Source organism: Cervus elaphus, chromosome 13, assembly GCF_910594005.1.
Source record: "Cervus elaphus chromosome 13, mCerEla1.1, whole genome shotgun sequence".
In the NCBI taxonomy this organism is placed as follows: Eukaryota; Metazoa; Chordata; class Mammalia; order Artiodactyla; family Cervidae; genus Cervus; species Cervus elaphus.
In genome coordinates, this window is record NC_057827.1 from 61,321,857 (window position 1) to 61,391,529 (window position 69,673).

General features: G+C 49.2%; 4 protein-coding genes across 9 annotated transcripts in view; 3 read left to right on the plus strand and 1 right to left on the minus strand.

Moving 5' to 3' along the window:
- Nucleotides 1–5,798: 5,798 nt before the first annotated feature.
- LOC122706621 (serpin A3-5-like) lies at nt 5,799–15,278 on the plus strand. Its single transcript, XM_043921961.1, has 5 exons — nt 5,799–5,872; nt 7,737–8,363; nt 10,197–10,467; nt 12,191–12,338; nt 13,373–15,278. Exons 2-5 carry the CDS (start codon nt 7,754–7,756, stop codon nt 13,565–13,567), a joined length of 1,224 nt encoding a protein of 407 aa, XP_043777896.1. The 5' UTR covers nt 5,799–5,872; nt 7,737–7,753; the 3' UTR covers nt 13,568–15,278.
- Nucleotides 6,867–49,526, plus strand: LOC122706617 (serpin A3-8). 5 transcript variants are annotated; one of them, XM_043921954.1, is made up of 5 exons: nt 6,867–6,916; nt 42,519–43,154; nt 44,998–45,271; nt 47,923–48,076; nt 49,117–49,526. In XM_043921954.1, the coding sequence occupies exons 1-5, from the start codon at nt 6,883–6,885 to the stop codon at nt 49,309–49,311; spliced, it is 1,293 nt and encodes a 430-aa protein (XP_043777889.1). In that variant the 5' UTR covers nt 6,867–6,882; the 3' UTR covers nt 49,312–49,526. The 5 variants fall into 5 exon arrangements, with proteins under 5 accessions (XP_043777889.1, XP_043777892.1, XP_043777890.1 ...); XM_043921957.1 differs by lacking the exon at nt 6,867–6,916 and adding an exon at nt 24,985–24,992; XM_043921955.1 differs by lacking the exon at nt 6,867–6,916 and adding an exon at nt 40,403–40,661.
- LOC122706620 (serpin A3-2-like) lies at nt 23,843–32,023 on the plus strand. Its single transcript, XM_043921960.1, has 5 exons — nt 23,843–23,968; nt 25,813–26,439; nt 28,272–28,542; nt 30,142–30,289; nt 31,345–32,023. The coding sequence occupies exons 2-5, from the start codon at nt 25,830–25,832 to the stop codon at nt 31,537–31,539; spliced, it is 1,224 nt and encodes a 407-aa protein (XP_043777895.1). The 5' UTR covers nt 23,843–23,968; nt 25,813–25,829; the 3' UTR covers nt 31,540–32,023.
- A 12,068-nt stretch (nt 49,527–61,594) lies between the features above and the next one.
- The window catches only part of LOC122707026 (serpin A3-6-like), a 10,593-nt gene continuing 2,514 nt past the window's right edge, over nt 61,595–69,673 (minus strand). For both annotated transcript variants that reach the window (XM_043922667.1, XM_043922666.1), the window contains exons 2-5: nt 69,440–69,673; nt 66,924–67,194; nt 64,121–64,271; nt 61,595–62,013 (exon numbers count right to left, since the gene is read on the minus strand). The exon at nt 69,440–69,673 is cut by the window's right edge and continues 402 nt beyond it. In XM_043922667.1, the coding sequence (XP_043778602.1) occupies nt 61,819–62,013; nt 64,121–64,271; nt 66,924–67,194; nt 69,440–69,673 (851 nt within the window). In that variant the 3' untranslated portion in view covers nt 61,595–61,818. The remainder of the gene's footprint in view (nt 62,014–64,120; nt 64,272–66,923; nt 67,195–69,439) is intronic.

Sequence of the window (69,673 nt, forward strand, 5' to 3'; positions counted from 1 at the left end):
TAACCTCTTCCTAGATCCAGAGGTTCAGACCCTCCAGTCTTATACCATGGCCATTGGGCAATTCCAACAGGATATATGCTTGTGGGGTATAAGCCAGGACCCAAAAGACTCCAAGGAGTCACCACTATATGCTCCAGGGACTGAAGTCCTAATTACAGTCTGGAAAGATGGGTCCCCAAAGGCTCAACTCCAGCCCACATGGAAGGGCCCCTACCCTGTAATACTTTCTACTCCCACAGCAGTCAAGGTGCCAGGACATGACTCCTGGATTCACTACTCACGAGCCAAGCCATGGAAGAAAACAGAAGAGGACACTCAATACACCTGTGAGCCCCTGGGAGATCTCAGATACTGATTCAGAACTACAAATGAGTGCCATTCTAATAAACAACCCCAAAATCTGGTCTCTGGGGATAAGATTTCTCAAGACAGCACTAAAGAGCCAACATAGCTTTGCAGAAGTAATACTCCAAAACAGACAGGAGATAGTTCTTCTGATCTGTGAACAAGGAGAGACTTGAGCCATCCTGGTGATGTGAATTTGAAATTGGCCAATGCCCCCATTAGTCCTTGTTATGCCATACTGATGCTGCTAATGATTGTTCCATGTACTGTCAATGGTCTAACCTGTCTTGTCTCTGCCCAGGTCAAGCTGTAACATGCAGCGCCAGTTCAGCAAAGATATAAAACTACAGCTAACCATGGAAAACATCAGTCACCCTTAGACGGACACCGCTAGAAGGACTCTGAGGCCTGAGACTAGCAAGAGGGGGAGGCGCAATGCCCCTCGCCATCCCAGTTCAGCAGGAAGTAGCCAGAGAGACCTCAACACCCCTATTCCCAAAGAACTGGGCCTCCCATCTCTTGAGGGGGGAATGTTAGGTAGTTAGAATAGGGATAAGGAGTCTAAAATGGCGGTGGCTAAAAGACCTGGAAAGGAAAAGCCCGCGAAAATAGAACAAAGGAAGGTCCGAGGACCAGAGTGAGAACCTCAGATAAAACAAACAACGCTCCTGCCTAAGCCCAATTTGCATAGGACAGGCCCAGGGGGAACAAAAAAACATATAAAAAGAGGAGTCAAAGCCCTCTTCTCTCTCTCTCTCCCCTCTCTCTCTCCCACACGATGGGGCACTCTTCTCTTTGCGTCTTTGGATCAACGTGCCCTCACGCCTCAAAGATGGATTTTCCTGCTATTATCTAAATAAATAAAGCTGGAACACTGATTTATTTAAGAGCTATAACACCGTCTGTCCTCCGAGAGCTGTGACCCACCAAGGGGCTTCGATGTCCGTCACTCCAAATTTTTGTTGTGATGAGACAAAGAACCGAGGAGCATACACTCGCCTGACAGTTTATTTTGGCTTCCTCTCTTTGCAAGTCCCTTCAGTGCCTAATTTCTGCCCTGACACAAGGGGACGAAGGTGGTCACTTTATTTAGGCTTACTTTTTCAGTTGTGTTGTGGGGAGGGGTGAACACTGCAAACAAATAGAGCTGGCATGTGTTGGGAGTGCCTGCAGTGTATGGACCACACATGAGTGTGCCCCAGCTCACAGCAGCATGTGTTTTCTGGGTCTACACTGCCCAGGCTCCAGGTTGCTCTGCAGGGGCACTGTCCAAAGCTGGCCTGCATTTCGTGCACATCCCGGGTCTATGCTGCTGAGGTTCAGTTTCTTGGGTACTCCACAAGGGCACAGATTCAGCTGAGCATTCGTTTTGTGCCCTTCCCAGGTCCGAGCAGCTCAGCGAACCAGGTGCTTGGTGAGTGCACTGTCCTGTGTGGGCCGGGCATCTTAATCACCTCCCTGGTCCCAGACACTCTGCCCACTCCCCCCACACACCCCCCTGGGGAACACTGTCTCAGATGTGCCCTGTGTCTGCTCTGGAGAGCTGATCTCAGGCTGCAGCCCTCCTGGTGGATGTCAACCATCCAGGATCCCAGGAAGACATGGTTAGCAACTGGAAGACTGCTCACAGTTTGGTGGAAGGTGCCATCTCTGGGGCCAAGATTGCCCCTCGCCTTCCAACTCTGGCTATGGCTCGCCTGCCTCTCTGCCTCCAGTGGTGGGGGAGGGGCCTGTATGCAGGTGGCTAGCTTTCCTTTGGTGTTCGCTCAATCCTTTGTTCTGTGAGAGGGCCAGGTTGCACATCAGGTTAGAGCCTTTTGCTGGAAAGTTCTCTCTCTCTCTCTCTTTTTTTTTCTCTCTGGCTATCCCACTGTTTGGGCTGCTATCTCACCTAAGCTCCCTCAGATTGTCCTCAGGGCATTCAGGCCCAGTCATCCTAAGCACGCAGCCCGCACCTCCCTGTCCAGCCCCCACTTGCTGGTGGCAGAGGCGAACATCTGGGCTACTTCTCTGCTTGCAGTTGTGGTTAGGAGCATACTCTGTGTTGTGTTTTGTTTTTTCTTCCCGGTTATGTTGCCCTCTGAGATTCCAAAACTCCCCACGGATCTGCCGGTGAAAGGGTTTCCTGCTGTGTGGAAACTTCTCCTCCTTCAAGATTCCCTCCCCAGGATGGGTCTCCGTCATCCCTAACTCTTTTACTCTCTTTATGTCTTTTAAAAATTGTCCTACCTCCTTTGAAAGAGAATGGGCTGCCTTTCTGGGTGCCTGGTGTTCTCTGCCAGCATTCAGAAGTTGTTTTGTGGAAGTCGCTCAGCATTCAAATGATCTTTAGATGAATTTGTGGGGGAGAAAGTGGTCTCCGTGTCCTATTCCTCTGCCATCTTGGGACCGCCCTCCAAAGTCTACTTTTTTCCCCCCCCCACCAAGACAGAATATTATCTTCCCCCTGCTTTACATCTAAGGTTTGTTTCCAGCCTAATAAGATGAAACCATCAAAAATTGTTGTCAGTCTCTAAGTAATGTCCGACTCTTTGTGACCCCATGGACTGCAGATCGCTAGGCTTCCCTGTCCTTCACCATCTCCCCAAGTTTGCTCAAACTCATGTCCATTGAGTCGGTGATGCCATCCAATCATCTCATCCTCTGCCTCTCACTTCTCCTCCTGTCCTCAATCTTTCCCAGGATCGGGGTCTTTTCAAGTGAGTTGGCTCTTTGTATCAGGTGGCCAAAGTATTTGGAGCTTCAACTTCAGCATCATTCCTTCCAATGAATATTCAGGCTTGATTTCCTTTAGGATTGACTGTTTTGCAGTCCAAGGAACTCTCAAGAGTCTTCTTTAGCACCACAATTCAAAAGTATTAATTCTTCAGCATTCAGCTTCTTTATGGTCCAACTCTCACATCTGTACATGACTACTGGAAAAACCATGGCATTGACTATACACACCTTTGTGAACAAAGTGATGTCTCTGTTTTTAATATGCTGTCTAGGTTCATCATAGCTTTCCTTCCAAGGAACAAGTATCTTTTAATTTCATGGATGCAGTCACTGTTCACAGTGATTTGGAGCCCAAGAAAATACAACAAGTTGTTGTTTCCACTATTTCTCCTTCTATTTGCCATGAAGTGATTGAAGAAGGAACTCATAGGGCCTGGACTCTATCTGAGGCCTGTCCATGCTAATCTGGCTTGGCCACTTCTCCAGTGGACTCTGAACTCTGAACAGGCTTAGCGCCTGTGGGAAAGACAATGGAAGGATAAGACCCCCTCTGGGCAGAGGAATCTTGAAGATCACATCCAGGTTGCTCATTGCCTAAGAGAAAACAGACACTAATCACCCCTGCCTCCGGACAGTATCTATCGGAATGTAACCGCGGGCTTATTGATTATTAACTGTTTGAACACATAACACGTGAATGATGGGGTTATTGCTATTGTATTTACCCTTCCTTTGTAAGCCTCAAGGGATTTGGGCTGGTGGGTTTGGACACGTACACATGGGGTATAAAAGATTTTCACAAATGCTGGTTGGGGTCCTTGGCTAAGAGGAGACTCTGCCTTGGGTCTGCTGTTGTAATAAACTGCACTCCAAAAAAAAAAAACAAAAAAACAAAAAACTGCACTCCACTATCTGCATTGTCCTTCTGAGTGAGTTTGTTTCCCAGAGAGCATGGCTATAACATGATGAGACTGGATGCTACGATCTTAGTTTTTTGAATGTTGAGTTTCAAGCCTGCTTCCCCTCTTGACTCCCATTAAATGGAAGGTGAATGTGGCAATGAGACCTCTGGGACCTGGCAAAAAACATGAAGAATACAAGCAGACTGGGTCCCTGACAAATTGGAATCACCATTTCAATCCACCACTGCTTAAATCAGGACAAGAGAGAATAAACTGTAGTCTTGTTTTAGCTACTATTTTCTCTGGGGTTCCCTGCAACTTCGAAATATACAGTCAATTCTGGAAATTACTGGAGACTCAAAGGACATAGATCATGAATTCAGGACAGCTGAGGCCAAACTCTTCTTTACCATCTCAGTGTCTTACTGTCAGTGAATATCTATGAAATTCAGTAAGCATGCAGTACTATGAAAAAGAAACAAAATTCTGTCCTACTGGAGTTTACACCTAGTGTTATTTGATTAACTCTTCATAGACATGCCTCCCCCACCTCTTTCCAGTAAGGGACATGTTCTTATCTGCATTTTAGAGATAAAGAGATTAAAGTCCATGATTTTCAATAAATATTGTGGGATCACACAGATGGTAAGCAGTACTATCTGTATTGACGCTTACCTCATTCTAAAGCCATACCCTCACCTCTAAGCCATCACTGTGGTGCTTCATCTGCAGTCATGTCCAACTCTTTGCAACCTCTTTGGACCTTAGCCTGCTGTGCTCCTTCATTCATGAGATTTTCCAGGCAAGAATGCCAGAGCGGGTTGCCATTTCCTACTCCAAGGATCCTTCCTGACCCAGGGGTTGAACACGGGTGTCCTCTATTACTGGCAGATTCTTTTCCTGCTGAGCCATTGGGGATGCCCAACATCATTAAGTCAGTTGTTTGCAAACTATGCTTGGTAGAACCCCAGCGGTCCCCAGAAGTCTAGCAGGGATTGTCATGGCTGGAGGGATGTGACTATGATAGATGAAGGGACAGGTTTTTCCCACGAGCACAGAAAATACCTGAAATTATCTCATTGAGACAGCTAAGGAGACCTCAAGGGCAAGAGGGGAGGACAATCAGCTCTTAGGGTGAACCGATAGTGAAGGACAGCAGGGTGATGTCCAAGTCAGAGCAGGTCCCCCAAACAGATGGTGCTGGAGACCAGAGGCCCCGGACAGTTGTGCTCCTGACACTCTTTGGGGACCTCAGACTCACATCACTTCTGTGGGAATGGGGGAGGAGTGCTTCAACTTACAAATCAAGCTGTAAACAAATAGTGTATTGCACACTCACACACACACTTCAAAGAAAAGTGACTAATAAAGAAACACAACACAATGTTAACTTGGGATTTCCCTGGCCAATAGTGTTCTGGAAAATATTTTACAAGCCCTTCTCTACATTCTCGGGGTTTCTCCATGATCCTTAAAGAGGATATCAGACCGGGAATAAAACACTAATAAGACAGAGTCAATAACTCTTTAAAAAGAAAAATAATTTGGAGCAGTTTTCATTGATTCATTTGATGTTTTCTGAGTTGTCACATCTTCCTCAGTTAGTATTTCATAAAAAAAAGACAACTCTAACATGGGAAAGATTTTTTTGTGGGTTTATTTACTGGCTATTTTTTAAGGGGAAAAACATCTATTTCTGTAACAAGATTGTTTGCATAGACCTAATGAAGCCTGTTACCAGAAATGTTCATCTGCCCATTTCCAGTCTGAGGTCTTGTTCCCTCCTACATTTCCCAAGCCAGAGAAGAGGTCTTTGCAGGATAAATAGACAAACGCAGTCATGAAACACCTGCATCCAGGCAGACGGTGACTTCAGATCCATTCCCACATCCCGCTCTCACAGGCAGGTAATCCTGGATGCTCTCACACTGGGAGCCAAGGGACCCCTTTCCCAGGGTGGTTCTGGCCTCAATCAGGGGTCGGTAGAACCTGAGGCGGGAGGGAGGCGGGAGGATGTGTGTCCAATGCTAGGAGGATTCTGAGCCCTCTGAAGACCAGTCCTCTCTCTGGGTCTCAGTTTTCATCCTGCAAAGGGAGGGATGTGCCACCAGGGCTTCTGGGGGCATTTCTGCTTTTGCGTATTTGGGGTTGTGATTAGAGCCAGCTGTACCCTATCCAGCGGTGCATCCACCATCAGGTCAGAGGTCCCCCGAGGGTCCTGAGGTGCGTCTCCTTGCCTGGCACAGGGCGCTGCTCTCAGAGAGCCTTGGGGACGGAATTAGTGCACCGGGTCCCTCTGGGCAGAGGGGTCTCCAGGGGTGTTTCCTGCACTTTACTGTCCCTCCAGGACCCCCGGCCAAGCTAACTGTCAGCTGCGTCTGTTCAGCATTGGAAAGACAGGCTTCTCAGAGGTAGAGGCAACCCTCCAACCAGAACAGATGAAAAAGCACTATTCCTCCAGGAATAAGTTTCGGGAGTAAACGGTTAACTTGTTTGGAAAAAAACCATTGTATCACTCCTGAGTAAACTGTTTAGGCAATTGATCGCCTCTCTCCCCAGGCTTGGGTGAGGTTTTTTCCCTGTCTCTGGACAAGACTCAGCTCAGCTTCCTGCCCTACATGCCTCCTCCTCTCCCCTCCAGTCTCCCGCCCTTCTCTGCCATTTGTCTCTCTCCCCTTCCACACTCACCACACCAGTAGCCCTCTCTCTTCTGAGATGAGGGACAGAGGCTGCAGGGAAACAGCCCTCTTTGCTGAGGTCTCCAGCTTTGACCTCAGTTTCTCTTGAGGCTTCTGGGCTGTATCTCTGTCCTGTCCCAAGGGATCACAGTCTGGCTTGTAGAGTCCTAGAGAGGGTGGCTACTGGAGAGGATGACACGTCTGGAACTCCTCTTAGGAGCCCAGCACCTTCATCCTCTATGTCACCTGAGCCGTTCCACATGTTGGATGGAGGTGGGAACTGAGGATCAGAGAGGTTCAGTCACTGCTCGTCACCACACAGCACTCACAAGTGGTCCAAACGACATCCTCGACCAGGTCCCTGAGACTCTGAGCTCACCTGCTTCTCCCCACTAGGAGGCCTTTCCAGGCTCTTCTTGGAAACAGCCTCCATGTGTCCACCTGGCAGGGCTGAGCAGAACGCTCTGCCCTCCTTGTTCTTTGCACCAGCCCTGCTCGGGGCAGCCAGGCTCCAGCACGGCTCCCACTGCCTGTGCGGCCTCTCTCCTGAACCCTCTCTGTGACCAGGCACCTCGACGGGAGAGCCTCCCTGAGGTCACACCCTTGTCCTCAGAGGCGGGGAGAGGTACACTGTCCTCTGATGAGTGCAGGGCTCCTTCCTGGGGGGACAGAGAGGGGCACGGTGGGAAAGGAGCCCTGCTTCCCAGGCCCCTCTGAGGGTGTCTGCTCCCGGGAGGGAGATGGGTTCTCACTGGCCAGCACCTCACACCCATCACCAGCTTCCTCACCCTGGAACCAGGCACCCCAGGCTCCTCCCCTTCACTCTCTCCACAGCTTGCCATGAGACCTTGGAAAAGGCCCTTCCCCTCTGTGCCCAGTCTCTCCACTGGGGAAATTGGTAACAACCACAGCACTTGGTCAAAGGATGAGAGGGAGCCCAGAGCCTTCTCATGGGTGTTGGGAGCCCAGGAGGGTGCCTACCCCTGGGAGGTCAGAGAACAGCAGGTCTGAGAGAGCAGAGACCATGGGGGACAGCGGGTGGGGGGTGGGATGTCATCTAATACACGGAGACTTAAGGAGCTTTGCTTTTCAGACACGAGGGCAGAAAGAATGTCTCCCTTTCTGGCTCTGGGGCTCCTGTTGGCTGGGATCTGCAGTGTCCACTCCCTCCCGGAGAATGTGATGGTGAAGGACCAACGCAGAAGGGTGGATGACCACACATTAGCCTCCAGCAACACCGACTTCGCCTTCAGCCTCTACAAGCAGTTGGCTTTGGAGAACCCCAATAAGAATGTCATCTTCTCCCCTCTGAGCATCTCCATAGCCTTGGCCTTCCTGTCCCTGGGGGCCCGTGGTCCCACCCTGACAGAGATCCTGGAAGGACTCAAGTTCAACCTCACGGAGATCCAGGAGAAAGAGATCCACCAGGGCTTCCAGCACCTCCTGCAGACGCTCAATCGACCCAGCAACCAGCTGCAGCTGAGCGTGGGAAACGCCATGTTTGTGCAGGAGGAGCTGGAGCTGCTGGACAAGTTCATAGAAGATGCCCGGGTGCTGTATTCCTCCGAGGCCTTCTCGACCAACTTCAGGGATCCTGAAGCTGCCAAGAGTCTAATAAACGAGTATGTGAAGAATAAAACCCAGGGGAAAATTGAGGAGCTGTTCAAGTTCCTTTCCCCGAGAACAGTGTTGGTCCTGGTGAATTACATCTACTTTAAAGGTGGGTGCCCTGTTGATTCGGAAGGAAATGTACCTTTAGTTTTGTGTCTTCAGGGCTGTTTCTATTTCAGCTCAGCCAACTCTGTTGCTGGGCATTATAGAGGGAGCTGTCATCAGTGAGGACAGCTTGGGCACTAAGACCCTGTCCCCGTCATAGTCTTTGTCTATTTTTTTCTAAATCACAGCTGCCATTGCAGCACACAAGGGCAGGGGTGCCGTCTGAGCCACAGTGAAGCAAAAGTTGTTCAGTCGACTCTTTGCGACCCAGTGGACTGTAGTCTGTCAGGCTCCTCTGTCCATGGGAATTCTCTAGGTCAGAATACGGGAGTGGATAGTTGTTCCCTTCTCCAGGGGATCTTCCCAACCCAGGGATCGAACCCAGGTCTCATGCATTGCAGGCAAATTCTTTACCATCTGAGCAACAGGGAGCCTTTATATTTTCAAAATTGCCTGGCTGCCTGGAGGAAGGGGCTTTCCTCTAAGTCACTCTGGAGAGGCCAGGAACCCCAGCTTCTTTTAACACATGCGGGGAAGGCCACTGCTCCGCACTCTGCGGGCTGTGTCTGACCTGGGCTCCCTCCAAGGGGACTTGGTCTCAGCGGGTGGAGGCGGGGCTGGTGGCCGCCTTCATGCTGTGACAGCCTCTGAGCAGCCTGGCCAACTCAAGGAACTTCAGCTGTGCTCCGTTATAGCCATGAGGGTAGCATTGGCAACGCCAACCCCAGAGGGAAGCCTCAGGGAAGGACAATACCCGGTTCAGACTCCTTTCCAGATTCTAGCTGGTCCAGGGCCCAACCCATTGGTAGAAACCCAACACTGCAAACCTGATCCTGGAAACTCATAAGGGGCAGAGTGAAGGCAGAAAGATTTCACACACAGAGCCAGCAGTGCAAAAGGGACATGGAATAAAGACACAAAGAATGATCACTGAGCGAGGGGGTGGGCAGGTGCCTAAGGGACACCAGCTGGAGGGGACATGTGTGCCCTGAACTGGGGACTCCTGGCAGAGCCCTGGGGAGCCCTCCTGGATCTGTATTTTCCTCTGTAAATGAAGGCGTAGACTCTCAGTTCTCTAGAAAATTGTTAATAATCCAGGCCAGATCTACTGTATTGATCCTTACTTTTCTGTGCTCTCATTTCCTACCACCCTGACCTGTCCCAGAACTCTGTCCTCCACAGGGGTACCCCCCGCCCCAGCACAGCTTTCCCTCTTCTCCTGTCTCTAACCGTGGGGACACAGGCAGGGGTGGAAACAAAGCAGGAAGCAGGGGTGGATAAATCCTCCATGAAGCCCCAGGGCTCCAATCTCCCCAAGAAGCCGACCCCCACCACTAAGGTCTCCATCTTCCTTGGGGGACACCCAAGGCCCCTTCTTTGTTGACCCCGCCCTGCCCTCCAGGTCCCCGTGTGGCTCCTGCTCCAGCTGGGCTCACGAGGTTGTGGGGACGTGTGTCCTCCCTACAAAGCCAATGACTAACCCCTGGTCACAAACATGTCCCCATGAAGGACCAGGAGGTCCCATATCTCCCCAGGCCCAGTCTCATCCCCATCTCTCTGTTGTCCTCCACATTCCTGTTGACTTCGCCTTCAGCAACACTAACCCGCTTCGTTACGTATCCCGCTTCCCAATCCTGACCTGCAGGGTTCACCCCCACCCCCTTGGACTTACCCACCTGCCCAGGGGTATGTGCACACCTAGCAGGCCCACATAGAGGTCCATGATATGGGGGCTGCTGGCGTGGGGAGGGTCTTCCCCGCTCAGGGACCAGGACTGAGGAGGGAATGACTTCAGCTCTTGCACTCACAGACTCTTGACCTGTCCCCCCTCCCCCAGCCCAGTGGAAGACCCGCTTTGACCCCAAACACACTCAGCAGGCAGAGTTCCACGTGAGCGAGAACAAGACGGTGGAGGTGCCCATGATGACCCTTGGCCTGGAAACCCCTTACTTCCGGGACGAGGAGCTGGGCTGCACGCTGGTGGAGCTCACATACACCAGCAATGACAGTGCCCTCCTCATCCTCCCCGACGAGGGCAAGATGCAGGACCTGGAAGCCAAGCTGAACCCGGAGACCCTGACGAGGTGGCGAGGATCCCTGCAGCCCAGGTGACTCCCCAGGACCCGGAGCTGTGGGTTCACCTGCCTTCTCGGTCCTTCCCCCTCTTCCTGGACTCCTGACACCCAGCAACTGGGCCTCAGGAATGTGCAGGTCCGGGGGCAGAGGTGGGAGAGTCCATCCCCAATGACCTTGCTCTTTGCTGCCTGCCTGGCTCAGTGCTTGAATCCTTCTGTAAGACGATGAGATCTGAGAGGGCCGGAGCCGAAGGTTCATCTCACACTAAGAAGAGCTGAGTCATGAGGACTCAGCATGACCCCTGACACTCATGTTCTCCCCACACGACTCCTCCTTCTGAAGGTGGAAGTGTTGCAGAAACCAATGTTGGAGAAACTAAACACCACACTCAGAGAGTTGGAGAACTCAGGTTTATTACTCCGGTCGGCCCGGAGGAGTTAAAACTCTAAGCTCTGAGCCCTGAACAAAAGGGTTACAGAGTTTTTATAGACAGACTGGAGAAGGAAATGGCAACCCACTCCAGTACTCTTGCCTGGAAAATTCCATGGACAGAGGAGTCTTATAGGCTACAGTCCATGGGGTCGCAAAGAGTCGGACACGACTGAGCGACTTCACGTCACTTCACTTCAGCAGACTACAGTGGATAACACTAGCGGTTAATAGGCTGGTTTAATCTAATGGTTTCACGGCCATGGGAAGAGCAGTCAAGATGGGGAGAAGGATGCCTGGCCTTTACGTGGACAGGCGTGATTAAGCAGGTTTGCAGGGGCTGGGCAATTGCAAAGAGCTGAACAAGGAAGAGTGAGATAAGCTCCAGTTCCTAGTAATGAAAGTCCCCACTTTCTGAGACTACATGACCTACATGATCCAGGCTTTGCAAGAAGCAAGCTGAGTTACAGAGGCAGAATGAGCAGGAGGTCATGAAATTTTTTAATTTTTCCTCTTCAGAAGGCTCAGATAGAATCAGGTGAGGGCTCAGGTGTGATGGCTTCTGAGGACCATATTTGCACTGTCTTTCCATTATAGTCACTCATTAGGTCATTCATCCAGTCAGCAGTGGTTGAATATGTTAATTGAGGACATACTATGCCTCAGGGACTTAGACCCTGTGGTAGGTCAGCAAATAAAACACTAAATTCTCTACCCTCATGGCATTCCATAATTGTGGGAGACAGACTGGAAAAAAATGTAAATTCCTCAGTACATTGAGAGGGGAGAAATGGGGAGGTGGGGAGAGTAAAGCACAGTAAAAGGGTGAAGAAAACTGTATACAGAGGTAGTTTGTGATTGGAAATAGGGTGGCCCTTAGGTGACATTGCAGTCGGAGGCTGAGCCTTCTGGGTGTGTTGGGAAAAGCATCTCTGGCCAAGGGAATAAGCAGGGCAAAGCTCTGAGGAGGAGCGAGCCTGGTGTGGCTGAGGATGAGTGAGGCCAGAGCAGGAGGGCAGAGGGGTGAGAGGGGAAGCTGGGAGGTCAGGGTCCCCCGACGGTGGACTCAGGTCACGTGGGGCCTTGCAGACTCCTTAACCTCCCCCTGCCCTGGTGCCTGCTGGCATGTAAGACTCCTGCAGATTGGAATGGAAAATTAACAAAATAAGGAGATTTAGCCCGAGGGGTCTAGAAACTGAGAAAAAGAGTCCTTATTCCAGGGAGAAGAGGGATGGTAAGAGGAATCCTTGGAAGACCATGCTGTGAGGTGGAAATGTGGGGCATCTTTTCCAGCAAGTGTTCAAATTTGTTTTTTTCACTTTCTAGTCGAATACACGAACTCTGCCTGCCAAAATTTTCCATCAAGAGTGACTATGAGCTGAATGACATCCTCTCCCAGCTGGGTATTAGGAAAATATTCACCGACGCTGACCTGTCAGGGCTCACGGGGTCTGGGAACCTGGTAGTCTCCCAGGTGAGTCTTTAAAGTGTGGACAATTCATCCTCCTATCAGAGCGCGAAACGTGGAGGCCAGGCAGATGGCAGGTCATCTGGAATTTGTAAAATAAATGCTTTCCCTGTGACTCAGTCTCCCTCCCTGGGACTCCCAAGCCCAGGAGAGCTGGTTGCAATCACGGTGACATCAGGTCCCACCTTCCCTGAGTTATAAAGTGACACAGAAGCCCATCATTGGGAAGGACCCGGAGTGGTGGCAGTGGAGCCCGTGTCAGGCTCCATCTTTCACTGCGTATAGAGGGGAATTATCACATTTCTGCATGCCCCATCTTTTCATCTTTAAAGGGAGCATATAGTTCTTGGTTCCTGTTTGGTGCCTAGCAGAGCAGGTAAGAGGTTATAGGTACTAACAAAGTCCATGAAGCAATCACAGTGAAAATGTACTAAGAGCCCGTGAGAGGAACACCCAGTGTCCTGGTCCTGTGGTCCTAGAGGCAGAGAAGTCAGAGTGAATGGTGGGGTGGGGGGGCCGGGCACCCCCACAGTCTCCCCTGTACCCCACCTGCCAGAGGACCTGGTGAAGGAGACACAGGGGCTCTGGGGCTTTGTGGTCCAGGGATGGGAAGCCGATCCTCGGCAAGGTGGCTGAGGGCTCAGGGACACGTCAGCTGGGGCAGGAGAGGAGCAGAAAGCAGTGCTCGCCCATCAGATGCTTCGACCTGGAGGGAATGTGAGCAGTTGCCTGCAAGAAAAATGTCTTGACCTGGCCCCTCCCCCTGACTAGGGGGTCTTCGGAGGCAGCACAGTCTCTGGGTTAGGAGAGTGAGTCCTGTTCTTTGCTTCTCTGATGTTGGGCACATCACTCACAGACTTGGCCTTCAGTTTGCATGTCTGTGTATCATAACTATGCGAAGAGTGGGCAGTTTGTTGGGGGGAGAGCAGAGTGACAGGCCAGCGGCAGGTGGGTGAATGTCAGCCCCCTTAGAGGCGCTAGGTGACTGCTCACCTCCGCCCACTCCATCTCTGGAGGGTAATGTTCTGGTGTCCCCACAGGTGGTCCACAGCGCTGTGCTGGATGTGGATGAGGAGGGCACGGAAGGAGCTGCTGCAACGGGAATCAGCATAGAAAAAACGTCCTTTCGGAGAACCATTGTGCGTTTCGACAGGCCCTTCCTGATTGCCATAGTTCTCAAAGACACCCAGAGCATCATCTTTCTGGGGAAAGTCACCAACCCCAGTCAAGCCTAGAGCTCCGCTCTGAGCTCTGGGTGCCCTCCCTAAGGAGTGAGGTGCCCAGGTCCCTGGGTGCAGCCTGGGCCCCGGGCACTGAGGATGCACCCGGCCTGTCCCCACCTGCTCACCTCTGGGGATGGGACAGTGAGTCTTCTGGGGGCTCCACATGCACAGGGAGTCTGTGTCCTCTGGGTCACCTCTGCTGTGAGGCTGCACCCATCACGGGAACTTGGCTTATGACCTTTCAGATGTCGTGATGGCTACTTCATTATGGCTAGAGTGGTTTTAAATGGTAAATCTATTTAATAATACAAATTAATAGAACTCTCCACTTTAATGCAGCATGAACAGAAAAGCTAATATGTGCTCAGCAGATAGAATATTTGCAAAATGTTCACTGTGGAGCATCCACTTCACACTGAGGATGCAATAGGAATTGGGTAACAAAGCACAGTCTCTCCCTCAAAGATTTTTTTGTTTTCATGGCAAAATTCAGACATTAGAAAAATAGAGAGGATGATATAACCTCACGTACATATCAGCAGCTTCAGTCATTATCAGCATGGGGCCAATATAATTATTCCCTACCTCCTAGCCCCTTCCCTCTTTTGGGTTTGTTTTGTAGCAAATCTTACACATCCTGCTATTCAAACTGTAAGAATTTTTAAAAATACTTAAAATGGCATATCACACTTAAAAATAAACATAATTCTTTAATATTATCCAATACCAAGTTATTATTCCCTTATGTGGTGACTAAACTTAATTTTTTTTTTCTGAATTAGGATGCATTGTAAGAGACAATATCTATGCGTGGCATTTAATTACTTTACCTCTAAGTGTCTCTCTCTGTATTGAAGAGAAATTTATAGAACAAAAGTAGCCACTTTAACATGTAAAATTCAGCAGTGATTAGCACATTTACATGCTGTACAACTATCACTTCTTTTTAGTTTCTGACTGTTTTAATCACCCCCAAAGGAAACCCCATATCCATTAAGCTCTCACTGCCCATTACAACTTTTCCCCAGGACCTGGTAACTCCTAATAGAAATTTTTCTATCTCTGGATTTAACATCTCAATATTTTATATAAAGGGAATGACACAATATGCGACCTTTGGTGACTGGCTTCATTCCCTTAGCATGATACTTTCAAGATTCATCCACACTGCCTGTGTTTCGGTATTTCATTCCTTTTTCATCTGGTGGCTCAGATGGTAAATAATCTGCCTGCAGTGTGGGAGACCTGGGTTTGATCCCTGGGTTGGGACGGTCTCCTGGAGGAGGAGGGCATGGCAACCCACGGCAGTATTCTTGCCTGGAGAATCCCAGGGGCAGAGGGAGACTGGTGGGCTTCAGTCCATGGGGTTGCAAAGAGTCGGACACAGTGAAGCAACTTAGCAGGCATGCATGCAAGGTCATTCGACATTTACCTCTTTGAAGAACCTCCAAACCTATGTCCAGAGCAACTGTACCATTTTACTTCTTCACCAGCAATGTACAAGGGGTCCAATTTCTCCTTATTCTTGAAACATATGCTGTTGATTTCCTATTAGTATTATTATTATGAATACAGCCTTCTTAGATTTGAGTTAATGTTTTCCTGCGGTTTTGATTTCCCGGAGGATGAAGGATAGTGAGCTTGTGTTCAGTGCTTAGTAGTCACTTGTGTATCTTCTTTGAAAAAATGTCTATTAAAGTCCTTTTTCCACTTTTTCATTGGATTGTTTGTCGTTTATTGAGCTGTAAATATTCCTTAAGTATTCTAGAGACAATTTCCTCATCAGCTGTATGATTTGCAAATATTTTCTCTCATTTCATAGGTTTTCTTTTCACTCTCTTGATAGTTGACTTGTGATGCACAAAATCTTTTAAGTTTGATGAAGTCCAATTTACCTATTTTTGTTGTTACTCCTCATGCTTTGGTGTCAGATCTAAGAATCTGTTGCAAATCCAAGATCACAAAAAATTTACTCCCATGATGTTTTCTAAGAGTGTTATATGTTTATCACTTACACTTAAGTCTCTGATCCATTTTGATTGGTTTTATATATGGTGTGAACCATCACCCTGACCCACTCTGTTTTTAAAGAAATATATTACAATGTATTTTAATTGACACTTTAATATCAGTGTCCATTATAGTATTTAAAGCTCCTTGAAAGCTGGTATCCTGATATTTGTACACCACTGAATTCTCAGCAGGACTACAGGGATTACACATGGGGACTCAATGAATATTTGGTAAATAAATGAGAGAATGAGTGAGTGAGGAAATCACTATAATTTTAGTCACAGACAGGTATTATTGATTTGACTGGCATAAATCTTCTAACTATCTACTTATTTTATGTTTGATCCATCTGTATTTTGTTTTTTTATTTTTCTCTTGCTGTATTTTTGGATTATTTGAGGAGTTTTCATGTTTTCGTTTTACTCAACTGTTGGATTAAAACCTATGCTTCTTAGTTTGTATACTTTTTCAGTGTATTGAGACTGTACAATAACTCTTTAACTCATCAATATGTATCTTCTGATAATACTATATCACTTCAAGTAAAGTATGAAACCTTATCTCAGTATTCTTGTTTTTTTCTCCTTTTGTCCTCTTGTTCTCTTTTCTATAATTTACATGTGTTAAATTCCGTAATACATTGCAACTTTAATTTGCTGCACACAGTTAATTGCCCATCAGAGAGTTTCACAATAAGGAAAAAAAACACTTTTTATGATTTTTGGAACTCTTATTCCTCTGTACGAATTTTTATTTGTCTATTTACTTTCTGTCCCATGAACTTGCTTTAACACTTTTTGTAATGCAGGTCTACTGGTAATGAATTGTCTAAGATTTTGTTTGTCAAAAAAATCAATACTTCGCCTTCAATTAAAAAATATTTTTGCAGGATATACAAATGTGGTCTTATAAAACAACAATCATTTCTTGTTATTGTCTGTCACAATTGTGGCATTCAATTCTGATTGGTCTCAGTAAGGCTGATTTCACTCTGGGTATCTCCAGTGCTTACTCGCGGACCTTGGCTGACTGAAGCGATTGAACGCTTCCTCGCTCACATGTCTGGTGGTTGACGCTGGCTGTGAGCGAAGATCTGAGCTGAGCTGTGGTCAGGACACCTACATGGGTTGCTTCCGTGGGGTTTGGCCTTCCTCACAGAGCTGTGCTAAGCTCAGAAGTCACAGGTGTCGCTTGTCCTCCAGCATAACGGTTGACAGTCGTAAAGGCCCAGGCAGAAACCGCCAAGATCACATACGTGGGTGGGAAATATTGCTTTGGTTCTCTTTGCAAAATATTTCCTCCCAAGTATTCCCTATATTATCATTTAGATTTATGATGTTTTGTTTCCTTTCTACTCCTTTTTCTTCTCCCTAGGATTCCTACAGTGACTAAAATTGTATTAATTTCTTTTTTTCTCATGTGTGTGTGTGTGTATATATATATAGTCTAATTTATTTCTTTAGTATGTCCTTCCTTTTCTTTATGGTCTAAATTGGGTGTTGGGTACAAATGTTCTTGGAAATTAGATACCAGATTTTTTTATCCAAACAAAGTGTACTTTTTTTTCCCCCCTCCAAGGTAGAATATAATCTTCCCCCTGGCTTACATCTAGGGTTTGTTTTCCAGCCTAATAAGATGAGACCATCAGAAGTTGTTGTTGTTCAGTCTCTACGTCATGTCTGGCTCATTGCGACCCCACGGTCCTTCTCCTCTGTCCTGCTCTATTTCCTTGAATTTGCTCAAACCCGTGTGCCTTGAGTCGGTGATGCCATCCCACCATCTCACCCTCTGCTGCTCACTACTCCTCCTGCCCTCAATCTTTCCCAGCATCAGGGTCTTTTCCAGTGAGCTGGCTCTTTGAATCAGGTGGCCAAAGTATTTGGAACTTCAGCATCAGCCCTTCCAATAAACATTCAGGGTTGATTTCCTTTAGGATTGACTGTTTTGATGTCCTTTCAGTCCAAGGAACTCTTAAGAGTCTTCTCTAGTTCCACAATTCAAAAGCATCAATTCTTCACAGTTCAGCAGCCTTCTTTATGGTTCAGTTCTCACATGTGTACATGACTACTGGAAATACCAAGCTTTGACCATACAGAGCTTTGTGAACAAAGTGATGTCTCTGCTTTTTAATATGCTCTCTTGTTTTGTCAAAGCTTTCCTCCCAAGGAGCAAGCATCTTTTAACTTCATGGGTGCACTCATAGCTCAGTCAGAAAAGAAATCTGCCTGCAATGCATGAAATACAGGTTTGATTGCTGGGTTGGGAAGATTCCCCTTGTCAACTACAAATTGGCATTTACCAAGATCATTGCCAATGACTGAACAACAAGGACATTTGCCATCTGCTTCTGTGGATATTGAACCCCACACAGCTATAGCTGTTGACCTTCAACAACCCCGGAGGGAGCTCAGGGTGGAGTGAGGCGCTCTGTGCTCCAGGGACTCTGGTGGGACCGGCCTTTAGATAGTTGCATGTTTTTAGGAAGAGATTTTATTATCTCAATCCTTGCATCTCCTCATGGTTCAGTACAGGTCAGTGGCTCAGTCGTGTCCGACTCTTTGTGACCCCATGAATTGCAGCACGCCAGGCCTCCCTATCCATCACCAGCTCCCAGAGTTTACTCAAACTCATGTCCATCAAGTCGGTGATGCCATCCAGCCATCTCATTCTCTGTCATCCCCTTCTCCTCCTGATCCCAATCCCTCCCAGCATCAGGATCTTTTCCAATGTGTCGACTCTTTGCATGAGGTGGCCAAGGTATGGGAATTTCAGCTTCAGCATCAGTTCTTCCAATGAACATTCAGGACTCATCTCCCTTAGGATGGACTGGTTGGATCTCCTTGTAGTCCAAGGGACTCTCAAGAGTCTTCTCCAACACCACAGTTCAAAAGCATCAATTTTTCGGTGCTCAGCTTTCTTCACAGTCCAACTCTCACATCCATACATGACTACTGGAAAAACCATAGCCTTGACTAGATGGACCTTTGTTGGCAAAGTAGTGTCTCTGCTTTTTTAATATGCTATCTAGGTTGGTCATAACTTTCCTTCCAAGGAGTAAGCGTCTTTTAATGTCATGGCTGCAGTCACCATCTGCAGTGATTTAGAGCCCCCAAAAATAAAGTCTGACACTGTTTCCACTGTCTCCCCATCTATTTCCCATGAAGTGATGGGACCAGATGCCATGATCTTAGCCTTCTGAATGTTGAGCTTTAAGCCAACTTTTTCGCTCTCCTCTTTCACCTTCATCCAGAGGCTTTTTAGTTCCTCTTCACTTTCTGCCATAAGGGTGGTGTCATCTGCATATCTGAGGTTATTGATATTTCTCCCCGCAATCTTGATTCCAGCTTGTGCTTCTTCCAGATCAGCGTGTCTCATGATGTACTCTGCATGTAAGTTAAATAAGCAGGGTGACCATATACAACCTTGATGTACTCCTTTTCCTATTTGGAACCAGTCTGTTGTTCGATCTCCAGTTCTAACTGTTGCCTCCTGACCTGCATATAGGTTTCTCAAGAGGCAGGTCAGGTGGTCTGGTATGCCCATCTCTTGAAGAATTTTCCACAGTTTATTGTGATCCACACAGTCAAAGGCTTTGGTATAGTGAATAAAGCAGAAATAGATGTTTTTCTGGAACTCTCTTGCTTTTTTGATGATCCAGCAGATGTTGGCAATTTGATCTCTGGTTCCTCTGCCTTTTCTAAAACCAGCTTGAACATCTGGAAGGTCACGGTTCATGTATTGCTGAAACCTAGCTTGAAGAATTTTGAGCATTACTTTACTAGCATGTGAGATGAGTGCAATTGTGCAGTAGTTGGAGCATTTTGGGGATTGCCTTTCTTTGGGACTGGAATGAAAACTGACCTTTTCCAGTCCTGTGGCCATTGCTGAGTTTTCCAAATTTGCTGGCATATTGAGTGAAGCACTTTCACAGCATCATCTTTCAGGATTTGAAATAGCTCAACTGGAATTCCATCACCTCCACTAACTTTGTTCGTAGTGATGCTTTCTAAGGCCCATTTGACTTCACATTCCAGGATGTCTGACTCTAGGTGAGTGATCACACCATTGTGATTATCTGGGTCGTGAAGATATTTTTTGAACAGTTCTTCTGTGTATTCTTGCCACCTCTTCTTAATATCTTCTGCTTCTGTTAGGTCCATACCATTTCTGTCCTTTATCGAGCCCATCTTGGCATGAAATGTTCCCTTGGTATCTCTAATTTTCTTGAAGAGATCTCTAGTCTTTCCCATTCTATTGTCCGCTATTTCTTTGCATTGGTCGCTGAGGTAGGCTTTCTTATCTCTCCTTGCTATTCTTTGGAATTCTGCATTCAAATGGGAATATCTTTTCCTTTCTCCCTTGCTTTTCACTTGTCTTCTTTTCACAGCTATTTGTAAGGCCTCCTCAGACAACCATTTTGCCTTTTTGCATTTCTTTTCCATGGGGATGGTCTTGATCCCTGTTTCCTGTACAATGTCTTGAACCTCCGTCCATAGTTCATCAGGCACTCGGTCTATCAGATCTAGTCCCATAAATCTATTTCTCACTTCCACTGTATAGTCATAAGGGATTTGATTTAGGTCATACCTGAATGGTTTAGTGGTTTTCCCTACTTTCTTCAGTTAAAGTCTGAATTTGGTAATAAGGAGTTCATGATCTGAGCCACAGTCAGCTTCCAGTTTTGTTTTAGCTGACTGTATAGAGCTTCTCCATCTTTGGCTGCAAAGAATATAATCAATCTGATTTCAGTGTCGACCATCTGGTGATGTCCATGTGTAGAGTCTTCTCTTGTGTTGTGGGAAGAGGGTGTTTGCTATGACCAGTGCATTCTCTTGGCAAAACTTTATTAGCCTTTGCCCTGCTTCATTCCGTACTCCAAGGCCAAATTTGCCTGTTACTCCAGGTGTTTCTTGACTTCCTACTTTTGCATTCCAGTCCCCTATAATGAAAAGGACATCTTTTTTGGGTGTTAGTTCTAAAAGGTCTTGTAGGTCTTCATAGAACTGTTCAACTTCAGCTTCTTCAGCACTACTAGTTGGGGCATGGGCTTGGATTACTGTGATATTGAATGGTTTGCCTTGGAAACAAACAGATCATTCTGTCATTTTTGAGATTGCATCCAAGTTAAGAAGCTCTAAATCCCTTCAAGTTGACATCAGACCCTCATGACTAACAAAAAACCTTTTGTACATTGAGTGCTTCATGGTATTGAACTCCCCCTTCACCAAAATCTTATATATTGACTTTTCAGAACTGTCTGAGATGCTGCCTCCAAGGCTACAGTCCTCATTTTGCCCCCAAATAAAACTTAGCTTACAATTCTCAAGTTGTACATCATTTTTTAGTCCACACTCTGGAGAGGGAAATAGCAATCCACTCCAGGATTCTTCCAGGACAACCCATTGTGCAGAGGAGCCTGGCAGGCTACAATCTTTGGGCTCACAAGAGTCGGACACAACTTCCAAATAAACCACCACCAGTCACTGTCCACAGTGATTTGGAGGCCAAGAAAATCATATCTGTCATTGCTTCCACTATTTCTCCTTCTATTTGCCATGAAGTGATGAGACTGGATGCTAAGATCTTAGTTTTCTGAATGTTGAGTTTCAAGCCAGCTTCCCCTCTTGACTCCCATCCTTAAATGGAAGGTGGATGTGCCAATGAACCCTCGGGGACCTGTCAAAAACATGAAGAATACAAGCAGCCTGAGTCCCTGGCAAATTAAAATCAACATGTCAACCCACTGCTTCAAATATCAGGACTTAACAAAAGAAAAATCAGCTGTAGTCTTGTTTTCCCACTCTTCTTTGGTATTCTCTGTAACTTCAAAATATACAGTCAATTCTGGAAATTACTGGAGACTGAAAGGACATGGAAGGAAAGGGACTGAAAAGACTGAAAGGAAAAGTTATGACCAACCTAGACAGCACATTAAAAAGCAGAGATATTACTTGCCAGCAAAGGTCTGTCTAGTTAATGAAGAAGGAATTCATAGGGCCTGGACTCCATCTCAGGCCTGTCTGTGCTGGTCGTTTGCGGCCACCTCTCCAGTGGACTCTGAACTCTGTGCTTAGCGCCTGTGGGAATGACAATGGAAGGATAAGACTCCCCTCTGGGCAGGGGAATCTTGAAGAAGAGAAAACAGACACTAATCACCCCTGCCTCCGGACAGTATCTATCGAAATGTAACCACAGGCTTATCGGTTATTAACTGGTTGGAATGTAACCATGGGCTTATTGATTATTAACTGTTTGAACACATAACACGTGAATGATGGCGTTATTGTAATTGTATTTACCCTTCCTTTGTAAGCCTCAAGGGATTTGGGGTGGTGGGTTTGGACACGTACACACGGGGTATAAAAGATTTTCCCAAATGCTGGTCGGGGCCCTTGGCTAAGAGGAGACTCTGCCTTGGGCCCGCCGGTGTAATAAACTGCACTCCACTATCTGCATTGTCCTTCTGAGTGAGTTTGTTTCCCAGAAAGCGTGGCTATAACATGAAGGCTATGGTTTTTCCAGTAGTCATGTATGGGTGTGAGAGTTGGACTATAAAGAAAGCTGAGTGCCGAGGAATTGGTGTTTTTGAACTGTTGGTGTTGGAGAAGGCTCTTGAGAGTCCCTTGGACTGCAAAGAGATCCAAGCAGTCCATCCTAAAGGGGATCAGTCCTGAATGTTCATGGGAAGGACTAATGTTGAAGCTGAAACTCCAATACTTTGTCCACCTGATGCAAAGAGCTGACTCATTTGAAAAGACCCTGAAGCTGGGAAAGATTGAAGGCGAGAGGACAAGGGGACGACAGAGGATGAGATGGTTGGATGGCATCACCGACTCAAGGCACATGAGTTTGAATAAACTCTGGGAGTTGGTGATGGACAAGGAGGCCTGGTGTGCTGCAGTCCATGGGGTCTCAAAGAGTTGGACACAACTGAGCAACTGAAGTGAACTGAACTGAGAGCTTACACCTAGTGTGGACTAACTCTTCATAGACACACCGCCCCCACCTCTTTCCAGTCAGGGAAACTTTCTTATCTGCATTTTAGAGATAAAGAGATTAAAGTCCACAGATTTTCAATAAATATCATGGGATCACACAGCTGGTAAGCAGTACTTTCAGGCTCGAAGCTTACCTCATGCCAAAGCCATAACCTCACCTCAAAGCCATCGTCATGTTCAGTTGTGTCCAACTCTTTGCAACCTCTCTGGGCCTTAGCTACTCTGGACCTTAGCCTCTGGCCCTTTCTTCATGGGATTTTTCAGGCATGAATACTGGAGTGGGTTGCCATTTCCTGCTCCAGGGGTCCTTCCTGACCCAGGGATCAAACCGTGGTGTCCTGCATTACAGTCAAATTCTTTTCCTGCTGAGCCATCAGAGAAGCCCAACATCACCAAGTCAGTGGTTTGCAAACTGTGCTTGGTAGAACACCAGGGGTCCTGAGAAGTCTGGCAGGGATTGTCATGGCTGGAGGGATGTGACTATGATGGATGAAGGGACAGGTTTTTCCCATGAGCCCAGGAAATACCTGAAGTTATCTCATTGAGACAGCTAAGGAGACCTCAAGGGCAAGAAGGGAGGACAATTAGCTCCTAGGGTGAACCAATAGTGAAGGACAGCAGGGTGATGTTCAAGTCACAGCAGGTCCCCCAAACAGATGGTGCTGGAGACCAGAGGCCCCGGACAGTTGTGCTCCTGACACTCTTTGGGGACCTCAGACTCACACTGCTTTTGTGGTATAGGGGAGGAGTGCTTCAACTTGCAAATCAAGCTCTTAACAAAGAGAGTATTGCATTTTAAATCGTGCTATATCATATATGCAAATGTGCACGCACACACACACACACACACACACACACTTCAAAGAAAAGTGACTAATAAACAGAACACAATGTTAACTTGGATTTGCCTGGGCGATAGCTTTCTGGGAAATATTTCACAAACCCTTCTCTACATTTTCAGGGTCTCTTCATGATCTTTAAAGAGGATATCAGACCGGAAATAAACCTCCCAAAAGAGTCAATACTCTTTAAAAGGAACAATAATTTCAACTGGTTTTCAATGATCTATTTGATGTTTTCTGAGTTGTCACATGCTCCCCAGTGAGTATTTCATAAACAGAAGAAGACTCTAACATGGGAAAGATTTTTGTGTGGGTTTATTTACTGGCTATTTCTTCAGGGGGAAAAAAAAAACCTATTTAGGTAACTAGATTGTTTGCATAGTGTAATGAATCCTGTTACCAGAAATGTTCATCTGTCCATTTCCAGTCTGAGGTCTTGTTCCCTCCTACATTTCGCAAGCCAGAGAAGAGATCTTTGCAGGATAAATAGACAAACAAAGTCACGAAACTCCATTATCTGGGCAGACTCTGGATCCACTGTCCACATCCCACTCTCACAGGCAGGTAATCCGTGATGCTCCCACACTGGGAGCCAAGGGACCTCTTTCCCAGGGTGGTTCTGGCCTTGGTCAGGGGTTGGTAGAACCTGAGGCAGGAGGGAGGCGGAGGGATGTGTGTCCGATCCTGGAGGATTCTGAGCCCTCTGAAGGCCAGTCCTCCCTCTGGGTCTCAGTGTTCATCCTGCAAAGGGAGGGACGTGCCACCAGGGCTTCTGGGGGCGTTTCTGCTTTTGAGTCTTTGGGGTTGTGATTCGAGCCCGCTGTGCATCCAGCGTCAGGTCAGAGCTGCGCCAAGGGCCTGAGGTGCGTCTCCTTGTCTGGCACAGGGCGCTGCTCTCAGAGAACCCTGTGGACGGAATCAGAGAAGTGGGTCCCTCTGGACAGAGGCTCTGGGGTCTCTGGGGGTTTTCCTGGGCTCCAGTGTCCCTCCAGAGACCCTGGCAAGCAGACAGGAGCTGAGTCTGACCAGCACTGAAAAGACAAACCACTCAGAAGCAGAGACAACCCTGCAACCAGAACAAATGAATACTCCAGGGATAGTTTTGGAAGAAAATGGTTAATTCATTTGGAAAAAACCATTGTATCACTCCTGAGTAAGCTGATAGTTTAGGCAATTGACCTCCTCTCTCCCCAGGCTTGTGTGAAGGCCTTTCCCCCCTGTCTCTGGACAAGACTTCCTCCCCTACACCCCCTCCTCCTCTCCCCTCCAGTCTCCTCCCCTCTTCTGTCTCTTGCTCTCTCCCCTTCCCCCCTCCCCCACCCCAGCAGCTCTCTCTCTCTTCTGAGATGAGGGGCAGAGGCTGAAGGGAAACAGCCCTCTTTGCTGAGGTCACCAGCTCTGACCTTAGTCTCTCCTGAGGCTTCTGGGCAGTAGCTTGGTCCTCTGTCCCCAGGGATCACAGTCCGGCTTGTTGAGTCCTAGAAAGTGTTGCTAGTGGAGGGGGTGACACGTCTGGAACTCCTCTCAGGAGCCCAGCACCTCCATCCTGTACGTCACCTGAGCCGTTCCGCATGTTGGACGGAGGTGGGAACTGAGGATCAGAGAGGTTCAGTCACTGCTCGTCACCACACAGCACTCACAAGTGGTCCAAACGACATCCTCGACCAGGTCCCTGAGACTCTGAGCTCACCTGCTTCTCCCCACTAGGAGGCCTTTCCAGGCTCTTCTTGGAAACACCCTCCATGTGTCCACCTGGCAGGGCTGAGCAGAACGCTCTGCCCTCCTCGTTCTTTGCACCAGCCCTGCTCAGGGCAGCCAGGCTCCAGCACGGCTCCCGCTGCCTGTGGCGGCCTCTCTCCTGAACCCTCTCTGTGACCAGGCACCTCGACGGGAGAGCCTCCCTGAGGTCACACCCTTGTCCTCAGAGGTGGGGAGAGGTGCACTGTCCTCTGATGAGTGCAGGGCTCCTTCCTGGGGGGACAGAGAGGGGCACGGTGGGAAAGGAACCCGGCTTCCCAGGCCCCTCTGACGATGTCAGCTCCTGGGAGGGGGATGGGTTCTCGCTGGCCAGCACCTCACACCCATCACCAGCTTCCCCACCCTGGAGCCAGGCACCCCAGGCTCCTCCCCCTCACTCTCTCCACGGCTTGCTGTGAGACCTTGGAAAAGCCCCTTCCCCTCTGTGCCCAGTCTCTCCACTGGGGACATTTGTAACAATCACAGCACTTGGTCAAAGGTGAGAGGAAGCCCAGAGCCTTCTCATGGGTGTTGGGAGCCCAGGAAGCTTCCTACCCCTGGGCGGTCAGAGAGCAGCAGGGCCGAGAGAGCAGAGACCACGGGGGACAGTGGGTGGGGGCTGGGATGTCATCTAATACACGGAGACTTAAGGAGCTTTGCTTTTCAGACACGAGGGCAGAAAGAATGTCTCCCTTTCTGGCTCTGGGGCTCCTGTTGGCTGGGATCTGCAGTGTCCACTGCCTCCCGGAGAATGTGATGGTGAAGGACCAACACAGAAGGGTGGATGACCACACATTAGCCTCCAGCAACACCGACTTCGCCTTCAGCCTCTACAAGCAGTTGGCTTTGGAGAACCCCGATAAGAACGTCATCTTCTCCCCTCTGAGCATCTCCATAGCCTTGGCCTTCCTGTCCCTGGGGGCCCGTGGCTCCACCCTGACAGAGATCGTGGAAGGACTCAAGTTCAACCTCACGGAGATCCAGGAGAAAGAGATCCACCAGGGCTTCCAGCACCTCCTGCAGACACTCAATCCAGCCAGTAATGAGCTGCAGCTGAGCGCGGGCAATGCCATGTTTGTGCAGCACCAGCTGAAGCTGCTGGACAAGTTCATAGAAGATGCCCGGGTGCTATATTCCTCCGAGGCCTTCTCGACCAACTTCGGGGACCAGGAAGCTGCCAAGAGTCTAATAAATGGCTATGTGAAGAATAAAACCCAGGGGAAAATTGAGGAGCTGTTCAAGTTCCTTTCTCCAAACACAGTGTTGGTCCTGGTGAATTACATCTACTTTAAAGGTGGGTGCCCTGTTGATTCGGAAGGAAATGTACCTTTAGTTTTGTGTCTTAGGGCTATTTCTATTTCAGCTCAGCCAACTCTGTTGCTGGGCATTATAGAGGGAGCTGTCATCAGTGAGGACAGCTTGGGTACTAAGACCCTGTCCCCGTCATAGTCTTTGCCTATTTGGGGGTTTTCTAAATCACAGCTGCCATTGCAGCACACAAGGGCAGGGGCGCCATCAACCCTTTGTCTGAGCCACAGTGAAGCAAAAGTCGTTCAGTCGACTCTTTGCGATCCCGTGGACTGTAGTCTGTCAGGCTCCTCTGTCCATGGGAATTCTCTAGGTCAGAATACTGGAATGGATAGCTGTTCCCTTCTCCAGGGGATCTTCCGAACCCAGGTCTCACGCATTGCAGGCAGATTCTTTACCATCTAACCCACAGGGAACCTTTTTAGTTGCAAACTTGCCAGGCTACCTGGAGGAAGGGGCTTTCCTCTAAGTCACTCTGGAGAGGCTGGGAACCCCAGCTTCTTTTAACACATGCAGGGAAGGCCACTGCTCCGCACTCTGCGGGCTGTGTCTGACCTGGGCTCCCTCCAAGGGGACTTGGTCTCAGCGGGTGGAGGCGGGGCTGGTGGCCGCCTTCATGCTGTGACAGCCTCTGAGCAGCCTGGCCAACTCAAGGAACTTCAGCTGTGCTCCGTTATAGCCATGAGGGTAGCATTGGCAACGCCAACCCCAGAGGGAAGCCTCAGGGAAGGACAATACCCGGGACAGACTCTTTTCCAGATTCTAGCTGGTCCAGGGCCCAACCCATTGGTAGAAACCCAACACTGCAAACCTGATCCTGGAAACTCATAGGGGCAGAGTGAAGGCAGCAAGATTTCACACACGGAGCCAGCAGTGCAAAAGGGACATGGAATAAAGACACAAAGAATGATCACTGAGCGAGGGGGTGGGCAGGTGCCTAAGGGACACCAGCTGGAGGGGACATGTGTGCCCTGAACTGGGGACTCCTGGCAGAGCCCTGGGGAGCCCTCCTGGATCTGTGTTTTTCTCTGTAAATGAAGGCCTAGATTCCCAGTTGTCTGGAAAAATTTTAATAATCTAGGCCAGTTCTACTATATTGTGCCTTGACTTTTCTGTGCTCTCATTTCCTACCACCCTGACCTGTCCCAGGACTCTGTCCTCCCCAGGGGTACCCCCACCAGCCCAGCTTTCCCTCTCCTCCTGACTCTAGCCATGGGGACACAGGCAGGGTTGGAAACAAAGCAGGAAGCAGGGGTGGATAAATCCTCCATGAAGCCCCAGGGCACCAATCTCCCCAAGAAGCCGACCCTCCGGCACTAAGGTCTCCATCTTCCTTGGGGGACACCCAAGGCCCCTCCTTTGTTGACCCCGCCCTGCCCTCCAGGTCCCTGTGTGGGTCCAGCTTCAACCGGGTTCACGAGGCTGTGGGGACGTGTGTCCTCCCTACAAAGCCAACGACCAACCCCTGGTCACTAACATGTCCCCTTAAAGGACCAGGAGGTCCCATATCTCCCCATCCTCAGCCTCATCCCCATCTCTCTGTTGTCCTCCACATTCCTGTTGACTTCGCCTTTAGCACAACTAACCGGCTTTGTTTCATATCCCGCTTCCCAATCCTGACCTGCAGGGTTCACCCCCATCCCCAGAGGCTTACCACCTGCCCAGGTGTATGTGCACACCTAGCAGGCCCACATAGAGGTCCATGATATGGGGGCTGCTGGCGTGGGGAGGGTCTTCCCCGCTCAGGGACCAGGGCCAAGGAGGGAGAGACTGCAGCTCTTGCACTCACAGACTCTTGACCTGTCCCCCCTCCCCCAGCCCAGTGGAAGACTCCCTTTGACCCCAAACACACTCAGCAGGCAGAGTTCCACGTGAGCAAGAACAAGACGGTGGAGGTGCCCATGATGAGCATTGGCCTGGAAACCCCTTACTTCCGGGACGAGGAGCTGGGCTGCACGCTGGTGGAGCTCACGTACACCAGCAATGACAGCGCCCTCCTCATCCTCCCCGACGAGGGCAAAATGCAGGACCTGGAAGCCAAGCTGAACCCGGAGACCCTGACGAGGTGGCGAGGATCCCTGCAGCCCAGGTGACTCCCCAGGACCCGGAGCTGTGGGTTCACCTGCCTTCTCGGTCCTTCCCCCTCTTCCTGGACTCCTGAAGCCCAGCAACTGGGCCTCAGGAATGTGCAGGCCCGGGGGCAGAGGTGGGAGAGTCCATCCCCAATGACCTTGCTCTTTGCTGCCTGCCTGACTCAGTGCTTGAATCCTTCTGTAAAATTATAACATCTGAGGGGGTGGGAGCTGAAAGTGCGCCTCCAACTAAGAAGGGCTGAGTCATGAGGACTCAGCATGACCCCTGACACTCATGTTCTCCCCACGACTCCTGCTTCTGAAGGTGGAAGTGTTGCAGAAACCAATGTTGCAGAAACCAAGCACCACACTCAGAGAGTTGGAGAACTGAGGTTTATTACTCTGGTCGGCCCGGAGGAGTTAAAACTCTAAACTCTGAGCCCTGAACAAAGGGGTTACAGAGTTTTTATAGACAGACTGTAGCAGACTACAGTGCACAACACTAGCTGTTATTTGGCCGGTTTAATCCAAGGGGTTTTGTGTGCATGAGAAGAGCAGTCAAGATGGGGAGGAAGATGCCTGGCCTTTACATGGACAGGCGTGATTAGGCAGGTTTGCAGGGACTGGGAAACTGCAAAGAGCTGAACAAGGGAGAGTGAGATAAACTCCAGTTCCTAGTAATGAAAGTCCCCATTTTCTGAGAGTTCGCGATCTACGTGATCCAGGCTTTTCAAAAAGCAAGCTGAGTTACAGAGGCAGAACGAGCAGGAGATCATGAAAAATTTTAATTTTCCCTCTTCAGAAGGATCAGATAGAATCAGGTGAGGGCTCAGGTGTGATGGCTTCTGAGGACCATATTTGCACTCTTTCCTTTATATTCACTCATTTATTCACTCATCCAGTCAGCACTTTTTGAAAAGATTAATTGAGGACTTACTATGCCTCAGGGACTAACATAGACCCTGTGGTAGATCAGCAAATAAAACACTAAATTCTGTACCCTCATGGCATTCCATAATTGTGGAAGACAGACTGGAAAGAAATGTAAATTCTTCAGTATTTTGAGAGGGGAGAAATGGGGAGGTGGGGAGAGTAAAGCACAGTAAAAGGGTGAAGAAAACTGTATCCAGAGGTAGTTTGTGATCAGAAATAGGGTGGCCCTTAGGTGATGTTGCAGTCAGAGACCGAGCCTTCTGGGTGTGTTGGGAAAAGCTGTTTCTGGCCAAGGGAATAAGCAGGGCAAAGCCTCTGAGGAGGAGCGAGCCTGGTGTGGCTGAGGATGAGTGAGGCCAGAGCAGGAGGGCAGAGGGGTGAGAGGGGAAGCTGGACGAAGGCAGGGTCCCCCGACGGTGGACTCAGGTCACGTGGGGCCTTGCAGACTCCTTAACCTCCCCCTGCCCTGGTGCCTGCTGGCATGTAAGACTCCTGCAGATCGGAATGGATAAGTAACAAAATAAGCGGATTCAGCCCGAGGGGTCTAGAAATTGAGAAAAAGAGTCCTTATTCCAGGGAGAAGGGGGATGGTAAGGGGAATCCTTGGAAGACCATGCTGTGAGGTGGGAATAGGCAGACGTCTTTTCAAGCAGGTGTTCAAATTTATTTTCCTCATTTCCTAGACAAATACACAAACTCTACCTGCCAAAATTTTCCATCAAGAGTGACTATGAGCTGAATGACATCCTCTCCCAGCTGGGTATTAAGAAAATCTTCACCGACCCTGACCTGTCAGGAATCACAGGGACTGGGAACCTGGCAGTCTCCCAGGTGAGTCTTGAAAGTGTGGACAATTTATCCTCCTATCAGAGCGTGAAACGTGGAGGCTGGGCAGATGGCAGCTCACCTGGAATTTGTAAAATAAATGCTTTCCCTGTGACTCAGTCTCCCTCCCTGGGACTCCCCAAGCCCAGGAGAGCTGGTTGCAATCACGGTGACATCAGGTCCCACCTTCCCTGAGTTATAAAGTGACTCAGAAGCCCGTCATTGGGAAGGACCCGGAGTGGAAACAGCAGTGGAGCCCGTGTCAGGCTCCATCTTTCACTGCCTATGGAGGGGAATGATCACATTTCTGCATGCCCCATCTTTTCATATTTAAAAGGAGCATATAGTTCTTGGTTCCTGTTTGGTGCCTAGCAGAGCAGGTAAGAGGTTATAGGTACTAACAAAGTCTATGAAGAATCACAGTGAAAATGTACTAAGAGCCCGTGAGAGGAACACCCAGTGTCCTGGTCCTGTGGTCCTAGAGGCAGACAAGTCAGCGTGAATGGTGGGGTGGGGGGGCCGGGCACCCCCACAGTCTCCCCTGTACCCCACCTGCCAGAGGACCTGGTGAAGGAGACACAGGGGCTCTGGGGCTTTGTGGTCCAGGGACGGGAAGCCAATCCTCGGCAAGGTGGCTGAGGGCTCAGGGACACGTCAGCTGGGGCAGGAGAGGAGCAGAAAGCAGTGCTCGCCCATCAGATGCTTCGACTTGGAGGGAATGTGAACAGTTGCCTGCAAGAAAAATGCCTTGACCTGGCCCCTCCCCCTGACTAGGGGGTCTTCGGAGGCAGCACAGTCTCTGGGTTAGGAGAGTGAGTCCCTGTTCTTTGCCTCGGATGTTGGGCACATCACTCACAGACTTGGCCTTCAGTTTTCACATCTGCGTATCACGACTATGCGAAGAGTGGGTAGTTTGTTGGGAGGACAAATAAATAGAACAGACAGACAGCAGAGTGCAGGCCAGCGGCAGGGGGTGAATGTCAGCCCCCTTAGAGGCGCTAGGTGACTGCTCACCTCCGCCCACCCCGTCTCTGGAGGGTAATGTTCTGGTGTCCCCACAGGTGGTCCACAGCGCTGTGCTGGACGTGGACGAGGAGGGCACGGAAGGAGCTGCTGCCACGGGAATGGGCATAGTAGCAACGTCCTTTCGGAGAACCATTGTGCGTTTCGACAGGCCCTTCCTGATTGCCATAGTTCTCAAAGACACCCAGAGCATCATCTTTCTGGGGAAAGTCACCAACCCCAGTCAAGCCTAGAGCTCCGCTCTGAGCTCTGGGTGCCCTCCCTAAGGAGTGAGGTGCCCAGATCCCTGGGTGCAGCCTGGGCCCCGGGCACTGAGGATCCGCCCGGCCTGTCCCCCCTGCTCGCCTCTGGGGAGGTGGCAGTGAGTCTCCTGGGTGCTCCACATGCACAGGGAGTCTGTGTCCTCTGGGTCACCTCTGCTGTGAGGCTGCACCCATCACGGGAACTTGGCTTATGACCTTTCAGATGTCGTGATGGCTACTTCATTATGGCTAGAGTGGTTTTAAATGGTAAATCTATTTAATAATACAAATTAATAGAACTCTCCACTTTAATGCAGCATGAACAGAAAAGTTAATATGTGCTCAGCAGATAGAATATTTGCAAAATGTTCACTGTGGAGCATCCACTTCACGCTGAGGATGCAATACAAATTGGGTAACAAAGCACAGTCTCTCCCTCAACGACTTTTTTGTTTTCATGGAAAAATTCAGACATTACAAAAATAGAGAGGATGATATAACCTCACGTACATTATCAGCAGCTTCAGTCATTATCAACATGACGCCAAATTAATTATTCCCTACCTCCTAGCCCCTTCCCTCTTTTGGGTTTGTTTTGTAGCAAATCTTACACATCCTGCTATTCAAACTGTAAGAATTTTTAAAAATACTTAAAATGGCATATCACACTTAAAAATAAACATAATTCTTTAATATTATCCAATACCAAGTTATTATTCCCTTATGTGGTGACTAAACTTAATTTTTTTTTTCTGAATTAGGATGCATTGTAGAGACAATATCTATGCGTGGCATTTAATTACTTTACCTCTAAGTCTCTCTCTCTGTATTGAAGGGAAATTTATAGAACAAAAGTAGCCACTTTAACATGTAAAATTCAGCGGTGATTAGCACATTTACATGCTGTACAACTATCACTTCTTTTTAGTTTCTGACTGTTTTAATCACCCCCAAAGGAAACCCCATATCCATTAAGCTCTCACTGCCCATTACAACTTTTCCCCAGGACCTGGTAACTCCTAATAGAAATTTTTCTATCTCTGGATTTAACATCTCAGTATTTTATATAAAGGGAATGATACAATATGCGACCTTTGGTGACTGGCTTCATTCCCTTAGCATGATACTTTCAAGATTCATCCACACTGCCTGTGTTTCGGTATTTCATTCCTTTTTCATCTGGTGGCTCAGATGGTAAATAATCTGCCTGCAGTGTGGGAGACCTGGGTTTGATCCCTGGGTTGGGACGGTCTCCTGGAGGAGGAGGGCATGGCAACCCACGGCAGTATTCTTGCCTGGAGAATCCCAGGGGCAGAGGGAGACTGGTGGGCTTCAGTCCATGGGGTTGCAAAGAGTCGGACACAGTGAAGCAACTTAGCAGGCATGCATGCAAGGTCATTCGACATTTACCTCTTTGAAGAACCTCCAAACCTATGTCCAGAGCAACTGTACCATTTTACTTCTTCACCAGCAATGTACAAGGGGTCCAATTTCTCCTTATTCTTGAAACACATGCTGTTCCTTTTCTATTAGTATTATGAATACAGCCTTCTTAGATTTGGGTTAATGTTTTCCTGCGGTTTTGATTTCCCGGAGGATGAAGGATGGTGAGCATGTGTTCAGTGCTTACTAGTCACGTGTGTATCTTCTTTGAAAAAGCGTCTATTAAAATCTTTTTTCCACTTTTTCATTGGTTGGTTGTCTTTTATTATTGAGCTATAAATATTCCTTAAATATTCTAAATACTATTTCTACATCAGATGTATGATTTGCAAATATTTTCTCTCATTTCGTAGGTTTTCTTTTCACCCTCTTGATAGTGGACTTGACATGCACAAAATATTTTAAGTTTGATGAAGTCCAATTTGCCTATTTTTGTTGTTACTGCTCATGCTTTTGGCATCAGATCTAAGAATTCATTGCAAATCCAAGATCACAAAAATTTACTCCCATGATGTTCTAAGAGTGTTATATGTTTATCACTTCTCTTAGATCTTTGACCCATTTTGATTTGTTTTGTATATGGTGTGAACCATCACCCTGACCGACTCTACTTTTAAAGAAATATATTACAATGTATTTTAATTGAAACTTTAATATCTGTGCCCATTACAGTATTTAAAGCTTCTTGAAAGGTGGTATCCTGATCCTTGTACACCACTGAATTCTCAGCAGGACTACAGGGATTACACATAGTGGGGACTCAATGAATATTTGGTAAATAAATGAGAGAATGAGTGAGTGAGGAAATCACTATAATATTAGTCACAGAAAGATATTATTGATATGACTGGCATAGATCTTCTAACTTTCTATTGGTTTTATATTTGATCCATCTGTATTTTGTGTTTTTAATTTTCTCTTGCTATATTTTCGGATTATTTGAGGAGTTTTCATGTTTTCGTTTTACTCAACTGTTGAATTAAAACCTATACTTCTTATTGGTGTATTTTTTCAGTGTATTGAGAATGTACAATAAATCTTTAACTCCTCAATATGTATCTTCTGATAATACTATATCACTTCAAGTAAAGTATAAAACCTGACCTTAATATTCTTGCTTTTTTCATCCTTTTGTCCCATGTGCCCTTGTTTTTTTCCTATAATTCCATAATACATTGCAACTTAACTTGCTACACACAGTTAATTGCCCATCAAAGAGTTTCACAAAAAGGAAAAAAAAAAACACTTTTTATAATTTTTGGAACTCTTATTCCTCTGTACGAATTTTTATTTGTCTATTTACTTTCTGTCCCAAGAGCTTGCTTTAACACTTTTTGTAATGCAGGTCTACTCGTAATGAATTGTCTAAGATTTTGTTTGTCAAAAAAATCAATATTTTTCCTTCAATTAAAAAATTTGCAGGGTATACAGATGTCATCTTATAAAACAACAATCATTTCTTGTTATTGTCTCTCACAGTTTAGGAATTCAATTCTGACTGGGCTCAGTAGGCTTAGTAAGACACTCTGGGTGTCTCCTGTGCTCACTCACAGACCATGGCTGACTGAAGCGATTGAACGCTTCCTCGCTCACATGTCTGGTGGTTGACGCTGGCTGTGAGCAAAGATCTGAGCTGAGCTGTGGTCAGGACACCTACATGGGTTGCTTCCGTGGGGCTTGGCCTTCCTCACAGGGCTGTGCTAAGCTCAGAAGTCACAGGCATCGCTTGGCCTCCACCATGACCGCTGACGGTCAGAAAGGCCCAGGCAGGACTGCCAAGATCACATACGTGGGTGGGAAATATTGCTTTGGCTCACTTTGCAAAGTATTTCCTCCGAAGTATTCCCTATACTGTCATTTAGATTTATGGTGTTTTGTTTTCTTTTTGCTCCTTTTTCTTCTACCTATGTTCCTACTGTGACTAAAATTGTATTAATTTATGTTTTTGCCATACGTGTATATATCTATATACATATATATATTTATATATATGTAGTCTAATTTAGTTCTTTAGTATGTCCTTCTTTTTCTCTATGGTTTAAATTGGGTGTTGGGTACAAATATTCTTGGAAATTAGATACCAAGTCTTTTATCCAATCAAAGTGTACTTTTTTTTCCCCCCTCCAAGGTAGAATATAACCTTCCCCCTGGCTTACATCTAGGGTTTGTTTTCTAGCCTAATAAGATGAGACCATCAGAAGTTGTTGTTGTTTAGTCTCTAATCATGTCTGGCTCATTGCGACCCCATGGGCTGCAGTTCGCCAGGCTCCTCTGTCCTGCTCTATTTCCTTGAATTTGCTCAAACCCGTGTGCCTTGAGTCGGTGATGCCATCCCACCATCTCACCCTCTGCTGCTCACTACTCCTCCTGCCCTCAATCTTTCCCAGCATCAGGGCCTTTTCCAGTGAGCTGGCTCTTTGAATCAGGTGGCCAAAGTATTTGGAATTTCAGCATCAGTCCTTCCAATGAACATTCAAGGTTGATTTCCTTTAGGGTTGACTGTTTTGATGTCCTTGCAGACCAAGGAACTCTCAAGAGTCTTCTCTAGTTCCACAACTCAAAAGCATCAATTCACCACAGTTCAGCAGCCTTCTTTATGGTTCAATTCTCACATGTGTACATGACTACTGGAAATACCAAGCTTTGACCATACAGAGCTTTGTGAACAAAGTGATGCCTCTGCTTTTTAATATGCTCTCTTGTTTTGTCAAAGTTTTCCTTTCACAGAGCAAGCATCTTTTAATTTCATGGGTGCACTCATAGCTCAGTCGGAAAGAATCTGCCTGCAATGCAGGAGACACGGGTTTGATTCCTGGGTTGGGAAGATTCCCCTTGTCAACTATAAATTGGCATTTACCAAGATCATTGCCAATGACTGAACAACAAGGACATTTGCCATCTGCCCCTAGGGAGATTGAACTCCATGCTGCTATAGCTATTGACCTTCGACAACCCCTGAGGGACTTCAGGGTGGAGTGAGGCACTCTGTGCTCCAGGGACTCTGGTGGGACCGGTCTTTAGATAGTTGGATGTTTTTAGGATAAAAACATTTGTTTTGCGAAAAGCAAAGGAGAAAAGGAAAGATATTACCATTTGAATGCAGAGTTCCAAAGAATGGCAAGGGGAGATAAGAAAGCAAAGAAATAGAGGAAAACAACAGAATGGGAAAGATTAGAGATCTCTTCAAGAAAATTAGAGATACCAAGGGAACATTTCATGCAAAGATGGGTTAGATAAAGACAGAAATGGTATGGACCTAACAGAAGCAGAAGATATTAAGAAGAGGTGGCAAGAATACACAGAAGAACTGTACAAAAAAGATCTTCATGACCCAGATAATCATGATGGTGTGACCACTCACCTAGAAGCAGACATCCTGGAATGTGAAGTCAAGTGGGCCTTAGAAAGCATCACTACAAACAAAGCTAGTGGAGGTGATTGAATTCCAGTTGAGCTATTTCAAATCCTGAAAGATGATGCTGTGAAAGTGCTTCACTCAATATGCCAGCAAATTTGGAAAACTCAGCAGTGGCCACAGGACTGGAAAAGGCCAGTTTTCATTCCAATCCCAAAGAAAGCCAATCCCAAAGAATGCTCAAACTACAACACGATTGTACTCATCTCACACTCCAGTAAAGTAATGCTCAAAATTCTCCAAGCTAGGCTTCAGCAATACATGAACCGTGACCTTCCAGATGTTCAAGCTGGCTTTAGAAAAAGCAGAGGAACCAGAGATCAAATTGCCAACATCCGCTGGATCATCGAAAAAGCAAGAGAGTTCCAGAAAAACATCTATTTCTGCTTTATTCACTATACCAAAGCCTTTGACTGTGTGGATCACAATAAACTGTGGAAAATTCTTCAAGAGATGGGCATACCAGACCACCTGACCTGCCTCTTGAAAAATCTATATGCAGGTCAGGAGGGAACAGTTAGAACTGGAGATGGAACAACACACTGGTTCCAAATAGGAAAAGGAGTATGTCAAGGCTGTATATTGTCACTCTGCTTATTTAACTTATATGCAGAGTGCATCATGAGAAACGCTGGGCTGGAGGAAGCACAAGCTGGAATCAAGATTGCCGGGAGAAATATCAATAGCCTCAGATATGCAGATGACACCACCCTTATGGCAGAAAGTGAACAGGAACTATGGCAGAAAGTGAAAGAGGAGAGTGAAAAAGTTGGCTTAAAGCTCAACATTCAGAAAACTAAGATCAGGGCATCCGGTCCCATCACTTCATGCGAAATAGATGGGGAGACAGTGGAAACGGTGTCTGACTTTAGTTTGGGGGGCTCCAAAATCACTGCAGATGGTGACTGCAGCCATGACATTAAAAGACGCTTACTCCTTGGAAGGAAAGTTATGACCAACCTGGATAGCATATTAAAAAGCAGAGCCATTACTTTGCCAACAAAGGTCCGTCTAGTCAAGGCTATGGTTTTTCCAGTAGTCATGTATAGATGTGAGAGTTGGACTGTGAAGAAAGCTGAGCACCGAAAAATTGATGCTTTTGAACTGTGGTGTTGGAGAAGACTCTTGGGAGTCCCTTGGACTACAAGGAGATCCAACCAGTCCATCCTAAAGGAGATAAGTGCTGGGTGTTTATTGGAAGGACTGATGCTGAAGCTGAAACTCCAATACTTTGGCCACCTCATGCGAAGAGTTGACTCACTGGAAAAGACCCTGATGCTGGGAAGGATTGGGGTCAGGAGAAGGGGACGACAGAGGATGAAATGGCTGGGTGGCACCAACAACTCGATGGTCTTGAGTTTGAGTAAACTCTGGGAGTTGGTGATGGACAGGGAGGCCTGGTGTGCTGCAATTCATGGGGTCGCAAAGAGTCGGACATGACTGAGAGACTGAACTGAACTGAACTATTTTTAGGAATAGATTTTACTATCTCAGTCCTTGAATCTCATCATATCTAGAGAAGCACTAAATCCCTTCAAGTTGACATCACACCCTCATGACTAACAAAAACCTTTTGTAAATTGAGTGCTTCATGGTGTTGAACTCCCCCTTCACCAAAACCTTATATATTGACCATTCAGAGGTGTCTGAGATGCTGCCTCCAGGGGTGCAGGCCTCATTTTGCCCCAAATAAAACTTAGCTCACAACTCTCAAGTTGTACATCTTTTTTTAGTTGACACCCTGATGATGGAAATAGCAATCCACTCCAGTATTCTTCCCTGGAGAACCCCATGGGCAGAGGAGCCTGGCAGGCTACAATCTTTGGGCTCACAAGAGTCGGACACAACTTCCAAATAAACCACCACCAGTCACTGTCCACAGTGATTTGGAGGCCAAGAAAATCATATCTGTCATTGCTTCTGTGACTATTTCTCCTTCTATTTGCCATGAAGTGATGAGACTGGATGCTGTGATCTAAGTTTTTTGAATGTTCAGTTTCAAGTCAGCTTCCCCTCTTGACTCCCATTAAATGGAAGGTGGATGTGCCAATGAGCCCTCTGGGACCTGTCAAAAACATGAAGAATACAAGCAGACTGAGTTCCTGACAAATTGGAATCAACATGTCAACCCACTGCTTAAAATATCAGGACTTTCAAGAGAAAAATAAGCTGTAGTCTTGTTTTTGCCACTCTTTTCTTTGGTATTCTCTGTAACTTCAAAATACACACTCAATTCTGGAAATTAGTGGAGACTGAAAGGACATGGAAGGAAAAGGACTGAAAAGACTGAAAAGAAAAGTTATGACCAACCTAGACAGCATATTAAAAAGCAGAGACATTACTTGCCAGCAAAGGTCCATCTAGTCAAGGCTATGGTTTTTCCAGTATTCATGTATGGATGTGAGAGTTAAAGAAAGCCGAGTGCTGAAGATTTGATGCTTCTGAACTGTGGTATTGGAGAAGACTCTTGAGAGTCCCTTGGACTGCAAAGAGATCCAAGCAGTCCATCCTAAAGGGGATCAGTCCTGAATTTTCATGGCGAGGACTGATGTTGAAGCTGAAACTCCAATACTTTGTCCACCTGATGCAAAGAGCTGACTCATTTGAAAAATCCCTGATGCTGGGAAAGATTGAAGGCGAGAGAAGAAGGGGACGACAGAGGATGAGATGGTTGGATGGCATCACCGACTCAAGGCACATGAGTTTGAATAAACTCTGGCAGTTGGTGATAGACAGGAAGGCCTGGCGTGCTGCAGTTCATGGGGTCTCAAAGAGTCGGACACAATTGAGCAACTGAAGTGAACTGAACTGAGAGCTTACACCTAGTGTTATTTGACTAACTCTTCATAGACACACCTCCCCCACCTCTTTCCAGTCAGGGAAACTTTCTTATCTGCATTTTAGAGATAAGGAGATTAAAGTCCACGGGTTTTCAGTAAATATCATGGGATCACACAGTTGGTAAGCAGTACTTTCTGGATCGAAGCTTACCTCATGCCAAAGCCATAACTTCACCTCAAAGCCATCTTCATGCTCAGTCGTGTCCAATTCTTTGCAACCTCTCTGGACCTTTGCCTGCTGTGTTCTTTTGTTCATGGGATTTTCCAGGCAAGAATACTGGAATGGGATGCCATTTCCTGCTCCAGGGATCCTTCCCGACCTAGGGGTCAAACCCTGGTGTCCTGCATCAAAGGCAAATTCTATTCCTGCTAAACCATCGGGGAAGCCCAACATCACTAAGTCAGTGGTTTGCAAACTATGGTTGGTAGAACCCCAGAGGTCCCCAGAAGTCTGGCAGGGATTGTTATGGCTGGAGGGATGTGACTATGATGGATGAAGTGACAAGTTTTTCCCCTGATCCCAGGAAATACCTGAAGTTATCTCATTGAGACAGCTAAGGAGACCTCAAGGGCAAGAAGGGAGGACAATTAGCTCCTAGGGTGAACCCATACTGAAGGACAGCAGGGTGATGTCCAAGTCACAGCAGGTCCCCCAAACAGATGGTGCTGGAGACCAGAGGCCCCGGACAGTTGTGCTCCTGACACTCTTTGGGGACCTCAGACTCACCCTGCTTCTGTTGGAATGGGGGAGGAGTGCTTGAACGTTCAATTCAAGCTCTAAACAAATAGTGTATTACATTTTAAAATCATGTCCTATCACATACGCAAATGTACACGCACACACACACACACACACATACACACTTCAAAGAAAAGTGACTAATAAAGAAACACAAGCCATTGTTAACTTAGATTTCCCTGGGCAGTAGCGATCTGGGAAATATTTTACAGGCCCTTTTCTACATTTTCGGGGTTTCTCCATGGTCCTTAAAGAGGATATCAGACTGAGAATAAAGCACTAATAAGAGTCAATAACTCTTTAAAAAGAACAATAATTTGGAGTAGTTCTCAGTGATCTATTTGATGTTTGCTGAGTTGTCACATGTTCCTCAGTGAGTATTTCATAAACAGAAGAAAATTCTAACATGGGAAAGATTTTTTTGTGGGTTTATTTACTGGCTATATTTTAAGGGAAAAAACAACCTATTTCGGTAACTGGATTGTTTGTGTAGACCAAGTAAATCCTGTTACCAGAAATGTTCATCTGTCCATTTCCAGTCTGAGGTCTTGTTCCCTCCTACATTTCGCAAGCCAGAGAAGAGATCTTTGCAGGATAAATAGACAAACAAAGTCATGAACCTCCATTATCTGGGCAGGCTCTGGATCCACTGTCCACATCCCACTCTCACAGGCAGGTAATCCGTGATGCTCCCACACTGGGAGCCAAGGGACCCCTTTCCCAGGGTGGTTCTGGCCTCAGCCAGGGGTCGGTAGAACGTGAGGCGGGAGGGAGGCGGGAGGATGTGTGTCCGATGCTGGGAGGGTTCTGAGCCCTCTGAAGGCCAGTCCTCCCTCTGGGTCTCAGTGTTCATCCTGCAAAGGGAGGCACGTGCCACCAGGGCTTCTGGGGGCGTTTCTGCTTTTAAGTCTTTGGGGTTGTGATTCGAGCCAGCTGTGCCCTATCCAGCAGTGCATCCAGCGTCAGGTCAGAGCTCCTCTGAGAGCCCTGAGGTGCATCTCCTTGCCTGACACAGGGCGCTGCTCTCAGAGAACCCTGTGGATGGAATCAGAGAAGTGGGTCCCTCTGGGCAGAGGCTGCGGAGTCTCCGGGGGGTTTCCTGGGCTCCAGTGTCCCTCCAGGGACCCCGGCAAGCAGACAGGACCTGAGTCTGTCCAGCACTGAAAATACAAACCACTCAGAAGTAGAGACAACCCTGCAACCAGAACAAATGAATACTCCAGGAGTAGTTTTGGAAGAAAACGGTTAACTCATTTGGAAAAAACCCTTGTATCACACCTGAGTAAGCTCATAGTTTAGGCAATTGACCTCCTCTCTCCCCAGGCTTGTGTGAAGGCCTTTCCCCCCGTCTCTGGACAAGACTTCCTCCCCTACACCCCCTCCTCCTCTCCCCTCCAGTCTCCTCCCCTCTTCTGTCTCTTGCTCTCTCCCCTTCCCCCCTCCCCACCCCAGCAGCTCTCTCTCTCTTCTGAGATGAGGGGCAGAGGCTGAAGGGAAACAGCCCTCTTTGCTGAGGTCACCAGCTCTGACCTTAGTCTCTCCTGAGGCTTCTGGGCAGTAGCTTGGTCCTCTGTCCCCAGGGAATCACAGTCCCACTTGTTGAGTCCTAGAAAGTGTTGCTAGTGGAGGGGGTGACACGTCTGGAACTCCTCTTAGGAGCCCAGCACCTTCATCCTGTACGTCACCTGAGCCGTTCCTCATGTTGGACGGAGGCGGGAACTGAGGATCAGAGAGGTTCAGTCACTGCTCGTCACCACACAGCACTCACAAGTGGTCCAAACGACATCCTCGACCAGGTCCCTGAGACTCTGAGCTCACCTGCTTCTCCTCACTAGGAGGCCTTTCCAGGCTCTTCTTGGAAACACCCTCCATGTGTCCACCTGGCAGGGCTGAGCAGAACGCTCTGCCCTCCTTGTTCTTTGCACCAGCCCTGCTCAGGGCAGCCAGGCTCCAGCACGGCTCCCGCTGCCTGTGCGGCCTCTCTCCTGAACCCTCTCTGTGACCAGGCACCTCGACGGGAGAGCCTCCCTGAGGTCACACCCTTGTCCTCAGAGGCGGGGAGAGGTGCTGTGTCTTCTGATGAGTGCAGGGCTCCTTCCGTGGGGGACAGAGAGGGGACACGGTGGGAAAGGAGCCCGGCTTCCTAGGCCCCTCTGACGGTCTCAGCTCCTGGGAGGGGGATGGTTTCTCGCTGGCCAGCACCTCACACCCATCACCAGCTTCCCCACCCTGGAGCCAGGCACCCCAGGCTCCTCCCCCTCACTCCTCCATGGCTTGCTGTGAGACCTTGGAAAAGCCCCTTCCCCTCTCTGCCCAGTCTCTCCACCGTGGAAATTGGTACCAATCACAGCACTTGGTCAAAGGGTGAGCGGGAGCCCAAAGCCTCCTCGTGTGTGTTGGGAGCCCAGGAGGGTGCCTACCCCTGGGAGGTCAGAGAGGAGCAGGGCCGAGAGAATAGAGGCCACCGGGGACAGTGGGTGGGGGTTGGGGCATCATCTAACACGCAGAGACTGAAAGGAGCTTTGCTTTTCAGACATGAGGGCAGAGAGAATGTCTACCCTCCTGGCTCTGGGACTCCTGGTGGCTGGACTCTGCTCCAGTGTCCACTGCCTCCCAGAGAACGTGACCCCGGAAGAACAGCACAAAGGGGCATCTGTGGATGACCACTCATTAGCCTCCAGCAACACCGACTTCGCCTTCAGCCTCTACAAGCAGTTGGCTTTAGAGAACCCCGATAAGAACGTCATCTTCTCCCCTCTGAGCATCTCCATAGCCTTGGCCTTCCTGTCCCTGGGGGCCCGTGGCTCCACCCTGACGGAGATCCTGGAAGGTCTCAAGTTCAACCTCACAGAGACCCCGGAGACAGAAATCCACCAGGGCTTCCAGCACCTCCTGCAGACACTCAATCGGCCCAGCAACCAGCTGCAGCTGAGCGTGGGCAATGCCCTGTTTGTGCAGGAGGAGTTGAAGCTGCTGGACAAGTTCATAGAAGATGCCCGGGTGCTGTACGCCTCCCAGGCCTTCTCGACCAACTTCAAAGATTCTGAAGCTGCCAAGAGGCTAATAAACGACTATGTGAAGAATAAAACTCAGGGGAAAATTGAGGACTTGTTCAAGGACCTCGACCCACTCACGAAGGTGATTCTGGTGAATTACATCTACTTTAAAGGTGGGTGCCCAGATTGATATTCAGAAGGAAATGAACTTTTTTTTTTTTTTTTGGTGACTTCAGGCTATTTCTGTTCTGGGTCAGCCAACTATGTCATTAGGCAAAATACTATATAGGAGTGGACTTCCTGGTGGCTCAGTGGTAAAGAACCTGCCTGACAATGCAGGTGACATTAGATCGATTCCCAGGTTGGGAAGATTCCCAGGACAAGGAAATGGCAACCCACTCTAGTATTCTTGCCTGGAAAATCCCGTGACCAAAAGAGCCTGGTGCGCTAGAGTCCATGGGGTCACAGAGTCAGACAGGACTTAGTGACTGCACACGAACCCTCAGTTCAGGATGCTGGGGCACCAAGACCCTGCACCAACCATAGACTTTGTGTGTTTGGGGATTTTCCAAACTCCAACGCTCATTACAGGACGTTAGTGCAGGGAAGCTGCTAACCCTTTGTCTGACGCAGAGGGAGAGTTTTGCTTTGACTTACTCTTACCCGGCTGCTAGAGGAAGGATCTTCCCATTCCCATCACTCGTGCGTGTGTCCTTCCTGATGAGGTGGTGTTGGAGCCCGCGGGAACCCTCAGCTGTGCCCACCATGGGCTGGTTCTGACCTGCTGGGGGACTTGGTCTCTGGAGGCTCCCGGTGAGGCCGGTGGTCTTCACGGTGAGACAGACTCTCAGGAGCCTGTGCATCCCCAGGGTATTCATTTGTGCTCTTCTATCAGCTGAGGGTGGAACAGGCCAGGCCACCATCCGGGAGCAGCCTCTGCAGAAGGGAGCTCCCTAGACAGGCTCCTCTCCCAGCTTTGAGCTGGTCTGACGCCTGGTCCCAGTGTCAGGAGGTCAGCATGGCAAACCCCAGCTGGATATTCACAAGGGGCGGAGTAGAGGCAGATGGATTTTGCACAGGGAGCCAACTGTGCAAATAGGGACCCAGAGAGGATCACTGAGTCAGAAGTGGTCAGGTGTCTAAGACGCACCAGATGTGGAGCACAAAATTGCCCTGAGCTAGGAGTTCCTGGCAGAGCCCAGAATGGCCCTCTGGGGCCACTGTTTTCATCTGTAAATGAAGGCCGAGAACTGAATTGCTCTGAAATATGAATTCAGGGCTGACTTTCCCTGGATTGTTCTTTGTATCTCCTGTGCTTTCTTCTCCTAGCATCCCATCCTGAGACTTTTTCCTCCAAAATCTCCTTCCCAGGGGCACCCCAGCCAGCCCTAATTTCCCCCTGCCCCTGCCTCTCACCATGAGGACGGAAGCAGAGGTGGAAACAAAGCAGGAGGTGGTGGGGGTGGATACTCACCCCATGAAGTCCAGAGCCCTGAACTCCCCTAGATGCCCCTGCCTCCGCGAGGATCCATCCTACTAGGTGGAGACCCAAGTCCTCTCCTCTGCTGACCCTGCCCTGCCCTCCGGGTCCCCGTGTGGCTCCTGCTCTAGCCGAGCTCACGAGGTTGCAGGGATGTGTGTCCACCCTGAGAAGCGAACGACTAAGCCCTGGTCACTTGCTCCCTTGAAGGACCAGGAGGTCCCATTTCTCCCCAGGCCCAGCCTCACCCCTGTCTCTCCCATGCCCTCCACATTCCTGTTGATTGCTCGTGGAGAACAATTAACCAGCTTTGCTTCGTGTTCCTCTTTCCGTCCTGATCTGTGTTCACTTCCATCCCCAGTGCTTACCTTCCTTCCCAGGTGTGTGTGCACACCGGCAGAGCCATCCCTAGAGGCACGTGGAATGGGGGGCTGCGGCTGTGGGGAGGGTCTTCCCTCTCAGGGACCAGGGGGTGGGGGAGGGAGAGGGCACCGTCTTTGCACCCACAGACGCCTCACCTGTCCCTCCGCCTCCAGCCCAGTGGAGGACGCCCTTTGATCCCAAACAGACTTACAAGTCATATTTCCACGTGAGCGAGAACAAGACGGTGGAGGTGCCCATGATGAGCATTGGGGGCCTAGTGACCCCTTACTTCCGGGACGAGGAGCTGGGCTGCACGCTGGTGGCGCTCACTTACACCAGCAATGACAGTGCCCTCTTCATCCTCCCCGACGAGGGCAAGATGCAGGACCTGGAAGCCAAGCTGAACCCGGAGACGCTGACGAGGTGGCGAGAATCACTGTACCCCAGGTGACTGTCCCCAGGACCCAGGGCTGTGGGCCCACCTGCCTTCTCAGTCCTTCCCCCTCTTCCTGGACTCCTGACCCCCAGCAACAGGGCCTCAGGAATGTCCGGGAGTGTGGGAACTGCTGGGAGAACCCATCCAAGGATGACCTTGCTCTTTACTGCCTGTGTGGCTCTGGGTTTGAATTAATTTCTCCTTCTACAAGATGATGACCTCAGAGGGGACAGTGGCTGAGGTTTCCTCTGCCTCTAGCATGTACTGAGTCATGAGGACCCTCAACACAGCCCCCAACACTCATGCACATTCTCTCCATGGCGCCACCCTTTGTAGGTGGAGGGAGGAAGATGGAACGTAGAAGGCTGAGGGCTCAGGTGAGACAGAGGCTGAGGACCAGCTTGGCATGGTCTTTCCATCATAATCACTCACTTATTCATTCATCCACTCAACACTGGCTGAGTTGATTCATTGAGGACATGCATGCCCCAGGGATTATTTTCATAATAATAATAATTTAGACCCTGAGGGTAGGTAGGCAAATAAGCCCCTAAATCCCCTACCTTCACAGCACTTACTTTGTAATTGCAGGAGATAGACAAGAAAGAAATAAAATAACTGAATTGTTTGTTACTTTGAGAGGTGAGAAAAGCAGAGGTGAGGGATAATAAAGGAAAAAGATAATTATTCCCAAATGTAGTTTGTGACTGTAAATAGAGTGTCCTTGGGTGATGTTTGAGGTGAGGGACTGAACCATGCAGATATGTTGGGAAAAGCATTCCTGGCCAAGGGAACAGCCAGTGCAAAGCCTCTGAGGCAGGAGCCAGTCTGGTGTGGGTGAGCATTAGTGAGGCCAGAGCAGCAGAGCGGTGGGCAAGGTCAGGGAAACCAGGGGGAACACAGATTACACGGGACCTTGCAGACCCCTTGACTCCCCCCATCTGAGGGAAATGGAAACTTGTCACAAGGTTTTGGCCCAAAGAGTGAATGATCCGAGCAATGTTTTAAAAGGATCGTCCCGGGTGCCTAGTGAAGAACTGCCTGCAGAGGACAAGCAGGGAGGCAGGGAGGCCAACCAGGAGCCCAGTGGGGTCACCCAGGGGAGGGCGCTGGGGGCTGGACCAGGAGGAGCCGGGAAGTGTGGGGAGGGGTTGAGTTCTGGGTAAACTGAGGGTAGACACACAGGTCAGGAGGTGGGCTTCAGGAGACCCATCTCAGGGGGACAGGAGAGGGAGAGGCAGGGCTGCACCCAGGGTCTGCAGGGGGCAGGTAGGGAGGGGGTGTGGGCAGCGTGAGAGGGTGGGGGTGCCCCCCACCCAGAGTCCCGCTCCCAGGCTCACATTCCCCCGGCCACCCCCTGTGCTTTTCTGGGGCTCAGCTCCCTGCTGAGAGGGGAGGGGTGTCCTTGACCCTCTGTTCTGAGTGGAGGATCTGCAGACCCAGCAGGGATGGGTGTGGGAGGCACTTTATAAACCACAGGGACTGGAGACCTGCCTGCACGTGACCTAGAGGCTGCAGCCCCTTCCCGACTCCTGTCCAGGGGACCTGAGGCCTTGGGGCTCCTGACTCCCAGCCCCTCCTCCCTGCAGATCCCAGGAGACCTCAGGACACTGGACCCCCTTCCCCTGGTTGTGCTCCCTTCCCAGCCCTCCCCCTCCAACCCCAAGAGCTACCACACGGCAAGGTCCTGCGGAGAATATCCACCAGACACCTTGATTTACAAGCCCTCAGGGGACATGGATCTACACACTCCTGGCCCATGGAGGATGTTCAGTAATATCTTATTGAATAAATGGATAAAGGATGAATGAATAAATGAGGAATGACAATGAGGAGAATCATTACCCCTGTATTCCAAAATGACCCAGAGTTTGAGGGGAGTCTCAGCCTCCTCATATTTGGCATTTTTAAGACCAGACACCCTGACAAGAGTCTTAAGGGAAATACAGACAGAGAGAGAGGGAGGGAGGCCTTGGGGTGGGAGACAGCATCTTTTGCTCCAAGAAACTGCTGGTGGCTCTGCTCAGAAGCTAAAGCCCTACCCCAATGGAACTCACTGGGAAGGCAAGACAGACACTCTGAATAGGATGATTCAGGCCCCCAAGTCCCGTGATTGCAGCCCTCAGCCCCCATGTCCCCTCCAAGCCCCTTTCAGCTCCTTCCTTCCCTGCTGCCCACACTCAGGCCACCCTTGTGCTGTGGAGCAGCCCCTCTGGCTTCCCACATTCCTGCAAGTGTATCCACCTCCTCCTAGGCTCCTCTTCAGCCAGTCAGCTCCATCCCCTCCCCTGGGACTCAGGCTCCATGCCACCTCCTGCAGGAAGCCTTCCTGGTGCCTGTGGAGCAGCTTCCCCGGCACAATCTCCCAGCAGCTGTGGAATCCACGCTGGAGGAGGGTGTTTCCTGTGCCCTGCAGGTCTGCAGGGAGGAGGACCAGGTCCCAACCTCTGTGCACTGTCCCTAGGTTAGACTCCTGCAGAAAGGAAAGGATCATTAAAGAATTAGAGTTAGCCAGATGGGTCTAGAAACTTGAGGAAAGGAGTACTCCCCCACCCCCACTGCCCCAGGGGTAAGGTGGTGGTTGGAGAGTAAACCACAAGCTGTGAGTTGGGAAGAAGGTGGACACTGAGTCAAGCATGAGTCCATTTTTCATATTTCCTAGACGGATCCATGAACTCAACCTGCCAAGGTTTTCCATCTCCAGTGACTACGATAAGCTGGAAAACATACTTTCCCAGCTGGAAATTAAGAAAGTCTTCACCCAGGAGGCAGACCTGTCAGGAATCACAGACGACCACAAGCTAGAGGTTTCCCAGGTGAGTCTGAATTTTGAACAATTCATCCTTCTTCTAAGAGCTTGAATGGGGACAGACAGGCAGATGCTTGGCTAATTTCGAATTTAGAAATTCCTTAAATTTCTGTAATTCAGTAGCCCTTCCCAGGACTCCCCAAGCCTAGGAGAGCTGGGTTACCATCATATTGGGGGTTGTCCCCACATTCCCTGAAATAAGTGACCAGGATTCCATTCCTGGGAAAGACCTGGGGTGATGTTAGCGGTGGACCCCATGCCAAGCTCTACTTTCCACTCCTATAGAGACAGATCCCATAGCCCTCAGTTTTGTTTTTTTGTTTTTTTTTTTTATCTGTAAAAGGAGGTGATGCAGAGTCTAGCAGAGCAGGTAAGAAGTAATAGGTACTAACAGTGGCTCAGGGCCATCGTGATGAATATAGACTAAGAGCAGGAGAGAAGAACTCCGGGGGTCCTGGTACTGCCATCTGAGAAGCATAGAAGTCAGAGTGAATGAGGGGGGCTGGTGCTAGACAGTCCTGCAGCATCCCCAGCACCCCACCCGCCCGAGGACCTGGTGAAGGAGACACAGGTGCTGAGAGACCAGAGGGGTTCAGGGATGGGGAATCACGCCCTAGGCAAAGTAGCCAAGGCCTCAGGGACATGTCAGCTGGGACAGGAGAGGAGGAGAGCTGTTTCCACCCAAATCTGCTGCTTGGAGGACTGTGACAGTTCCCTGCAAGAAAAAAAAAAAATACCTTGACTTGGCCACCCCCCCACACTAGGGGGAATTTGGGAGTCTCGGGACTCAGAGAGGGTTCCAGAATCAGGGAGTCCCGGCTCTGTGCCTCTCTAACCCTCGACCCATCATTGATAACCTCACTTTGCACACCTGGGCATCACGACGGCAAACCAGCTGACAGGCTGATGGGAGGACAAACTGAACAGGTTGACAGCGCAGTGACAGACCAGGAGCAGGTGGATGCCTGTCGGTCCCAGAGGCGCTCGGGCCCCTGCTCACACCCTGCCTCCCCATCTCCAGTGGGTAATGTTCCCGTGTCCCCACAGGTGGTCCACAAGGCCGTGCTCGACGTGGGCGAGGAGGGCACGGAAGGAGCTGCCGCCACGGGAATCAAAGTGGGAATCACGTCCATAAACGAGATCCCCTTGAGCTTCAACAGGCCCTTCCTGATCGCCATAGTTCTCAAAGACACCCAGAGCATCATCTTTCTGGGGAAAGTCACCAACCCCAGTCAAGCCTAGAGCTCCCCTCGGAATGGCGGGTCCACTGAAGAAGGAGCTGAGCGCCCTGGTCCCTCGGAGCAGCCTGGCCTCTGTGCACCAAGGAGCAGCCCCCTATCTAACTCCACCCGCTCACCCTTGGGAAGGTGACAGCGACAAAGCCGGGGGCCCTGTGCCCTGCTCAGGAGGAGGCGCTGAGCCCGACACCAGCAGAAAAGCCCCTTCCTTGGACTGGACTCTCCTGTGTGTCTCCGCCCTGATCTGCCTGACTCCACGCCCTGCTGCTGCCTGGGCCCCAGGGACAAGCCCCTCTGACATCCTACACACACTAGGCCCACCCTACTTCTGAGGCCCTCTGCTTCAGCCTCACCAGCCGGCCCAAGAGCCAGTTTTGTGCCTGTGACCAAGCCTACTGGACCGCAGGCCCAGGACTGGGAGAGACCTGGCTGCCTAAAGCCCACTTCCAGGGGCTCTGATTCCAGGTCCAGGTTCACGCCTCCCTCCCCAGGACCTGGGATGTCCCCTCGTGCTCACTTGCAGGGGGCTCCAACCCTGACCACTTCTGGCACAGCCCCTGGAGGACCCCTCCTTCCTGCAGCTGAGCTGGGCCTTCCTCGGCCCAGGATCACCCCTCTGCCCCCCAGCACCCCAACCCGGGAGACCAGCTACTTCCAGGTTCCCAGCTGAGCTCCTCCACCTCCTGACCAGTTCCACCTCTTCCCCTGACAGAGGATCCCCATCAGCAGGCAGAAGAGATGCCCTGGGAGTGAAATAGCAGTAAACACACACGTGCAGTGAGAGCAACACCCAGCCCTGCCTCCCCTTGCTGTGATCAGGGGCTCTGTCATCTCCAGGGAGAACAGCTCCGGGCAATAATGACATCATCCGCAAATGAAGGGTTGAGGTCTCTCCGCCAGGCAGCCTGCTCATACCTCTACCTGAAGTCACCTATTTAGTCCTTGAGCTGATCACATGAGATACTTGCTGTTCCTCGTCCTGTTTTACCAATAAGGAAATAGAGGAACAGAGAGCCTCTGTAATTCCCTAAAGGCCATACTGCTAGAGACTATTGCAGGTAGGATGTTATGCTAACCAGATGGATGTCAGAGGTACACTCTAAACCACAAAGCCATTTTGCCCATAAGGATTTTTCAGCTATGGTCCTCATGGAACTTAGGGCATAATGGGGAAGATGGGTGATGAACAAAGAAGGCTGAAAGGGGAGGACCAAATTCAGGGGGAAGTCAGGGAAGGCTTCCTGGAGGAAGGGATCTCAGTTCTGCCAGTAGAGGAAAAGTAGAGGGTTGAGGGTAAATAGAGTGGAGAGTGTTCCCAGCAAGAAAAAAAAAAAAAAATGAGTGGGACAGAGTATCAAGTGGGGAAAGAGACATCACTTTACTGAGAAAGGTCTGTGTAGGCAAAGCTATGGTTTTTCCAGGAGTCGTGTGTATGTGAGAGTTGGACATAAAGAAGGAGGAATACTGAAGAACTGATTATTTCGAAGTGTGGGGCTGGAGAAAACTCTTAAGAGTCCTTGGACAGCACGGAGATCAAACTAGTCAATCCTAAAGGAAATCAACCCTGAGTATTCATTGGAAGGGCTGATTCTGAAGCTCCAATACCTTGGCCACCTGATGTGAAGAACTGACTCATTGGAAAAGACCCTGATGCTGGGAAAGATTGAAGGCGGGAGGAGAAGGGGACGACAGAGAATGCGATGGTTAAATGGCATCACCGACTCAATGGACGTGAGTTTGAGAAAACTCCGGGAAATAGTGAAGGACAGGGAAGCCTAGCGTGCTGCAGTCCGTGGGGTCGCAAAGAGGCAAACATGACTGAGCAACTGAACAACAATAGCAACAATACAAAGGCTTTCGCGTAGTCAGTGAAGCAGAATTAGAGGCTTTCCTGGAATTCCCCTGCATTCTCCACGATCCAAAGAATATTGGCAATTGGATCTCTGTTCCTCTGTTCTTACTAAAACCAGCTTGTATACCTGGAAGGTCTCAGTTCACTTACAGCTGAAGCCTAGCTTGAAGGTTTTTGAGCATAACCTTACTAACATGTGAAATGACCGAACCTGTACAGCAGTTTGAAACTTCTTTGGCATGGCCCTTCTTTGGGGTTGGAATGAAAACTGACTTTTTCCAGTCTTGTGGCCACTGCTGAGTTTTCCAAATTTGCTGACATATTGAGTGCAGCACTTTAACAGCATCGACTTTTAGGCTTTCAAGTAGCTTAGCTGGAATTCTGTCACGCCCTCTAACTTTGTTCATAGTAATGCTTCCTCAGGCCCACTTGACTTCACACTCCAGGATATTCGGCCCTAGATGAGTGATCCCATAGAAGATGGAAGAAGCTAATCAGAGATGATGAGGTGGGGATGGATGGGATGCCAAGCATTAGAGAGGAGCCCTTTGCCCAGAGGCATGGCACACTTTCTATCCTAGAGACAGGACAAGAGGGTGAGCGTGTGGCTCTAATCATGTGGCCAGAAGGTGAGGGAGCTCCCCTCAAATGACTCCTGCTTTCCATGTGCTACAGAGAGATGTTATCTACTTACTGAATCCTTCCTGGAGATGCGAATGGACCAGAAGTCTGGGACGGGGAGACAAGGAGACATCAGGAAACCTCAAAGTTCTAGCAGGCAAGAGTGGGAGTTTTCTCTAGCTCCACAGTTCGAAATAATCAGTTCTTCAGTATTTCTCCTTCTTTATGTCCAACTCTCACAGGTCAGGTCATTGACCTGTGTAGGGGTGTGATTTCCAGTATCTCGGCAGTGCAGACACGGACATAAAGAGGGCAGAGGATGCTCTGGAAGTCATAGTTCCCCCTGGCTACAGGGATGGAGGAAATATGAGTGGCCGGCACAAAGGAGAAATAATTCAGTTGAAACTAATGACCAGAGAGTTTTTCAAATGATGGGATTTTATGTTTCAGACTGGGGAAATCAGGAGGGATGATAGGAGAGTCTAATGGGGAAAGATAGAGTAATCTGGAAACAAGATGGTACTTTGAGTTTGAATAGGCAATGGTACCTTGAGCTTGAATACACAGGATGATTTGTATATGGCTGTATTTCCCCCTGCCTGTAGTTATCCATGGTGACTTTGGGATCAGCAGGCTTCAGCTGAAATCTTGGTTTGACATGTAATAGTAACACAGCCTTGGCCAAATGACCTGACATTGTGAACTACCACTGCCCTTAAATGACAGTAACAATGATTATTGTTACTGCTGCTGCTTTTGTTGTTACAGTTGTTCAGTTGGTAAGTCATGTTCGACCCTTTTCGACCCCATGGACTGTAACTCACAGGCCACACATTTCAAAGGCTGGATTCCACAGACCCACCCCACTGCCTACCCTCGCAGCCAAACCAGACACTTGCTCTTGTATCTAAGTGTATGAAGTCCTATTGGCCCCATGGTGCTGCATAAGGGCTGTGGTTTAGATGACTGAGGAGCGCACTGAAGCAGCTGCCACCATGGGCATCAAGATTCATTCCTCTGCCAGGAGCACCTAATCCACCATTGTGCATTTCAACAGTCCCTTCCTGATGGTCATCAATTTCCAGGACATCCTCTTTCTGGGCAAAGTTGTCAATCCCAATAAGCAATGGAAATAAAATCACAATTTGCAAAGAAAACTGTACTAGGACTTGCCAAAAAGATATGCCATACCCAACAGGTACTCTCTAAGTCCAGAATGTATTAACTGCAGCTTGTTAAGCCCCCTGTGTACCCAGATAAGGCCACAGCAAACTGTTTTAAGAGTAACAGCAGAGACTCGTGGGCTGCAAAGCTAAGACCACTGACTTCTCATGCAGTTTATAAACTCTGATCACGCTTTCTATCACCCTAAAGGCCCTATGAACTAACTCCAACCAATGAAATCCCGTATTTCTCCTAACTTCCCCGTTTGAGACATTACTGAGATGTTGTCAAAGTGATGGTCCCTCCCACTCAGCAAGTTTTAAGACCAGATTTGTGTGATCCATGGGGTCCTCTGGTGGTCTAAGTGAGGTACTGCAACGTCAAGAAGGTCGACTTCCCGGCTGAGGCTGGTGATCCCCAGCAAAGGTGTAGTAAACAGAAGAGTCAGGATATTTGGACTCTAAACCCAGCTGATCCTGGGGAGCTTCCTTGAGCTCCTTGAACCTCCGTGATCTGTGTGTGAAGCTCTGTAAAATCATGATCACCAGTAAAATGGCTAACGTTGAGTCTGCTTGGATGCAATGCTCCCACTTCCTCAGACCCAGGGCTTTCTTCACACAGTTCAACACTGCTCTGCCTAAATGCAATGGCACACAGTTAGAAGACAATGGAAGGAATTAAGGTGAAGAGGGTAGTTGGTCAAGGGGTATAGATCAGGGGATATAGATCTGAAAATAGAGGAAAAGGGACCTTTTGAGACACAGTTAGGAGATACCATAGATTGGACTGAGGCATCAATTCTTCATAAAGAAGTAAGAACAGTCTTCAGTAAAGGTGACACTTGCGTTGCCAGCTTGGGAGCTTAGGAAACTGGAGGGAGCCACTTGGAGAAATGGTAACACAGGAGGAGGAGGATATGGGAGGAAGAGGATGAGCTCCTATATATAGACCTGAGATGCCTGGCAGCGTGGCCTGCATCCATGATGGAAAGAACAGACAGCATTTGCTTCTTTGGGTAAGGAAATCTGAGCAGGGCCTGGAAACCTGCTAACGCGTGGGAGAGACGAGACTTCCTGGTGAGGATGCCCTCCTGGTGACAGCGTGAACAGAAGGGAGCCTGGGGCCTCTGATCAGGAATGACCACACTTCAGGGACAAGAAAAAGGAAGAGAGGGCACCCAAAGAGACAGAAAAAGATGAGGAAGGTCACAGGGACACTTTGGGAGAGAGGAAAAGGACAAAGAGGGCTCGCAGGACAGACTGGACCTACAAGTGGGGGTCTTTGTGACTTGCAGGGGCAGCGACAGTCGAGATGTGGGAGGAGAAAGCAGATTGTAGAGTTTAGAGAGAATGAGCGATGCGCAAGGGGTACAGCAAGGGGAGACATTTCTCTCCAGCAATTTTGCATCAAAGAAAATGACAGTCAAGGGGGAGTTAGAGGGGGTATAGAGGAAGACATTTTTTTGAGATTCAAAGGTTTTTAAATAATTATTTTTCTCCTTGAGGACTTTCTCCTCTAAAATCAAATCATTTGGATTATAAACATTCAGGAAAATGAACGTGTTTAAAATAAGGTGTGGGGAATTCCCTGGTGGTCCAGTGGTTAGGACCCAGAGGTTTCACTTCTGGGGCCCAGGTTCAATCCTTGGTCAGGGAACCAAGATCCACAAGGCTCACAGCACAGCCAAAATAAAGTTATTTAAATAAAATAAAATAGGGTGTATATTTACTCCTCTCTGACCTTTATTCCCTCAAAATGATGGTATAAAAACTATGTACATACATCAGATATACTTCAGTGTTAAAAAATCTACATAGGAGAAATATTGTTTCCTTAAAAAAGCTGTAGGTAAAGTGTTAGTCACTCAGTTGTATCCGACTGTTTGCAACCCAAAGAAGTATAGCCTACCAGGCTCCTCTGTCCCTAGGACTTTCCGGGCAAGAATACTGGAGTGAGTTGCCATTTCCTTCTCCAGCACATCTTCCCAACCCAGGGATTGAACCCAGGTCTCCCACATTGCAGACAGATTCTTTACTGTCTGAGTCAAAAGGGAAGCAGGGGGGAAAAAAGCAATGGAAGACATAATTTTAAAAATTAAAAGTTAAGTGAAAAGTGAGCACATTTAAATGCTGATGATAAGAAGCCTAGAGAGAAAAAATGGTTGACAAGTCATAGAAGGAAGATATTAATCCATAGATATCAGTCAAGTTGGTTTGGGCATTAATGGGGTCTTGAGCTGCAGTGGACCTGCAGAGACAACGAGTGCAAGGTTTCCTGTCTCATGGGTAGACAATCACCTGGAGACCCTGGTCCCAGTGTCCTGGGAGATGCTGGGAAATAGAGAATCCTGGGAAGATCTAGGCCTACAGAGATCGTGCAGGGAGGGTTGACACTGACTCGGCTAGCCAAGCTGAGTCTGCCCGTCCCTGGGCTTCCCAGGAGGCTCAGATGATAAAGAACATGCCTGCAATAAGGGAGACCTGGGTTTGATCCCTGGGTTGGGAAGATCCCCTGGGGAAGGAAATGACAACCCACTCCAGTTTTCTTGCCTGGAGAATCCCATGGACAGAGGAGCCTGGGGGGCTACAGTCCATGGGGTCACAAAGAGTCGGACACGACTGAGTAACTAACAAGGCAGAGCAAGAACAGAAAAATTAGAGAGCAAAGGTCTGCCCCAGGAGGTTTATCATAAATTCTCAATCAACTGGAAAAAAAAGTACAACAAAGAAGTACAGCTTATAGGCCAACAGTTTTGTAAAACAAAAACACATAAAAATTCCTCAAATAACCCCAAAAATATAGCAAGAGGAAAAACACAGACTATAGCTAGATCGAAGAGAAAACAAATAGAAAGTTAGAAGATTTACCCTAAATATATCAGTGATCATAGTCAGTAACAAATATTACAGTAAGTTATTCATTCATTTATTCACCAAATATTTATTGAGTACCTACTATCTGTTAATCACTATAGTCTTATTGAGAACACAACAAAAAGTGTCAAAGTCCCCATGTCCTCAAGAAACTTTGAGTGTAGCAAAAAAATTCAATTCAATTTCAATTAAAATACATTGCAATATATTCTTGGAAAATAGAGTGGGTCATTTTAGACCTTTCCCTCAAACCATGTATAAAAATGATCTCCAAATGGATCAAAAACCTAAGCATAACAGCTAAACCTATAAAATTCATAGGAGAAAACATAGAATAAAATATTCATGATTGGATTTGGCAATGGATTCTCAGCTCTGACACCGAAATCATGATCACTACCAACAAAAAAACATAAGCTGGATGTCATCCAAATTAGAAACTTTTGTGCATCAAAAGACACTATCAAGAGAGTGAAAAGACAACCTAACAGAATGAGAGAAAATATTTGCAAATCACATATCTGATGAGGGAAGTATATCTAGAATATTTAAAGATTATTTACAACTCAATAATAAAAAGACAAACAATCCAATAAAAAGCTGCACAAAGAACTTGAATAAACATTTTTCCAAGGAAGAGACACAAAAGTCCACTAAGCACTGAACCATCCATCATTCATCCTCATGGAAATGTAAATCAAAACCACAATGAGATACCACCTTGCATCTACCATAATGGTAAAAATAACTAGCAATAATAGAAATAACCAGTGTTGTCAAGAATATGGAGATATTTAAACCCTTATAAATTGTTGATGGAATGCAAAAATGGTGCAGCTGCTGTGGAAATCGGCTTGGTGTTTCCTCAAAGAGCTAAAGATAGAGTTAACCACATGACCCAGCAATTCCATTCCTAGGTGTACACCCCAGCAAAATGAAAACATACGTCCACAAAAATACCTGAACAAGAATGGCTATATTAGCATATTCATAATACCCCCCAAAATGAAACAGGCAACTGTCCATCAGCTAATGAATGAATAAACAAAGTATGGTATTCTCAGATAATGGAATACTGTTCAGCCATATAAAGGAATGAAGTGACATGTATACACATCTACTGACACGTAAACAATGTGGATGAACCTTGAAGATACCATGCTAAGTGAAAGAAGGCAGACACACAAGATTTCATGCTGTGTGGTTCCATTTATGTAAAATGTCCAGACATTAAACTCAGAGATAATGAAGTCTGGCATAAACCTATTAACCAATTTACACCCTGTCTCTGTTCTCAGTCTGCAAGTCACTCTGTGCCACACCTGCCACCAAGCCAGCTCACAAAGGACAAGGTTTTTGAGTTGCAAAAGTTTTGCAAACACTTTCTGTTGAGTACATATTAACTTTTCTGTTCATGCTGCATAAAAGTGGAAAGTTCTATTGATTCGTACTTGCCATTTAAAAACCACTCCAAGAAAGTAATCAGGCCAACATGACATTTGAAAGAGTCATAAGAGAAGCTCCTAGGAGGCCAGTTTGATGACCTGGGCTACACTCCTGTGACGGGCACAGTGTCACAGCAGGAAGTATCCCAGAGGAGAGAATGACCCAGGAGAGGCTGGAGCGTGGCTCCCATGAGCTCCGCCTTCCCTGGTGTAAAGAAGGTCCATGTGCATCTCTGGTTTCAGCTCCATGGCCACCCTGAGTGGTCAAGGGGGCAAAGGAGGGAACTGAGACTCGGGGAGTTGGGCTGCAAACCCCTGAGCCTCAGCCCAGGACCCCCGCCCAGCCCCAGCTCCTCCCATGCTCACAGCTCTGTCTCCTCCACCCATGGATTCCCACACACCCCGCACTGAGGGGGTGGTTGCTGTCCTCACTGCTGCTGGTCCTGAGGGTGGGTGATGGGCCGGGGGAGCCTCAGAACAGTCCTGGTCATCCCAGGAGACCAGCCTGTCACAACTCCCCCTCCAGGGACGAGCTTCTGTGTCAAGCGCCCTGCAGACCTGCTGTCTGTCCCCAGCTCCTCTAGGGTTCAGGTGAAGATTTCAATTCCAGGTGAATGTGGGGCCATGGGTGGGGCTGGAGTCTCAGCCCCCAGCCAGCTTGGTGAGCCGGCCACAGGTCACCTCCTCCCAAAACACACTTCTGCCCTCCAAGTTCCAAGAGCTGCACACGTGGGCAACAAGCTGTGGGGTGCCAGCTCATCTTACCTCCACGAGCTTGACCATGTTCCTCTTTCTGCTGAAATCCCTTTTTGGCTCTCTCCTGATCCATCATCCCATCTCAGCGCAGGGGCCACCTCTTCCAGGAAGCCTTCCAGGAACTAACTGCCCTCCATGCCTCTTTCAGGCTCCCCTGTCTAGGCCTCATCTGGCTGCCATTGCTCCTGGCTGTAATCAGGGCTCTGCATTTCCATCTCTTGAAAAACAGGGCCGCTTCCTCCCAAACAGGGCCCAGGCTGCCCGTCCTCCATATGCTGAAGACTGAATATTTGTTCAAGGATGAAGTCAATAGAGAATAAAGGAGCTTATCTCTGGGACTGATTTACCCATTGAACCACCTTCACATTGCATCATGTTGTTCAGTCGCTCAGTCATGTCAACTCTTTGCGACCCCATGGACTGTAACACGCCAGGCTTCCCTGTCCTTCACTATCTCCCAGACTGTGCTCAAATTCATGTCCATTGAGTCAGTGATGCCACGCAGCCATCTCATCCTCCATTGCCTGCTTCTCCTCCTGCCCTCAACCTTTCCCAGCATCAGGGTCTTTTCCAGTGAGTCAGTTCTTCTCATCAGGAGGCAGTCTTTGCAGTCAGTTCTTCGCATCAGATGTGAAGTCAATACTTCGCACCAAGTATTAGAGCTTCAGCTTCAGCATCAGTCCTTCCAATGAATATTCAGGACTGATCTCCTTTAGGGCTGATTGGTCTGATCTCCTTGCTGTCCACCGGACTGTCAAGAGTCTTCAATGTCCTGTCAACTCAGAAGTCTGTGGTTTCAGGGCCCTGGCTGTCCAGGACACACTGCTCTGTGAGAATTCTCTGTGTCGGTCCCCACTGGCCCCAACCCCCAGGAAACAGCTGTGTCCTCTCTCCTGCATCCCCAGCAGGTAGCTCAAGTCCCAAGAGATGGAAGACTTCTGGTTGACGTTTGGTGAATGAGTGAATGAACAAATGAATGAATGTTAAAATGCTAGAAATTGATAAACATTTTAACCAACTTGAGATGTTCAAAAAGCAGATTACTAAGCAAATGATCAGATAGAGAGCTGTCTGTTCTTTGCCTGTGACTGATAAGGAACAAACATTACAGATGAAGATTTCTTGGAGGCCGAATTTCAGGTGATTCTTCCATTCATAGACAAGAGACTTCAAGTACAGAAAAGTCCAGGACTACCCAAGGTCACCTGGAAAACTGGAGCTTACATTCTAGAGAAGAAACCAAGCCAATGTATTATGTCCTTTCAGGTGGGCAGAAGAAAACCAGCGCAGGGTAGAGAGTGGTGAGGATAGAGGTGGGGCCTCTCTGAGGCAGTAACCTTTGAGCAGAGAATCAGTGAAGCGAGGGAGTGTGCCACGGAAGGGTGGCTGTTCGAGCAAAAGGCTGTTCAAGCAGCTAACAGCAAGTGCAAATGTCCTGAAGCAGGAAACAGCTTTCTAGATTCTAGAACATCAGGAAAGCCAGGATCACTGCAGCAGAGTGTGGGCAAGGATGGTCACAGGAGAGGTCAGAAAGTTGGCAAGAACAGATCAAATGGGGCGCTGAGGTTGTGGTGAGGAGGGTGGATATTTTTCTTGAAGAGCTGGGGGCCATCCAGGGTCTCTAGCAGGAAGAGAAAGAATGTGAATTTCCCTTTAAAAGGGTAACAGTGGCTGGCTCTGTGGATCCAAGGGTCAGCTCAGACCCTTACTAACATAGATTCTGGGTCCCCCTGAGACCTTCCGAGTCAGAATTGCTAGGCAGGACACAGCCTCAGGTCCACCAGGGGAATAAAACTGGCTGCCTCCTGGGGGTCTGCCCTGAGCCAGGTCCTGGGCAGGGTCCCCCTGGCCCATGATCACTGTGATTTCCTACAACCCTGGGACCCACCAAGGCAGGAGACGTTAGAGACACTGGTTTGATCCCTGGGTTGGGAAGATCCCCTGGACAAGGGCGTGGCAACCCACTCCAATATTCTTGCCTGGAGAATCCCATGGAGGGAGGAGCCTCGCAGAGTTAGACATGACTGAAGTGACTTAGCACACACGCACTGGGACGAGGGATTCTCACACAACCCCACAGAGAGGAGGGAGCAGCCCAGAGAGGTCGGGTGACCTGAGGAAGGTGGCGGGGCCCTGTGCAGCAGTGGAGCCTGGAGCTGAGCCCAGATCTCCAGGACCCCCTGCACAGGAGGGTCTTCCCACATCTGCACCCCCTCAGCAGCTCCCTGCAAGTGCAAGATCAGGGATGAGAAACGGGGTTCAGATGGGCTAAGTCAATCACCCAAGGTCAGGCTCTGGGATAAGAGGATTTGAGGAGGGGTCAGCTGGAGGTGGGAGAGCGGCTATGAGGGTGTCTGATGAGACTGACCCTCTGTTGTGAGCCTAGGAAGTAACGGGGTGGGGAGGGGGGAGGGAAGAGGAGGAGGGGAGCTTGGGTGCCACTTAGAGAGGGCAGAGGGGACGCAGCTGGAGAAGACCCAGCTAATTTGAGACCTATGATGCCTCTGGATTCCAGGGACTGGTGTGCAGGAAGCCAGATCCCCACCCCGGGGGTGGGGGGTGCAAAGAGAGCCCCATGTGCATGGGGGGGAGGTCAGGGCACTCCAGCAGGTGCACAAGGTACCTGGCCTTCTGTCAGAATGGCTGTCTGCTCCGTGATCCTCTCATCTGGTCAGGAATCACTCCCCACCAGACTGTGGGCTCAGTCCTGACTCCAGCACCTGCCAGCTGCTGGGCCTCAGGCAGCTCCTTACTTCCTGAGCCTCCATTTCCATCTTGGTTGGGTGGGAATCTGTAAACGGCCCCTCCCCCGAGATGGGACTGTGTGATGCCGAAAGGGGGGGCGGGATCTTGAGGCGTTTGCACAGTGATTGGCACAGAGGACATGCTCTGTGCCTTGGCTCACTGATCACAGTGACTTTCGTCATTGTCACCGTCCTTTCCTGCCCCTGCTTCCATACCAAGGACCCCAGAGGATGGAGGCCCCTCGGGAATGCTGCTGGCCACTGTGCTCATAGCTGTGGCTCGCTGTCTGACCCTGATTAGCCAAGGCACGTTGATCTCATCCACTCTAGTCACCAGGACCCCCAACCCCGGGCCAGCCCTGCCTCTGTCAGGGGAGGACGTAGAACGCATCAGGGGGAGAGGAGCCCAGCTGGAAACCTGCAAGTAGCTGGTCTCCCAGGTTGGGGTGCTGGGGGCAGAAGGAGAGATCCTGGAGGGAGAAAGGTCCAGCTCACCTGCAGGATGGCAGGGTCCAGCTGTGCCAGATCCGGGCTGGAGCCCCTGCAGGTGAGCACAAGGACACATCCCAGGACCTGGGGAGGAAGGAGTGAGCCTTGACCTGGAACCAGAACCCCAGAAGTGGGCAGCAGGCAGCAAAGGCCCCTTCCTGTCCTGGGCCTGCGCTCCAGTGGGCTTGGTCACAGGCACAAAGCCCGCTCCTGGGCCATTTGATGAGTCTGAAGAAGAGGGGCCCAGAGGTGGCGAGGTCTGGGCGCTTGGCCTCGAGGCCCAGGCAGCAGCAGGGCATGGAGTCAGGTGGATCAGGGCAGAGACACACAGAAAAGAGTGCTGTCCAAGTAAGGTGGTTTATTGCTGTCAAAGTCTCAGGGCCTCCTCGTGACCAGGACACAGACGCCCTGTGCATGTGGAGCCCCCAGAAGACTCACTGCCACCTCCCCACAGGTGAGCAGGTGGGGACAGGAAGGGTGGATCCTCAGCGCCCAGGGCCCAGGCTGCCCCCAGGGACCTGGGCACCCCACTCCTTAGGGAGGGGACCCAGAGCTCAGAGCGGAGCTCTAGGCTTGACTGGGGTTGGTGACTTTCCCCAAAAAGATGATGCTCTGGGTGTCTTTGAGAACTACGGCAATCAGGAAGGGCCTGTTGAAGCGCACAATAGTCATTAATGCGGACCTGGGAGAAAGTTCCACTCCCGTAGCAGCAGCTCCTTCCGTGCCCTCCTCATCCACGTCCAGCACAGCGCTGTGGACCACCTGTGGGGACAGCAGAGTATTACCGATGGGAGACCGGGTGGGCAGGAGGTGAGAAGCTGCCTGAGCACCTCTAAGGGGACTGATAATCATCCACCTTCTGCTGCTGGCCTGTCACTATGCTTATCTACCTGTTCAACTTTGTTTTTCCCAACTAACCTGTTGGCCGGTTCACATAGACGTGACCCACGGCTGTGAAAAGCAGTCAAAGGCTGTAAGTCCTGGGCCCACTGTCAGAGAAGCATAGAGCAGGGGCTCCCTGATATGAATCCCCTCTGTCTGAGTCCAGAGACTGTGCTGTCCCCCAAACACTCCCTAGTGCAGGGTAAGGGGCCAGATAGAGGCAGTTTTCTTGCAGGGAACCGTCCACAGTACCTCCATGTCAAAGCAGCAGATGGCGAGCACTGCTTTCTGCTCCTCTCCTGCCCCAACTGACGTGTCCCTGAGCCCTCAGCCACCTTGCCTAGGATTGGCTTCCCATCCCTGGACCGCGAGGCCCCATAGCCCCTGTGCCCCCTTTACCAGATCCTCTGGCAGCTGGGGTGCAGGGGGGACTGCAGGGCTGCCCAGCTCCACCCCTAGTCACTCTTGAGTTCTCTGCTTCTCAGATCGCAGTATCAGGACCCCGGGTGTTCTTCTCTCCTGCTCTTCGTGTATATTGATTATGATGGCCCTGAGCCATTGTTAGTACCTACTACCTCTTACCTTCTCTGCTGAGCACTGCACAGGAACCAAGAACTATCACATGTCTTTTAAAAATGACAAGGTTCGGGACTAAGGGCTTTAATAATTTATCCCATAGGCAGTAAAAGGTGCATCAGGGGATGGGGGTCTATAGCTGATTCCACCTCAGGCACATTCCCAAGACTGATGTCTATCCCAAAATATATTACAAAGAAGGTAGAACCAGCCCCCAAGATGGTTATAACCCAGCTCCCCTGGGCCAGAGGATTGCAGGCAGAGTAACTGAGGAATGCCCTTCATGTTAAAAAGCAAAGACATCACTTTACCAACAAAGGTCTGTGTAGCCAAAGCTGTGGTTTTTCCAGTAGTCATGCATGGGTGTGAGAATTGGACCATAAAGAAGGCTGAGCACCGAAGAATTTGTTAGGTAGTTAAAATAGGGAAAAGGAGTCCAGAATGGCGGTGGCTAATAGACCTGGAAGGGAAAAGCCCGCGAAAATAGAACAAAGGAAGGTCCGAGGACCAGAGTGAGAACCTCAGGTAAAAGAAACAACATTCCTGGCTGGCCCAATTTACATAGGACAGGCCCAGGGACAGAGAAACATATAAAAAGAGGAGCCAAAGCCCTCTTCTCTCTCTCTCTCCCGTGCGATGAGGTGCTCTTCTCCTCGTGTCTTTGGATCGACGTACCCTCACGTCCAAATCCAAAGATGGATTTTCCTGCTATTATCTAAATAAAATAGAGCTGTAACACTAAGCTGTAACACTGATTTATTTAAGAGCTAGAACGCCGCCCGTTCAAGACGCGAGAGTTATAACACGGTCTGTTCAAGACCCAAGAGCTGTGACCCGCTGAGGGGGGCTTTAATGTCCATCACTCCAAATTTTTGTTGTGACAAGACAAAGAACCAAGGAGCATACACTCGCCTGACAAATTGATGCTTTTGAACTGTGGTGCTGGAGAAGACTCTTGAGAGTCCCTTGGACTGCAAGGAGATCAAACTGATCTATCCTAAAGGTAATCACTCCTGAATATTCATTGGAAGGACTGATGCTGAAGCTGAAGCTCTTATATTTTGGCCACCTGATGAGAAGAACTGACTCATTGGAAAAGATCCTGATATTGGAAGATTGAAGGCAGGTGGAGAAGTGGATGACACAGGATGAGATGTTTGGATGGCATCACCGACTCAATGGACATGAGTTCGAGTAAACTCTGGGACTTGGTGATGGACAGGGAAGCCTGGCATGCTGCAGTCCATGGAGGTCTCAAAGAGTCGGACACAACTGAGTGACTGAGCTGAACGGATCTGAGTAATGAGCAATGTAGTTGTTTTGCAAATTCAAGATTACCCAAAGGTCTGCCTGGCTGTCACCTTTCAAGCTCCTATGTGGAAGATGAAATGTCCAAAGTTTAAAAACTCACCTGGGAAACTCCTAAGTCCATGACATCTGTGATTCCTGACAGGTCAGCCTCAGCGGTGAAGACTTTCTGGATGCCCAGCTTACGAAGGATGTGTGGCAGATTATAGTCACTGGAGATGGAAAACTTGGGCAGGTAGAGGGTATCTATCAAACTAGGAAGTGAGAAAATAAACTTGATGGCTTACTCAACTCAGTGCTCACCTTTCTCCCATGTCTCAGCGAGGTCTTACTTGGTTTCATCTCCATCCACCCCATTCTCCCTGGAATAAGTACTCCTTTCCTCAGTTTCTAGATTCCTCGGGCTAACTCTCTTTAATTCCTTAATTATGCATTCCTGTCTGCAGCAGTCTCACCTTCAGGGCAGCGTGCCAAGGCAGGGGCTGTGGGCTTGCCCCAACCTGGCCCTGCTTCTCCCCTGCAATCCTGCAGGGCTCAGGAATCACCCTTCTCCAACACAGATTTCACAGCTTCTGGGAGACCATGCTGTGGCTAGGGGTGGGGGGAGCACCGGGAGGGATGTACCAGGGTCACCAGGAAGGCTTCTTGCAGGAGGTGGCATCCAGTTTGAGTCCCTGGGGAGGGGAAGGAGTGGGCTGGGTGAAGAGGAGGCCACGAGGCAGGTGGAGGCACTTGCAGGAAAGAGGGGCTGCTGCAAGGTGGGGAGGGGCTTGGCAGGGACAGCGGTGGGACAAGGAGAGCTGGGGGCTGCATTCAAGGGTTAGGGGGACCTGAATCATCCAATATTCAGAGTCTCTGTCTTGTCTTCCTGGTGAGTTTCTTGTGGGCAGGGTTGCTGCTTCTAAGCAGAGCCGCCAGCAGTTTCGTGGAGTAAGAGAAGCTGTCCCCCACCCCCAGGTTCCCTCCCTCTCTGTCTGTACTTCCCTTAAGACTCTTACCATGGTGACTGGTCTGACAAATGCTAAATGTGAGGGGACTGAGGCTTCCCTTAAACTCTGGCTCCCTTGTAGCAGGGAGGTAGTTATTCCTCTTCACTGACCTACCTTCTTTCTTCTTTACATTCATCCTTCCTCCCTCCTTTATGCATTAGTCAACAAATTCCTACTGAGCATCCTTTAAGGGCCAGGAGTGTGTAGGTCCATGTCCCCTCAGGGCTTGTAAATCAAAGTGTCTGGTGGATATTCTCCCCATTTACCACTATTCACTGGGACCTTGCCCTGTGGTAGCTCTTGGGGTTGGAGGGGGAGGGGCTGGGAAGGAGCACAACCAGGGGGAGGGGGTCCTGTGTCCTGGGGTCTCCTGGGATCTGCAGGGAGGAGGGGCTGGGAGTCAGGAGCCCCAAGGCCTCAGGTCCCCTGGACAGGAGTCGGGAAGGGGCTGCAGCCTCTAGGTCAAATGCAGGCAGGTCTCCAGTCCCTGTGGTTTATAAAGTGCCTCCCACACCCATCCCTCTTGGGTCTGCAGATCCTCCACTCAGAACAGAGGGTCAAGGACACCCCTCCCCTCTCAGCAGGGAGCTGAGCCCCAGAGAAGCACAGGCAGTGGCCGGGGGAATGTGAGCCTGGGAGCGGGACTCTGGGTGGGGGACACCCAGCCCCCTCATGCTGCCCACACCCCCTCCTAACCCCCCCACTGCAGACCCTGGCCCAGCCCTGCCTCTCCCTCTCCTGTCCCCCTGAGATGGGTCTCCTGAAGCCCACCTCCTGACCTGTGTATTTACCCTCGATTTACCCAGAGCCCGACCCCTCCCCACACTTCCTGCTCCTCCTGGTCCAGCCCCCAGCGCCCTCCCCTGGGTGACCCCACTGGGCTCCTGGCTGGCTTCCCTCCCTCCATGCATGTCCTGTGCTGTCTGATCTCCACTAGGCGCCCTGGGTGATTCTTCTAAAGCATCACTCAGATCTTTCACTCTTTGACCCAAAACCTTGTGATGAGTTTCCATTTCCCTTAGATGGTGGGAGAGTCAAAGGGTCTGCAAGGCCCTAGTGACCTTAGTCCTCCCCGAAGACTGAAACTTCTCCCAGCTTCCCCTCTCGCTCCCTCTGCTCTTCTACTCTGGCTTCACTAATCCTCAACCACACCAGGCTCGTTCCTGCCTCAGAGGCTTTGCACTGGCTGTTCCTTCGGCCAGGAATGCTTTTCCCAACACATCTGCATGGTTCAGTCCCTCACTTCAAACACCACCTAAGGGCTCTCCTAGTTACAATCACAAAATACCTCTGGGTCCAATTTTCTTTATCTGTTTTTTGCTTTATTATCCCTGTCTCCCCCTTTCTAACAATTCAACACACCAAATTATTCATTACATTTATTTCTCGTAGGTCTCTCTCAAGCACAGAGTAAGCTCACGAGGGCAGAGAATTTACTGTTCTATCTGCTGACCTACCCTCAGAGCATAATTAGTCCCTGGCACACAACAGCTTCTCAATCAACCTGTGAAACGAATGCTGAAAGGTTGGTTAAAATGAGTGAATGTAATGTGTAGCCTGTGCAAAGCTGATTCTTGGAGTCTATCTCACCTGAGTCCTCAGCTGATACAATTCCATCTGCTCCCCCACCCAAGAGGGAAACAACAGCCCACATGCTGTGGATCCTCATGACACATCACGTGTTGGTGTGAGAGGAAGGCCCTGTCCCCTCTGATGCCATCATCTTACAGGAGGAAAGAATCAGGCTCAGAGCCACACAGGCAGCAAAAGGCAAGGATATCTCACTACAGGCTCTCCCACCTCTGTCCCCGGTCCTGCACATTCCTGAGGTCTTGTTGCTGGGGGTCAGGAGTCCAGGAAGAGGGGGAAGGACCGAGAAGGCAGGTGAACCCACAGCTCCGGGTCCTGGGGAGTCACCTGGGCTGCAGGGATCCTCGCCACCTCGTCAGGGTCTCCGGGTTCAGCTTGGCTTCCAGGTCCTGCATCTTGCCCTCGTCGGGGAGGATGAGGAGGGCGCTGTCATTGCTGGTGTACGTGAGCTCCACCAGCGTGCAGCCCAGCTCCTCGTCCCGGAAGTAAGGGGTTTCCAGGCCAATGCTCATCATGGGCACCTCCACCGTCTTGTTCTCGCTCACGTGGAACTCTGCCTGCTGAGTGTGTTTGGGGTCAAAGCGGGTCTTCCACTGGGCTGGGGGAGGGGGGACAGGTCAAGAGTCTGTGAGTGCAAGAGCTGAAGTCACTCCTCCTCAGTCCTGGTCCCTGAGCAGGGAAGACCCTCCCCACGCCAGCAGCCCCCATATCATGGACCTCTATGTGGGCCTGCTAGGTGTGCACATACACCTGGGCAGGTGGTAAGCCTCTGGGGATGGGGGTGAACCCTGCAGGTCAGGATTGGGAAGCGGGATATGAAACAAAGCGGGTTAGTTGTGCTAAAGGCGAAGTCAACAGGAATGTGGAGGACAAGGGAGAGATGGGGATGAGACTGGGCCCGGGGAGATATGGGACCTCCTGGTCCTTTAAGGGGGCATGTTGGTGACCAGGGGTTAGTCGTTGGCTTTGTAGGGAGGACACACATCCCCACAGCCTCGTGAGCCCAGCTGGAGCAGGAGCCACACGGGGACCTGGAGGGCAGGGCGGGGTCAGCAGACACAAGAACTTGAGTCTCCACCCAGGAGAATGGGTCACTCACAGAGGCAGGGACTTCTAGGGGAGATTAGGGCTCCGGGGCTTCATGGAGTGTGTATCCATCCCCACCTCCTACTTTGATTCCATCCCTGCCTCTGTCCCCATGGGGAGAGGCAGGAGCAGACAGAGAGTGGGGCTGGCCAGGTGCCCCTGAGGAGGCGATTTTAGAGGAGAAATTCCCAAGATGGAGTGGGTTGGCAGGAGAAGAAAGCACGAAGTGAAGTGAAATCGCTCAGTCGTGACCAACTCTTTGCGACCCCATGGACTGTAGCTTACAAGGCTCCTCTGTCCATGGAATTTTCCAGGCAAGAGTACTGGAGTGGGTTGCCATTTCCTTCTCCAGGGGATCTTCCCAACCCAGGGATTGAACCCGGGTCTCCCGCTTTGCAGGCAGACACTTTACCGCCTGAGCCACCAGGGACACAAATAACAAACATAGCAGGTCATGCCTGGATTCCTTTTCCAAGGAAATGCCATCCCGTGCCTTTATTTACAGATGAAAACACAGATGAAGGAAGGGTAGCCCTGGACTTGGCAAGGAGCCCCCAACTCAGGGCTAACTTGTCCACCACAGCTAGGGTCTCTTAGACACCTGACCATTTCATGATTCAATGACAATTTTTTGTGCCTTATCTATTTTGAGTCCCTTTTGCACTGTTGGCTCCCTAGGTGAAATCTTTCTGCCTTCACTCTAACGCTTATGAATTTCCTGGCTGAGGTTTGTCATAGCAACTTGCTATCAATGGGACTGGGCACTGGACCAGCTAGAATCTGGGAAGACATTGTGCCCCAGAGGGAGTTTCAAGAGGGAGGGAACATGTGTATACCTATGGCTGATTCACACTGATGTTTGGCAGAAACCAACCCAATTCTGTAAAGCAATTATCCTTCAATTAAAAAATAAATGAATTTTAAAAAACCGAAGATATCATGGCCCAGATATTGTCCAACCCCGAGACTTTCCCCAGATGTGGTCTTGCCTCAGGATAGCAGAAGCGCACCACTGAAGAATCTTGAGATGGCCAGGCTGCTCAGAGGCTGTCACACTGTGAAGTTGGCTACCAGCCCCACTTCAACCCCCAGAGACCAGGTCCGTTTAGAGGGCGCCCTCGTTTGACGCAGCCCACAGTGTCCAGAGCAGAGGCCTTCCTAAGTGTGTCCTAAACTGTCTCATCAGGGAGGAAACTGGAGTCCCCATCCCCCACAGATAGATCTGAAAGGAAAGCTCTCCTTCTTTTGGCAGGCAGGCAAGTTTAACTCAGAATAAAAAGTCTCCCTCTGGGACTCACCTGGCAATCCAGTGCATAAGAATCCATCTTACAATGTGGAGGACATGGGTTTAACCCCTGGTTAGGAAATAAGATGACACATGCCTCCAGGCAAAGTCAGCATGCCACAAGTACTGAACCTGCCTGCCACAACTATAGACTCTGCCTACTACCACGAAAGATCCCACGTGCTGCAGCCAAGAACTAAGGCAGTCAAACAAATAAATTAAAAAAAAAAAAAGCATCACTCTGCCTCACATAAGGTAGTCACTGCCCTACAATGAGAAAAGAAATTTGGAAAAAGCTAAAATAGACAAAGACTATGGTCAGGGTGGGCCTTGGTGTTTAAGGCCCCCAAGCCACGAGGAGACTTCTCTATAGGGGTTTGCTGGCAACATAGTTGGCTGAGCCAGGATAGAAATGATCCTGAAGCCTGAGAACTAAATGTGCATCTTCCCCAACCGCAATCCGGCCACCCACCTTTAAAGTAGATATAATTCACCAGGATGATCTTCGTGAAGGGGTCAAGGTCCTTGAACAAGTCCTCAATTTTCCCCTGGGTTTTATTCTTCACATAGTCGTTGATGAGCTTCATGGCAGCGTTGGAATCGTTGAACTCGGTAGGGAAGGCCTGGGAGGAGTACAGCACCCGGGCGTCTTCTATGAACTTGTCCAGCAGCTTCAGCTGGTCCTGCACAAACATGGCATTGCCCA

Excerpts from the sequence above, each read along its gene's own strand:
- LOC122706617 (XM_043921953.1), top strand. The coding sequence starts at position 40,600 with ATGAACCTCCATTATCTGGGCAGGCTCTGGATCCACTGTCCACATCCC. Across the intron at positions 43,155-44,997 it reads GAATTACATCTACTTTAAAG|CCCAGTGGAGGACGCCCTTT; the intron begins GTGGGTGCCCAG and ends CTCCGCCTCCAG. Across the intron at positions 48,077-49,116 it reads ACAAGCTAGAGGTTTCCCAG|GTGGTCCACAAGGCCGTGCT; the intron begins GTGAGTCTGAAT and ends GTGTCCCCACAG.
- LOC122706621 (XM_043921961.1), top strand. The coding sequence starts at position 7,754 with ATGTCTCCCTTTCTGGCTCTGGGGCTCCTGTTGGCTGGGATCTGCAGT. Across the intron at positions 8,364-10,196 it reads GAATTACATCTACTTTAAAG|CCCAGTGGAAGACCCGCTTT; the intron begins GTGGGTGCCCTG and ends CCCCTCCCCCAG. Across the intron at positions 10,468-12,190 it reads CGAGGATCCCTGCAGCCCAG|TCGAATACACGAACTCTGCC; the intron begins GTGACTCCCCAG and ends TTCACTTTCTAG.
- LOC122706620 (XM_043921960.1), top strand. The coding sequence starts at position 25,830 with ATGTCTCCCTTTCTGGCTCTGGGGCTCCTGTTGGCTGGGATCTGCAGT. Across the intron at positions 26,440-28,271 it reads GAATTACATCTACTTTAAAG|CCCAGTGGAAGACTCCCTTT; the intron begins GTGGGTGCCCTG and ends CCCCTCCCCCAG. Across the intron at positions 28,543-30,141 it reads CGAGGATCCCTGCAGCCCAG|ACAAATACACAAACTCTACC; the intron begins GTGACTCCCCAG and ends CTCATTTCCTAG.